Below are 72,089 nucleotides of genomic sequence, written 5' to 3'. Positions count from 1 at the left end.
AAAACATAGAAAGACACAGACATATACACATATGCACATACACAAACATACCCAAGATTTAAGTCAATTGAAAATTGTAAAGTCAAAAATGAAGAATACGTTTTAGCATAATCTTTCATCAAATACAGATGATAGCTGCAAGAACTGCAGATGTTTAATTGGCCAATTAATAAAAACAATCATTCTATAATAGTCTTCTTTTCATTCATCTTTAAAAATTATACAATGTTTTAAACATTCTACTATTAATGTCCCTGCATTTAATCATCTAGTCTCAATTTTTCCAAAGAAAATATCCTGTTGGTCAAAAGTGAAATTAACTTTGGAAATAAATAGCACTATATACATCTCACATCAAATTTAATCTTTATGAAAAGATAGCTATTTATGAGCTATTACTATGACTTTGGCCACTAAGATGTGTTACATTTATGTCCTGCTTTAAATCTTCAATCAGTCTCTCCCATCTGTCAAAATTTTATAGCTACTGAAAGATAAAGGCTCTGTTGCTATGGTAATTATTCCATTACCTAGGTGACAGTGTTTAGATGATGTCATTTTAAAAGTGAGCTAACTCAAGAAGCATTTTTAGTTTTAGTTATGGATAGGCAGAGGAAAAATTTAAAAAATCAAGAGTGCCAGAAGAATGTTGCTCTGCCTAAATAAACAGAATTAAAAGGCAAATGTTCTAGGGAATTTCTCCAATTAGCTCTGCTTTGTTTGGGTCAAGACCCTCATCAGCATTTCACAAAACTGAATGAAGAGGCAGAAGGATTGAATGTATAGAGAAAACTAAAAAGATAGCAAGGTGTTCTACTGGAAGAATGGTGGAAATGGCATCCCATTTCAAATATATTCTTACTTAACTATCTCTTCAGTTGACGCTCATGCTTCATAGCATCAAAAAAACAAAACAAACAAAACAAAACAAAAACATTTGGTACCAAGATCATCTCAAACAGAGACCTGTATACAAAGAGCTATGGAGAAGGAGAGAGAGGAGGAAAGGGACACAGCAGAAAAGATCAGAAACTGTTTTTCAGGCCATTGTACAACATATAATGAAAGAGGAATCAGAGAGAAAAAAAAATGAGGTAGCAAGAAGGGTGGACAATCGTCTCCAAAATTTGTCAAACTTCAACAGGACTTGTCAGTTGCCCTTAAAGCAGGTGACTGCCCTGTGGGTAGTGCTGTTTCTGTCTCATACAAGTGAGTTTAGATGTCAGATACATATAGCATGTCACCCTCCACACTTACCAAACAGGTAAGGTTGTACAAATTGTTCCCAGGAGACAGAATGTGTTTCTGATCTGATACTTGGAAAAATGTCCTTTGAGCTCAGAGGATTCTAAAACCAACTAAGGCTCTAACGACTCCAGGTGAATTTGCCACCCACCAAAGAAAAATCATAGCAACACCCCCTCTGTGTTTCTTCAGAGATACTCTGTCTCCTGTTTTGGTGTCCTTTCCTATGTGTAAGCCTACCCTATTCTTTTATGCGATAAGAGTTGCACTAGGAAGCTTGAAGGGAATGGAGAAATCCTACTGCACAGTTCCTAGATATGGCTAAAGGTCCAGAAAGATTCCCTGCTTTGTGGAACAACAGATACTCAGAGTGGGAAGAAAGCGTAAACCGTTTACTGGTATAATATCAACTCGAGGCCCGACTCCCAGCTGACACCCTCTATTTTCCACCCTGACCCTTCCCTGTGAAGGAAGCCAGCACTAATGCTGGAGGAACGCACGGCATTTTGGCTGATTGACATAAATCATTCAGGACAATACCGTCCCATGAACCTGTGAGAAATTAATGTGTCAGTCTCCAGGATCTCTGAATTTTTAAACAGGAGACTGGAGAGAGCAAAGTTTTTCCAAAGCTCAACTGGTAGAACACCAGGCACATTGGTACTTGGGCTGGCATGGGGCAGGGGCTAGGGGAGGAGGAAACTCTCCTGGAGACCCTACAAATCGCACCATTTGGGTCACAACCCTGTTTATGTGTAAGGCTAGTTTGGGCTTAATTTTGGGAAGGGAATGTGCTTATGCACTGCACACACGTTGACTGTTTGGCAAGAGTTTGCATCAGGCAGAACAAGGAAGCAGCAGCTGCTGGGTCATCACTTCCTTTTGTGAAAATCAGTAATGGACCCATTAATTGTGGTGTTCCGGGGAACTCACAGAGCTAAGGTGGAAGCCACTCCCAGATTAATAATTAGTCTTTATTTTAGTAACAGCTTCATGAGTCTTGTTCTTGGTATGTATAACACAGCTTGACACTGTGCTTAGGAAATAGCTTTTACAAGAAAATGTGGTATGTGAACAATATCACTTTACAATGCCTGTTGGTTTCCAATTTCTAACAAGTTTCTTTCCTTTCCCAAGGGATGGGGAAGACATAACAAAGGCTGGAATTGAAATGTCTAAAACCCAAAATAACAGGTCAGATGAAACCACCAACATCATAAATCAAGCTCATTAACAGCATCTGATAAAGCTTATCTGCCTCACACCACCAGGGAAGCACTTGCTAGCAGGCCCTTTGCAGTTAGAATTTTCAGTAGGAACCGTCATTAGAAGTCGGTAAAATAACCATCTTCAGGAACAGCTTGCAGCAGTGACTTCTGTATCATAATTACAGAAATGATTACAGTAGCAAATATTAAAAACAGTGCACTTATGCATAATTTCTACAACAGACAATCTAATTTGCCAGCAGTAAAAACAGTAATAAAAGCATTGCCCAGTGATGGGACAAAGCAATTTTCAGTCAAGATGCCAAAAAACAACCTGTTTTCTTACAGCTGGAATCATTGTTAACATGGTTTGCTTAGCATCCTGCTTAAGGGAGGTTAATCAAGACCCAGGCGATAACCATGTTAGCTAATGCTTGCTACAAATGGACTTTTCACACAAAAGAATATGACTTCCAGCTTCCCTGAAAAGCTGCAGCTTTGGCAAAGACCATCCACAGAGGATCATCAAGTCTCAGGAGGAAGGCATCCCTTGCTTCAGTCAGAGAACCGAGTTATCCATTTAGTCAATGTGATTTAATTCCTCATACCTTTGAACCCGTCCCCCTCCCCCACATCTTATGTGCCTCCCCAGCACTCACTGTCTCCACTTGTTATTCTCTTTGTTTATATCCATATCAACATTCCCCTCTTAGAACTTAAGCTCTTGGATAGAAGAGTATAATTTATTTATGACCCTAACTTTCCCTCCCCAGTGTACAGTAGTGTGCCAAGCACAATTTAGTCAAATTGAAATGATGCCTTTATACAATATAAATCAAATATTACCTCAGAAACGTCAGAAGAAAAAAAACATAATCCGCCATACCTGAGCCCTGCTTAGATTGAGTTTGTTCATTTAAAGTGGTAGTTCTCAACCCTGACTGCGCATTCCCATCTACAGGGCTTGGGAAAACAACAACAACAAACAGTTGCTAGGTGCCACCTGAGACCGTTTAAATCAGAATCTTTGAAGGTGGAGCCTGGACACAGAAATTTTTAAAGTTCCCAGATACAGGCAGTGTTGAGAACTGGTTTAAAGCGTACTAGTGAGTACACTCTGAGGGTGTAAGCATGGGAAATGTCTGGTTTACTAGGAGTGAAAATAGAGCTTTATTTGCTCTATGTTTTCAGGCATCTTCCTTCTCTGGGCCTCATTTGCCTGTGCTGTGAAGTGAGTGTAATTGGTTATGAATACAGTGAGTCCTGAGGACCTTGACACCAACACCACCAGTCCATTTTCCAAATGCGGGTTGACTGAGTCACAGTTCCCAACAGCAGGGACCAGGAATTTGTATTTAAAACAAAACGAAACAAACAAAAAAACCCTCACCAAGTCACAGGTTGCTTCTTGGCTAAGAATGACCAGATGGGATGACATTTGTGGTCTGCTCTCTGACTACCAGATAAGCGATGGAACAAACCAACCGTCTTCAAGTGTCATTCTCCAACAAAAAGACCAGGGCTCCTTGTAGTAATGGCTAATTCTAGGTCTTGTATATATACAAGATAGAGTTTGGAGCATCTTGTAGGGCCAGAACATATGGAATCATTCAAAAAAAACAAATGATGGGGTCATGCCAAAGGGATATAGGAGTCAACCTGAAAGAGTGTCCAATGGCCAAAGCTCCAACAATTTGTGCAACAAAATAATGTAGTATTGCGTTACAACCCAAAGTATAAAATAAATATACATGGGCCCATATTGATATAAAAAGTTGAATAAATGTACAAATGGGGGAGAAGGTACAAATCTGCTTTACAGAAGAATTCCAAATAACCAACGTATGTTATTTCCCACTGCAGGAAGTGGAACGTAACTCCCCTCACCTTTGGTGTGGACTTGCTCCCAAAGAATCGAGTGTGGAAAGGAAAAAGTAGTTCCTTTCCAGTGGAGAATCATGGCAGACACCGCCTTCACCAAGAGATCCTGGTTAACATTCCCAGAGATGTTATATCGCTGTCACGCACCCCCTGACAGGATGCTATGAGAAGGGCATTTCTGTGATCTTCCTCTCAAGAACCCAGCACCCCAATCTGATCATCAGACAAACACAAATTGAGAGACATTCTAGCAAATACCTGACCAGCACCCCTCAAAATGTTCAAAGTTGTGAAAAACAAAGAAAGACTGAGAAACTGTCACAGAGCACAGGAGATGTGATGACTAAATGCAGTGTGGTATCTTGAATTGTATCCTGGAACAGTAAAAGAATATCTGTGGAAAAACTGGTGAGAGTCAAATACAGACCATAGTTTAGCTACTGGCAACACACCAATACTAAAATTTCTTAGTTTTGACAAACATACCCTGGTTAGGTAAAATGCGATCGTTACGGACACTGAGTGATGAATATGTGGAAACTCTTTGTACTATTTTCATAACTTTTCGTTGAATCTAAAAATATTCAAAGGTAAAGATTATTTTAAGAAACTCAAAACAAAGAAAAAGCAGGGTAAACCTGAAAAGAAAATATGATAATTATACAGATTTCTTATCTTTTGGTTAAAGATATTTAAAGTGTTTTGAGATGTAAAATCTTTCCTACCATTTCCCTGTTAGTTTGGCCATTAATTAAATATATATTATATGTGATATATATGTATATATTAATACACCTGTATTTGATATATTACTTATTCAGCCTTTTCAAAATAACTTACATGTCTCATCAAATCAGTTTGGACTTAAAATCATCAGTGAAGTAGATATTGCACTTGCTGCAGCACTTGAACCACTTCTGCACTGCTTTCCAGAACTGTTTAGCAGGATGTACTCTTCCTCATTTAAAAAAACACCCATGGCAGGTGCATCTAATTAAGGGCCCCAGAGGGGTGTCAATTGAGTGAACCCACCATATGGCTGCAATGTGTTGTGAGTGCTTCATAATTGATTTACACGAAGCATTCTTCTTGATTACTAATTTTATCAGAGAGCAGAACTATACCCATGCTTACTAGTGAACATTAAAATTAAAATTTCTCCTAAGACATAAAAAGGAAATCTTGTAGCCAAAGATATGGTGTTGAAATATATTCAAATTTATTGAATTATTATTATTTATTAAATTTCAGGTGCCAATTTTTGCTGGTTTTTCTTCCTAAAATATTTTACTTCCTGTTATTGGTATTCCATCTCAAGCCCTCTCATTGGTCTCTCTCTCTCTCTGCTCTGTCCCTCTTCTTTTCCCTTCTCCCTTCAGTCCATCCATTTCACTTCACTTGAGTTATCCCTCTAACTTGCAAATATGACTTGGTCACTTCCTTCAGGACAACCCTCTCCCACCTATTGCTTATATGTCAAGTTCAAGCTTCTTGGCAGGAGACGCCAAGTTCTCCATGGTGTGACCCCTGCTAACCTTCCACAGGTTGTAGAAAGGAAGCATCAGCCATTCATATCAAATAATTTATGCTCTATTATTACTGAAGTAGTCTTTCCCTGTACACACCATACGGCTCTATGCCTTCCTGCCATCTCTCTTGCTGTTCCTTTTGCTCCTCTCCTTTAACTGGTAAATTCTAATTATTTGTCAATAGTCATTTAAAGCATCCTTTCTTCTCTGACATTTTCCTTAATAATCTTTCTCCTTCCCTTGCAAACCAGTGTTGCCTCTTTTCTTTGCTTCTGTATCTGGATGTACCACTCTCTTAAACATGTGGCACTGCCTTTTACCCATCAATGTACACATTGCTCTTTCCACTAGACTGTATGCTGCTGTCTTACTCATCTTTATATCCTCAGAGAAGAGGACCCTGGTATATAGAAGAGACTCAAAATTTTACAGAGCTGCTAAATAGACATTCCTCCTTATTAAAATTAAAATAAACATTTTGTCCCTCAAGGGAAGCTCTAACATATCTGCAGGGCTAGATTTAAGCATTCCCCCTATTCATACATATCCTCTTTGTAATCAACAGGGGTTCAAATTTGCATCCCCTACCAACTTTCTCTACTTAGTGCCAATCTAATATTTTTATTTCTACCTAAATTTCCTACTTCTTCCACAGCAATTGCTTAAGTGAGAAATTCATTCATCTGTTTTCTAGGCTTCATGTTAGAAGCTGAACATACCAAACCAAGTAAGATCAATTCCTGACCTCAAGAAACTTATAGTCTAGTAATGGATAACATAGAGAGACACTGTCCTGTGGTAGAGCTAAGCACCAGATGCTTCCGGGGAACAGGGGCAGAGCCTCTAAATCATGGAAGGTTTCCCCAAGAAGATGCTACTTGAACTGGGGTGGGGAGAATAAATGAAGTTACCTAGACGAAGAAGGAGGTGAAGGGCATCGCAAATAGAGAAGCATCTTGAGAGGGTGCAGTGCGTGAAGGTAGAAGTGGCAGGAGGCAGCTTAATAGGTTTGGAGCATTTTTAAAATAGCTGGTATGTCTGGGATGAAGGATGAACTTATGTTTGGGATGAAGGATGAACCTGAGAATGTACAGGGGGTATGAGGTCAGATATAAATCTTGAAGGCTCTTGTGACTAATTTAGGTATTTGAATTTTAGGCCAAAAGCCATCAGAGGAAGGGAATTGAAGAGTTTTAATCACGTAATCACCTTTATTTATTAGAAATATCACTGCTGAGAAGGGGCTGGAGATAAGGGGAGTAAGACAGAGGGAAAAAAAGACTAGGTATATGCCTGTTACAAATATCCAGGCAAGAAGAGATTAGGATGTGAATCAAAGAAGTGGCAATGGGAGCAGAAGGTAGGGGGAATTTGGATCACTTGGTATCCCGGGCATGAGAACATGGGAGGTGTCTGGGAGGACTCCCAGGTTTCTGAAGTTGGGCCAATGGTGAGTCTATTTCAAAGAAATCAAGAAGAAGAACGAATTTGGGGAAGAAGGTAATGAGTTACGTTTTAAACGTGTTTGGATTAAGACCCCTCTGGGTATTTAGCTTCAAAAGGCAATTACATACTTTCTAATGTTGGCTCAAGCCATCCAATTAAAAATAGCTCATTGAGAGCTTATTGAGAGCCATGCATTTAGATAAGATCACACAAAGTGAAAAGAAAAAAAAGGAGCTAAGGATGGAGAGCTGGTGAACATCAAGATTAAGGAATTAGAACAGAAAGAGGACTGCTAAATAATGAGGGGGTACAAATAAAAGACAGTAGAAAACCAGGAAAGAGTAGTATAAATGGAAGAGTAATTTTGAAAAAAAAAAAGTATAATCAACAGAGTCAGAGTTCATAGGAGGGATAAGCAGGTTATGGCAAAAACTATTTTCCATTGACCTGACGTTTTAAGCTATTTGCTTGACTTTTATGAAAAGATAATAGGCTGTATTATTCAAATTTTGAAATTGGCTTTAATTTGATATGCATAACAGTCTTTATGACCAAAGAAGGAATTCATTTCATTACTTTTCCCAATATACCATCATCTGGAAAACTGAGTCATAAAAACTATTTACTATTCCCAGGGTTGGTATGTGAGAAACCTCATGATAATTCCATAATCTCAGACTCTGAGAGGGGATTCATACAATTTCAAACATTCTAACATCAGGGTATTCTCTTTTTTTTTTTTTTTTTTTAATACCACACTTCAGTCAGGAATGAAGTCAGGAAATCTGCATTCTAAACTTAAAGAAGTAACTAACTAGCTGTGTAAATTAAGGAAACCACTCTTTGGACCTTTTGGTTAATGGGTTAATGGTTAATGGATAGATTTATGGCATTGGGCTCTTCTGATGTGGATGGATTGAGATAAACCATGATCTGGATGAATCATGCTTCTTTACTGATCTTCTGTCTGAATTTTCACCAGGTACACATGTCCTTTCATAGAGTTTACTTCTTGCTGTGGAAATGGGCCCGTTTGCCAACAGCTTTCACACTGCCTGTACCTTAACTATGTATGTTTCATCTTTGCCTCACTCTTCATCCCTTTTCTGCATGTCAGGCATGGTACCTTCTTCCTCTGCACTTCCAAAATATCCTTCACAAACCTCTTCTATAACATGTATCACCTTTTACAGTAATTATAAGATGATGTGGTCCCTTAAGCATAGTCTTTAATGATATTCAAATGTGTATCCCAGACATATACATGTATCTGACAAACTGGTGTTTAGTAAATGTATAGAAATTATAGCCAGGCAAAGGAATCAGAAATGTCATGGTGTCTTCTGGAAGAGAGATGCCTGGCTCAATTTGCCCCAAACTCTGAATGAAACTAAAAGTTTATGGATCTGTCATGTGTATAGAATGGCAAGAGCTCAATAGGCTCGGGACTCTGTAAATGGTTTCCAGAGAAGCTTCATCAGGAAGTCCTATTTAATTAAATGGTGAGGTGGGATCACTGACAATGAGATCCTGGAGGGCAGCCAGTCTATCCATTCTGAAGTAATGCGTATTGAAGCATAACTCTTCTGGGTAGAATATATGGGGAGATGGATGGCAACAGAATACCTAAACAACTGCTGACTGATAATCTCAAAGGCAACAGGAGGGACTCTTTATAAAGTGTCTGCTATAGCACAATTAAAACAGGGCGCAACCACTGTGCATACCGAGTAAAGATCACAGGCAGACTTGCCTTGGGAGGGTCTGAAGGGCATTAAGTCAAAGCCCAAACCTCAAAACAAGATCTGCCAGGCCACGCAAAGCGTCTTGGCATGCATGTGGCATTTTGGGACCACTTATTTCCTAGTCAATTCTATGGGACCTGAGCTTGAATTTCCATATCGTGGTGTTTTAGTTTCAGTTTTTATCAACTTCAGTATAAACTTTTTCAGGGATATTCTTGTGTTATTCTTCCAGACCTTAAGTTGGGATATGTATTGTTTCTCTGTGCAAGATGCCATTAGAAAAATATATGGGAAAATTTGAAAAAACAAAAACAAAAACATGGGGAATCTTGATAGATTGTTAGGAATATTTTGATACTAGGATTTTTTATAGTGATAGATACTAGGATTCTGAAAATCTGGTGGATGGATATCTATTTGTATCCTACTATTGTGTATTGTTATATATGTATCACTGCTTAATAAATGCCTGTGGATGATGAGATATTGATCTGTTTTATAACCCCTCATATAAATGGATTACAAACTTTACAGTGATATTTTCAGATAAACAGTGGCATACTGAATAGACATTCAATGTACAATAAAAAATGCAAAATTGATGAAAATATAGAGGAGATTTCATTAACTTCTAATTCTTGATCTTTTCATCAATTAGAATGGTATTTGCTAATAAGTAAATAACCACACTCCATCTCCTCTAATATATTTTCTCATATATCTCAGCTATATTTTGGCTTTTGTTAGAAATATATTTATAAATACCTAGTTCTTTAAATATTTGGAACTAGATATGGTAGGCTTATCTCTCACTTAACAGAGGCATTCTCATTAATGGAGAAATTAATCTCCCTTTTAGAGAGAATTTGTAATAATGAAGTTTCTTTTTAAAATAGCTTAAAACATGAATCATCATATACCAATAAAATCATTCCAGGAATAAACATAGTCAAAAACACGTAACAGTTCTTGAGCATCTACCATAAGCAGAAGACTGTGTAGGTGCAAGAAGAAAATATGAAAAATCAAGAGCATACATGACCTTAAAGTTTAGTAGGGACATAACAGCTATGCAGGGAATAATGGGATATATGTAAAGTACAAGAAAGTACTTCCCGTTACTGATATACTTGCCCTTTGATTCTAAGAGTCCGTGAAGTTCAGCACTAAAAATCAAACAGGGAACTTTTTTTTTTTTTTTTTGCCATTTTCAAAGAATGGTGACAATTCTACCTCTTCCTAAGAGCTACAGATAAGCTGCAGATAAAGACCATTTCAGAACAGGGAAATAATTACCATTTCTAATCTTTTGACATCCTTGCCTCCAGCTAAAATGACTTGTATAACTTACTCTCTGGCTGCAAGGTAGGAGGTTCTCTTGCTTGTCTATACTCAAGCTGGGCTACATGACAACCCAAGATCTTGAGGCAATCTGAGAAACATATTCAATAAGGTAAATGTGATATGAAACACCTGGAAGCTTCAAAATATCTTCAAATCAAGATAGTCCTCAAAGTGTGGACTCTTGAACTCCCCTTTCAGAATCATTTGGAGGACTTGCTAAAAATACTATTGTCCATCTAAGTTCCATCTCTTTCCTAGTTAATCAACACCTTAAAGATGGAGACCAGGAAAAAGAGTTTCCTACTTCATATATGTAAGTTTGAGAATCACTTATCTAAGCTAGAGAATGCCCCTTGGAAAGATTTAAAAACAAAAAACAAACAAAAAAAAACTCCCAGAAAATAATTGTACAATTTAAGTAGTGTTAATAACTAAGGATGTCATCAATTATATGACAATAACAAATAACTAACATTTCTTGAAGCACTACTTAAGTATTTACTGTATATTCAACACTGTTCCGATACAACTGACCCCATAACTATGCTGCACACAAACTAATTGAGAATATCTCTGGAAGAGCCATGCTGGTGAAATAGAAGCACTCTCAGACTGAAGGAGCTTAAGAGAGTTTCTACCCATCAGTATGATTAATTACTGTATCAGAGTCTTGTAGCCTTTGCAGATGAAAAGGCAATTGAGCAGTAATCCAAACCACTCAGCAGTCACCTTCTGAGATACCAGATCTTACCCACCATGCCCCATCTCTGTCTCCTCAATGTCTTAATTTTTATATTCATTTTGGGGATCTCAACTCTGGAAATGTACATGACTATTGCCTGCTGGGAATTTGTGATTGATTTATAAAGAGAACATGGAGTATTTTATTGTGTAACTTTTACTATCTATAACTACTTTTGAAAAATAAAAATTTCAAACAGTTCCAAATATCCAGGAATAAATTTCTCTCATCATACTCTGAGAAACAGGAAATGGGAAAAAGTGAATAAGCTTATCACATTTCAGCAAAGCTACACTAGGTAAAGGATTTTTGACAATGGAAATTTGGTGATAGCTTGTACAATTAACTTGTCCCTGAATCTAAGCTGTACAAATGAGGTTACTGATGCACTTAGGGGACTGTCTATGAAGAACAAAGAGAACGCATGAACCCTGAAGATTCAAATAGATTCTGAATACTTTAACAGATATTTTGTTCTTCAATGAGGAATAAAGAGAAAAACAGCAATGATATGGAACATGTAAATAGTTTTATAATAAAAAATAAAGAAAATTATACAGGACAAACATGCTAGAGAAAAGGATCTACTACATGATTAAAAGACAATTTTAGATTGTATTTTATTTGTGTCCTCAATGAAGTAAGGGAAACAATGCAGCCTAATAAAGAAGACATGAAAACTTAGATTAACATGGAGTCATCAGAAGACAAGAAAATAATGCAGGAAATCCAAAAGCATCAGAGGAGAATTAAAGCTCTGCATTGGGTATATTAAGAAGATATTTCTTTATTAGAGAAAATTAAATTACTAAAGAAAAAGTTAGTGACTCTTAAGAAAATAGGAGAAAACTTTAGAATGTACTTGTTATGTGATAGAAACACACTCCTCTCAGTATTTGAGAGATCAGTTACATCAAGCATTAATCAGGAAAATGATGGGTACAAGGTATATTGAGCAAAGTTATCTTGATATGCCCTCTACTAGGCATCAGCAAACGCAGGCCAAATCTGGCTTGCCCTCTGTTTTTGTAAATAAAGTTTTATTAGAATGCAACTTCATCCCTTCATTAACATACTGCCTTTGGCTGCCTGTGTGCTACAAGGGCAGATGACAGAGACAATATGACCCACAAAGCTTAAAATATTTGCCATCTTTTTCTTTCTGGAAAAAGTTTGTTCACCCCCTACCCTAGATTACTGGACACAGAAATGTTCCTAAGACAGTAGATCCCTGAATTTTCATTGCGTCTGTGTGCCATTCTCTGTTCCACATGCCTTACCAAAGAAGCTAAGGTGTTCACTATGTCTTTGACAACATGTCCAGTCAGCATGACACCACTAATGTGCTGGTTCTGCCTGATGTCTCTCTCAATGGCAACATGTTCACCCTAAGCATATTTAATGTAGATGTTTAAGAATCAGCAGCACCTGCAAAGTGTTTGATGAAAACACCTTTAGGGATGTGAAAAGTTTTTGGTAGGCTATTGTGATAAGACAGTTTACTTCCAGTTTTTTACTAAATTCCTTGTATCATAGTAGCTTTCACTCTTTGGGTCAACATGGGGATTCTCCCCATCATTGAATATGTTTTGGAACAATCCAGTCAGGAATTAAGGTAAAAACTAGCAGGCAATATACATACTCATTGAACCCACCATGCAATGGATTTAGGCCAAAATTTTGCTTACTTCTTGACTTCCATGAATCTCTTTTTTGATGTCTAGGCCACAGTTGTCTTTTAGTTTTCCCAGGAATTAGCCTCAGGTCAGAATGAGCAGCATCCTATCCCAGAAAAGTCTGAGTATTTCCCTCTTCCTTGGTACGGTCAAGTTAGTAAATAATTGCAGGTTCCTTAGCAGAAGGATAGAAAGATATTTACTAGAAATACCTATAGCAAGAAGACCTGGCCTATCCTTTGTGTGTGAAATTCCAGGTCTGTGAATCAGCTCAGGTCTTAGATTTGGATGAGAGGCCATCATTCTCTATTGTGCTGACTCAAAACTGTTCTCTTTCGACCTTATTTTGAAAGTTTTGCTTATACGTATCGTGGAGGATTACCTTTGTTAATCTTCTAATGTTAAACCAGTTTGCATTCCTGGGATTAGCTCAACTTCGTCATAAATTATTAAACTTCTTATATATTGCTAGTGTGTTTACAGTTACTTTCATCTTGTTCACAAGAGAAATTCTTACAATTTTTATTCACATAATGATCTTTTCAGGTTTGGGTACAGGTAATACTAACTTCACTATATGAGTTGAGAAGTATTTCCTCGTTAAGTTATTTTCTAGAGGAAATTACATAAATTTGCCCCCCCCCCCCCCGCAAATGTTTGGCAAAAGTCTCTGGGAAATCCACCTCTCTGGCTTGACAGTTTTTGTGAAAATATTTTTGACTGATTCATTTCCTTTAATGGTCTATGAAGTTTTCTGTTTCTTGCATTTGTATTGGTGATGTTAAATTTTCTAAAAATTTCCTCATTACATTTAAGTTTGACATGTAATGGCATGATATTCTTTATAATTTCCTTTTATTACTTTTATTATCTGTAGCATCAGTTATGTCTACCTACTAAATTCTGATTTTTGACCATTTCTATCAAACTTTTACTTAATCAATCTTACCAGAGGTTTGTCAATATTATTAGTCAATTCAAAGAAACAACTTTTAACTTTTCTGACCTTCTGTATTGTTTTTATGTTCTATTTAATACATGTATCTCCTTATTGGATTGTTTCCTTTCTTTTCCTTTCTCTGTTTTCATTTTGCACTGCTTAGGTCTGGCAAGTATTGAGAGAGATGTAACTATAGCTCTTCTTTAATTCTCTTTACTATTAACATTTACAAATCTGTTTAATATAGTACCTAAAACAGCAATTCTGACATGAAAAAAAATATGTGATCATCTCTTAGTGATTACTGGAGGTCAAAAAGGAAATGGTATTGCAAGCTGCCGAGTTGCAGATCTTTGTTATACAGACAATTATTTCATTATGCTGATGCCTGATATACCTTGGAAGTGATGACTGCCATCAGAGCCTATAACTCTAGGCTCTGGAGTTGGTTGAAAAATCCTTAGAATATAGTTCTGTGTTCACTTCTTCTGCTAAATTAAAAATAAAAATTGCTACTCATTATATGTCAACGTAGGCACTTAGAAGGGGTGGCTCTGAAGAGGTAGCTTTAGCAGTAGATAGAACTATGGCCTCAAGAATTTCTCAACAAGTTCCTCCTATTAAAAGTTTTCAGTCAGACAGCAAAAACCAGCTCAGGGCAGATGAGATGTTGGTCTCTCAAACCATTAATGGTAGAGCAAAAGAGGCCTGTTAAATTAAAGACCAGTATGTTTGTATGTATGTATGTATGTATGTGTGTGTGTGTATATATATATAAAATCTTGAGATGTGATTTTTGCTTATTGTTACTGGCAAAAGAACTGATCCCAGGCTTTCTGAATTTTTGAAGGAATTATGTTTCCAAAGAAATAAGCTACAGAAGCTTGTGCTTTTTCTAACTGTCAAGCAAAACTCTGGCCCCAAACCTGTACCATCATGATGGGATGGCAAAAACTATCCAGACTCTAGGAAGAATATATTTTCCAATGTAATAACTACGAAGGATAAAGACAGGAGAGTCTCCTGAACAACAAAGCCAGGGACTGTAAGGACACTTTCATTTGTTTGCACTGTAATAACTTACCATATGGGTTAATCAAGGAACTTAATTCAGTTACAAAACAAAAATTTTTTACCACTCTTAGTGGTTGCTGTAGATAAGTGACTGCTATGAAGTTCCCATGCCTTCTTCCAAAGGGCGGTGATTAATTCATTTGTGCTATTCATTCTACCATTTTATTTTGGTACAGTGGAAAGAAAAATAAATTTTCTCTTATGCTTTAGTAACTACAGCATGAGGAGCCACATCAAGACCTGATGGAGAAATCTGCACATCAGCTTTGGAATATTAACTCCCTTTTCAATGGAGACAATACCAAAATTGGATCCAGCTACATGATGTGGTGTTTCCCCACATTGTGGTTTTATGTGCTGGATAAAGGGATTGGAACTTTTGAGGGGAGCAAGGGTCAGTAGTAGAACTGGGCTGAATTTTTGAACCCTTTCTTAAACCAGTTGAATTCTATTCTGCACATTATGTGTGCTAGAAAATTTAGAAAACTTGTTTATGAGGAGATAATTTGCACAATTTTATGATTTTTCACATTTTTCTAAGCCTGTTTTTAGTTGACTGTGTTTTCCTCTTTTTTTTTTTTCTTCAGTCAGTCTAACCTTTCAGCATCACATTTCTTGCCCTTAGATTGTGTGTGTGCATTGTACAGCTTGTCACAGCTGAAGTTCATGCACCTGGTAAGTTGAAATCAGTGAAATTAAATGAGCATGCAAAGGTACTATGCAGCAAAAGAGATGATTCCTTACACTGATGAGCCTAGATGTGTCCTTTACAGAGTTGTGCTTTATAGAAATTTTTATGCAATTATTTAGAGGAGCTATTTGTTTACGTGATGAATTAAAATGAGGTGTTCAGATTCTTTTAAAAAAATGAAAACTCATTTGTAGCCAATCATCTTTCCGTAGGTTGGATGGTATTGAGGCATCAATTCTGTTTCCTTCAGGATCTTGTATTTCCTTTGCTATTACACTTTCCAGGGTTTGATTGCTTTCAGAAAGTAGCATGATAATGGGCTTCTCTTAATCCTTTCCCTAAATTAATTTTTCCATGTCCACACTTTCAAAGAAAACAAAATACAATTTCTTTCCAGGTTTATATATTCTTCTCAATGCTTGAGGAAAGGTGTATGTATTCTTACCAAACACTAGCCTAACCAGAAAGAGAAGAGTTTGCCAATGACTCAATGTATCGATCAATGGTATACATCTTTTCAACTTTGAGGAATAGTAAAGTGTTATTATTATTATTGTTATTATTTAAAAATTTCCAAATGAATCAGTATGATGAGGCCTCTCTGAGAACACACTTTTGTTTCTTTCATTCTCTATCCCTGCCTGCCAAATAATCCACCCACTATTTAGAAAATCTACTTCTATGCTCCTCTGCCCCATTTGCAAATTATAATAACAATGAAAATAACAGCAATAATATAAAATTTGCCACTGATTAGCTAAGTGTAACTTATCACATCCTTTTTCCTGAATCGCAGGCTCCTTCCTGTTAAATTGCTACCTTATTGTTCTTTAAATTGCTTGAGGCTGGAAAACTTTTGAGTAAGTATGTGTTCTTTTGTAAAAATACATGCATTCTCTCTCTCTCTCTTTCTCTCTCTCTCTCTCTCTCTCTCTCCCCTATTTCTCTTTGTTTAGTGAGGTTTCCCTGAGGACTCTTAGGTTTGCATCTTGCAATTTCTTCAATTGTAGTGCACTCCTCTTTAGGGAGGTCTGTTTGGGAGCCTATTGAGGGAATGAGGAACCATTAGGGATGCTAATTTGATTCTAAAATTGATAAAGTATCCCTCTTCTCCTCTTATAAATGCACATTTTAAAAAAGAAAAAGAAAATTAAGGAACATGCCAAGTATTTGGACATAGTACCATAAACTTCATTGTGGCAAGATCATCTACATTTATGGTTTAAAATAAAATAAATATCCATGAAAATAAAATTGTTTCCATCCTGAAATTTGGGCTCAGCATATTTTTTTTTTTAATTCCAATTTAAAAATTCATAGAAAATAACCTATAGTAGATGCTTTAGAAAGAAACACACACACATACATACCTTACCTTACCAGTGCTTTGTTTCCCCAATTATTTCCTAAGTTATTCAAGTGTGTCTACATTAGTTTAGATAATTAACTTGAGAATACCTCATTTGGCATAAATGCTCTAAGGATAATATTATAGGGAACAGTTTTTCTTTCTCTATTTCTCTAGAATTTGGCTTTAGCCATGGATTTAAAAATACTAGGTTTTTGGATAAAATCTGAAGTAAAAATCAATCTATCATGTTGTATCAGTGGCTAGCACAGTGCCACACAGAAAAAGTTGCTCAAATAACATTTCTGGAGGGCAAGTGCATCCAGTATAATGCAAATGGAGATAAACAACACATAGACTTTCAATTAACTGAGTATTTACTACATGCAAGGCAGGAAGAAGGGTATAAAGAACATTTTGGCCAACCAAGCACCAAGAACTATGCAGTTTCAAGGAGAATAAATTTATATACTGTCTTAGTATGCCAGAGCTGCTATGACACAATGAGTTGGCTTAAACAACAAGAATTTATTGGCTCAGAGTTTGGAGGCTAGATGTCTAAAATCAGGGCATCAGCAAGGCCATGCTTTGCTCCCAGAGTCTGTACATTCTGGTGCTAGTTTGCCTCTGTCCTTGGGGTTCCTTGGCTCGCATCTCAGCCTCCCATCACATGGTGATCTCTCTCGCTCCTTGTGTCTTCTCTTCTGGTTTCCACTAATTTCTGACTTGTTCCTGTGGTTTTCTCTGACTTTTGGCTTCTGGTTTTTCTTACTGCATCCGAATTTCCTCTCCTTATAAAGCCTCCAGTCATACAGATTAAGACCCAACCTGATTCAGCTTTGCCACACCTTAATTAATAGTAGCATCTTCAAAAGGCCCTATTTATGAATGGGTTCACACCCACAGGAATACAGATTAAGACTTGAACGTGTCTTTATGGGGGATGTGATTCAACTCCCAACATACACATAGAAAGGAATAGATGGCAGTTGCCTGTTTGAATGGCACAGATACCAATGCACCAATAATGTAACAGTAATAATAAATAAATGTTGATGGTTAATATTTATTGAGCTTTTACTATTTGCATCTGTGTTAAACACTCCTGGGCACTATATCACTAAATCCTCATAGCAACTTGTCAGGCATTAACTATTATTTTCCCCATTTGACAGATTGAGAAGAATTCAAGAGGTTATATAACCCATTTACCTTTACCCACTTGATAAGGGGTAGGGTTAGAATTCAAACACTTGTTTTTCTGAGTTCATATCTTCATAAAATTCTGAAATGGAGAGGTCAGGTCACTTCTGTCTGGGCCATAACTAAGAAGGTGGAAATAAATGATGGATAGGATCAAATATCCTCACAACAAAATATTAATTTTTTTTATATGTTAGAGCACAATTAAGACATAGCCTCAGTGTGTTTTCAGCTCCCAGAAAGAGGGAGATTTCCCCAGGGATTAGTGTTCACCTTGGGTTAGAATTGGCATTCAGCCAATCTTATTTCCAGTGTTTTGAACTCTTGATGCATTGAGCTGTATACAGCGTAATCACTGATAAATCTGGTGTGGCTTATGGTTGAGATTTAAAGTTTTAAAAATCCATCCTAGATAATTTAACAATAAAAAGACACTTCTCCTTTTTATTGCAGAAGTTACCATGGTATATTTCAAGTCACAATCCCAAAACAGCATCAGCATACATGATCAAATTACTCATTGGGTCCATAGCAAATATGGAAGCAGGTGCATACATAAATATCTTCTTTGATAATTAAAATCTATTTTGAATAAACAACAAACAATATATCTCAAGTTGTCATTACTGTGGTATTCAAATGAAAGGGGAATCATGAATGGTTATGTAAATTTTAAGGAACACATTCAAAATGCAGTTTGAATGCAGTGTGCAAAACATGAAAAGATTTCTATTTCTTGTTTTCTTAGCTGAGTTAACCCACTTGTATTTCAGAAATCTAATATTTAAGGAGGAAGAAACTGGTAATTTAGTTGTCATTGGCACAGATATAACTATGGGAAATTTCTATAAATATTTTTAGTCAATTAGGGTTGGTCAGGAAGTTTGAAAATTTGTGATGCAGACAAAACAATTCACTGGGAAAAAAGACAAAGAAAATGGATCATCAAAGTATGAGACAGTATGGAAATTAAAGGATAAAAGAAAGGAAAAGGAGATTCATTCATACATTATTCATTCATTCAATAAATTTTTATCAAGCACTTTTTATCTACTTTGTATGTCACTGGGAACGGACATGACTTTGGCCTCATGGCACTTTCTAGTGAATGGTACAGAAATTTTAAGAGTAATAACCCAATTTGTTTTTTAATTGCAATCATGATGAATGCTCAAAGGAGACATTAGCATGGACTGTGAGTGTAATAGAAAAGACTCAATTAGTAGGGGGCAAAAGAAGAGGGAACATGGTGGACATACTGAGGTTGGGTTCGTTGATGATGCAACATTTGGGCTGACATCTGACCTAAACAGGTCAGTTAACTAGGTGAAGGAGGAATAACTCAGATCATTTCGTGGTATGAAGTATGATAGCATACAGGGTTGTCACGGGCATGACACAAGGTAGAATAATGATAGCAATAACAGCTAAGACTGGTAAAGCATTAACTATCTGCCAGGCATGTTGCTTTGAGCTGCACCTGTATTTTCTCATCTGTTTCTTACAGCAACCCTCTGAAGTAGGTTTCATTCTTATCCCCTCTGAGAGTTGAGAGAAGAGACAGGGTTACTTTCTCATTGTCCTGCTGCTGGTCTGACTAGAGCCAACTCAAAACCAGGCCTGCTTCCAGAAACTGTACTTGTGTTTACCACCCACACTGATTAGACACTCACCTGCAATTTTCCAGCCCCTACATAAGTTTATACACCAAGATTTTTCATAGTACGGTAAAGTAATTGCTGCATAGTTGGGCGCGATTTATGGCAGAATGATGTTCCAGGAAGATGCTGTACTTGGAAGCAGTATCACAATAACAGTTGAATTCATTCTAAAATAAGTCAACCAGAATTTGACTCCTTCCTCTCCTTCCTTTCCAAGTATCAATAAATAGCTATTAAATTGGGATAATAATGATGCCTCTATTCCAGCCTTGATATGAAGTTAACATGAGCTAATGTATGTTCAGTATGCCTCTGGCACAGAATAATTGCTCAATAAATGTAAGCTATTATTATTACCAGAAAAATATTGAAAAAGAATGCCAAAAAGGACTTTTCAATGCCTTGCCTAGAAGTTCAGATGTTATTGTATCAGCAACAGAAAGCAATTGAAGTTTTCTGAAAAGGAGAATGACTTATGTATACGTAAAAAGTTATTATTAATAATCTATAGCTTATAAAGTGCTTCCAAATAGATTATTGAATGCAATTCTTACTAATCTTGAGAGGGATGGTATTTTGATTGCCATTTTATAGATAAAGAAACTAAAATTTTGAAAGCTTAAATGACTTGTCCAAGACCTCACAGGCCTAAGTCAGTTTAATTTTCACCATAATACAACTGACAGATGATTTTAAAAGACAATTTAAGAGGCTACATGGAAAAATTAAGGGTCAGTGCTACTTTGATCATTCTGAATTTGAAGTGGAGAAGACATTTTTTTTTTTCATGCTTTGAATGCTGACTGAAGGAACAAAGGCATCTGGTGAAGTTTGGGGAGTAGGAAACTTAGGGGCTAGCTTCATCTCTGCTGTGCCTCAGCTTTGTGACAAATATAGATGGATCATTTAACCATTTTGGTTATAGGTTCCTCCATGGAAGAAAAGCAAAATATATTACTCTTTCATTGGAGTTTCTAATGGGATCAAATGAGAGACCCCCCCCCCCCCAAATAAAACCCAACAAACCAAACCTAAACTAAACTCAAAAGGAAAACACATATATAAAATATTATTTTAATTTTTAAAACAAAAGTTTCCATTCCCAATCTTGAATCTAAAAGCTTAGAGGAAAAATAAAGTTAGGGTCACTGGAGTTGAGAAACAGTCCATCAACTAATATTGTTGTTTATTAAAATAAAATATATAGCAAAATAGGAAGATTTTCAAAGACATTTTACACATGTTAATGCATTAATAGTGGAAACTCTACCTTGTTTTCCACTTAATGACACTGCTCACTGAAAATTTCTTAGGGCCTCTCTCTGTTCCAGTTTATGCTATGACCATATATAGATCTGTCTTGGTTTGTGGTAGATGTCAAATGTACTGAGGGATGTTTTTCCAAATATAGTCTCCTATCTAAATGTTGACATCATTTTGCATTTTTAGCTTTGCTTTCTGTACCCACCATGTTTCTAGACATGTAGTCTTCTCTGGAGAAACAGGCATGAAATCTAATGGTTGTCATGTACTCTTCCCCTTCCTTTATTGTTTTTAAGACTTCTTAAGATAGGTGGGGTTGGAGTTGGAGCCTTCTACTCATTCTCGTATTTTTCTACACCAACCTAGTTTCCCTTTTTATGGATTGAATCATGTTCCCTACAAAGACATTTTCAAATTCTAATCTGCAGTCCAATGGATGTGAACCCCATTTGTAAATAGGGTCTTTGAAGATGTTGTTAGTTAAGGTGAGTACAAATTTGAATGGGACTTAATCCAGTATGACTGGAGTCCTTATAAATAGCAGAGGAAATTTGCCTACCGTAGAAGACAGAAGGAGAACAATGGTTATGTGATGGAGGCAGAGATTGAGTTACGGTTTGCCAGCAAACCACCACCAAAACATTACAGATTTTAGAGAAAGCGTGATTCTTTTGATACCTTGATTTTGGACTTCTAGCCTCCAAAACTGTGAACTTGAGATTTAAGTAAACCAGTCTGTGGTATTTGTAACAGCAGCCCTGGCAAACTAAGACACCTCCTCTTCTGATTATCTCCAACTAAATTATCCCTGATTATATCTGATTATATGTTTTGATAATTTCCTCAATTATAAAGTCATGTGTATTATAAATTTCAATAAGATAATTCAGAATCTTGGGGACATTAATATAATCACCAACAAAGTATTATAAGCCTGTATAAAGTTACTCTTACCTTTCTAAAATATTTAAATTTCTAAATATTTGAATTTCTAAAATAATTCAACTGTTTGAAAGACTAACTTATATTAAGAATTTTCTCCCCTCCCACTCCCTTCCCCTTTGAATAATCTGATATTTTTCCCCTTAAGATCATGAGAAACACATGTGGAAAAGCTTCACCTGTAAAGAGAATAAATAAAGACTGGTGAAATAGCATACTGAAATATGTTGCTTTTGTTGGAGTATTAGTCAGCACTGTGTTATATGCACTCAGGAGACAATTTGGCCTATACTACAATGAAATCTATAGAATAGAAAGGCACTCAATATATGATAGAAGTTTGCTGTTCTATAATGGGGGTTTTGATTCATAACAAATTAATGTTCTTTACCACATCGACAAAAAACATGCTTAGAAACTTAGACGGCTAGAATGAGAATAAGCATTTGAAACCACATAGTCCAACATCCTCATTTTAATGGCAGAAGCTGAGGATCAGGTGAGAAGTGAGATGGTTAACTAAGGTCAGACTGCTAGTTAGAGGCTCCAACTAGGACCTGATATTCTGACCCTGGTGCGGTGCTCCTGTGCTAACCCTCATTTTTTTTTTCTTCCCAGTGTGCTCTGTGTTTTGTTCAACTCAAAACAGAAAGAGCATATCTGGGATTGGGTTTTGCTTATAGGTGAGAACAAATTAAGAATCTAGCCTAGTTCCCTATACATGAGTCAGTTGTAAGCAAGGACTGGATGCTGATATATGCCAACAAATGAAACAACAGTATTAAGGAAGTGATGTTTTGTGGACTGTCGGAAATAAAGCGGTTCCTGTAAGGGAATAAACGCTCACTTGGTTTTGGAGGAGAAAAGAATTTATTTACAATCTTGCAAGATAGGGCGTCCAGTCAAACACATGGAAGACTGGCGCGCCAGAGGAAGAGAATGGCGATCTTTAAATCTCCTACTCCTAATTCGCAAGTCCCTCCCCTGTTTCCCCATTGACTGGGTACTACAGAGGTTACAGCCTATCCGAGAACACTAACTAATTCATCTTTTGAGATTTTAATTTGTACAGCCAATCCTAGAGAGCCAACTAGCTCATTATTGAGATTTTGAACTGATCAGCCTATCCCCCTCAAATTTTTATTTATTTTTTGCTGTGAGTTCCCGCCTCTGATATTACCTCATATCTCTTTACATTCCAGTAACTATGGTTACTTTTCCATATAAGGAGCAGGCAGATTCTTTCTTCTCTTTGTCTGGGGTTTGTTTAAACTGGTTTTGCCTCCATTTCCCTTATTTCATGCTGTCTCTATGTGAAAACTAAACTTATCCCTTTCTTACATGGACCAAAAACATGACCTCCGCACAGGTGGATATAGAAGGAGTGTTGAGTGCACTCTAAGATGGAGAAGCAAATGAATTATATATAAAGATATTTCAACTTGATTATGGCAGCAAGAGGCTAGTCAAGGACTTTCACAGGTAACCTTATTAAAACATTTCTCCACCCTTCCTCAAGAAAATAATCCAAATTGCTGGCCTGGAAGGAGAAGATGTCCAAGTAAATGAAGAGTTTTAAAGCATCATACATTTTCTGAGAGTAATGCCATGTCTGTTAAGATCTATAAAACTTAAAAAGTAGGTGAATATGCTAAATAGTGTTCATGTGACATTATTGTAAAACAGAGGCAAGCACAGATGATGAAAACAGGGCTAGATTGCAGTTTTAAAATCTCCATAATGCATGCTTCTAACTAAAGGAAAGAGAGAACAGTGCCCAACAGAGGAAGTCTTCCCAGTAGAATGTGGGAGAGAAATATGCTGCTGTAACTGCCAAGTTTTATTTCGGGGGTAGAAGGGCACTGGGCAGTCATCATGAATAAAGAGTGGCATGCTGCATTAGAAGGTGCTCTCAGGGGAGAACACTAGCTGTGAGGTGGAGGACTGCTCTCAAAAGCATAAAAAATATTCAGTGTGCTAAGTTGTATTGACCTGGAAAACCTTAAAATTGACTCCAAAGGGAACCTGGAATGGTTCCCGCAATGCTTATATTTTTCTTCCAGAACAGACAGCCTTCTCATTCTAGCCCTCCTAAAGCAAATGATAATCGACCACCAAAAGGCTTTATGAAGGAGTGTGGTAAGATCACAAGTTACTCTGTTACCTCCTTGTTCCCCCACAAATATGCTCACTAAAGTGAAATTTCTTACATAACAAGTTCTTCAACACCCTCGACCTGCAGTCACCTGCGACCGCTGAAGCCTCCTGTCTTATGTGTGTATCATCACAAGTAAAGTCACTCAGTAAACAATGGAAGGAGAAGAAGTAGCTGAAAAGTAAGGACCACCTGTGATGACAAATGAGCAAAGAAATCACCAAGATAACTGAAGGGAGACCCATTTGGAAGTCTTAGAGGAAGCCCAAAATGATAGGGCTTTACTGTTCCCCAGGAAGTACACAAGAAGTTTCTCTCTACAGCAAACTGTTCAAAGGAGTTTTCAATGTTTGGGAAATGACAGTAATTTCACTCTGGAGTTACTGATTCTAGCAACCTAGTTCCTGATCCTAGTGTCTCCATGAGCACCCAAGACTGGAGAAGCTGCATTACAACAGGACTTAGAGAAGCCAGAAATCCTGGAATTACTTCTATAGATAAAGGAAGATAAGGCTTATGAGATTGAGATGAAAATACTAGCTGATTTGGTGGAAGACTAAGGTCTCTTCCATAAAAAAAATGAGGCTTTGCTTTAGGGGCCATTGAAGGTACCCCATGGCCACTGATAGTGGTCTATCAATATTTAGGTTAGGTTATCCATTCTGTGAAAATGGATACAAAAGTGTGACTTAGATAATGGCTTTCCATGACTGGCATATGGTTATTAGGTTTACCAATGACTGACTTATTTGGCCAACATATTGTGTACATGTAGAAGGGAAGAAGAACATTGATTGCCCTATTTATAAGGTGTCTAGCACATTTATACTCTAAATTGCTGCCTTGTAATTATTCATTAATAATGATTGCATAAACAATTTTAACTAAATAAATCTATCACTTTCATCATACAAATGTGTTCAAATAATCAGGACATTTTAATAAATTTTTACAGATTCTATTGAAGTATTTTGGTAGAAGCACCAGCTTGATACTGGACAGTTAACTAAAGGATTCAGATGGACTTGGGCATGTGTGGATAATATGGGAGTCAAGCATTCAGTGATCCATTTGTGAAAGATTAAGTATCTCCTGGGAGAGAGGAAAGCCAATGACAAAGCTTGGTTCAAAGTCAGTGGGCTAGGTTAAATAAGACAGAGCACAGTGCCCTTTGCACTCTTGTGATGTGAATTTTGGGACAGTGGACTAAAAGAGACTAGTGAGTAGAAACCAAAGAAAACTACTTCACCATGAGATCAGTGAAATAGTTCTTGAGACTTTGGAGAGAAGTGTCAATGAATTACAATCTCTTTCCCTCTCCAGAGTTGAAAGCCAATTGAAAGATAGGCACAGGAGAGAAGCAGAGGATTCCAGAAACCAAGCAAACAAAACAAACCAATAAACCAAACAAAATTATTTTATGCACTAGACCCGAAGTAGGAGACCCAGGTTCTATGTGTAGTCAAAAGTCTTTGCTAATGCTTTTCCCATGAATTGAGTAGAGCTATCCAAGCAGCTCCTGGCTTCACTGGACCCCTGCACACCAGCCTTGCAGTTTCGGTCTCCTGCCACATTCTAGAGAGCAGAACAGAATGCCGATCCCAGAGGGAAGTCACTAGAAGCTGACCAAAACAGTTTAGTTCCTTCTCCGAACTTAACAACCAGATACTTGACTTCTATTTCCAAGGAAGGTGGAATGAATTGGGGGTGGTGGGGAGTGGGTCTGAGCGCTCCATTCCTTCCATGATGAGGGAGGAATACATGTTCCTCTCAATTACACTGAGAAGACACAGAGTCATCAGCTGAGGGGTCAGAAACAAGTGCAGATGATGGGGCCAGTGCCCTTAGTGGAGTTAGTCCCCACTGCTTTTGGTATGAGTAACTATGGCATAAGCCTCAGCCAAACATGGCAGGGTTTGTTTCTATCCTCAGACATGGCATGGAAGATAAAGTGAAACCCAAATTCCCACAACATCTTGGAGTGCATGCTGGCTATAAATAAAATGTAAAATTATGTTTCATACAGTTTTTTTTTTGGGGGGGGGGAGGTATAAAAATTTATTACACATACAGAATATTACCACTAACGAATGCAAACAGTCTAGGACCCAATGGTACCTGATGGAGGACGGCTAGCTCTTTGGAAAGTGAACAGGTCTGGGTGGCTCAGAGCCTCATGCCACGCTGATTGGTTGGTCAGATAGGAGGGCACATGCCAAGCACCGCGGGGTGTCAGGGCATCAAATGACTGCTCTGTCTGCCCGCACTGCCTTCCCTGTCTGATCTGGGGCTTCAAAGGATATCTCACCCAGAAGCAAGCAACTGAAGGAAAGGGGCTTCCTAAGGTGGGCCAGGCTTGTCTCTGAAGTCACTGCAACACCATTTTAAGCAACATATTTAATTAGATGTTTCCCACAAAGTATACACGAAGTTTCTAACCATCACAATTCAGTGAAGTACAAAACATTAAGTTATTGGCTGTGGGAAGAGAAGGCAGCCCCAACAGTGGCACCTTCCAGTCCTGGTTGCTATGGGGGTAGGGGATGGGGAAAGTTCTTTTTGTAAACTGAGCCCCTCATTCAATGTACAAAAGAATTACTCTGATCGATATTAAATTGTATTGAAAACAAAATGGACTAAAAAGCAAATACTACTCTATGTTGGGGTAGAGGTGGGAGGAAAGAATGAGTCCTTCAAGGCCGGAGAGGAGGCAGTTGGGGGAAGGGTCTGTGCTTGTGACCCCAGGTGGTCACTCACGCTGCTCCATTTTTGCTTTTGGTGGTCTCAGGAAGGTCTGATTTTTCTTCTCTTTCTTCCCCTTTGTGTTTGCTTGGAAGTTTTGCCAGCTGTCCACACGACCATCTCGACTTTCCTCGAAGTTCTTCTGCCACTCCCTTTCTCGTTTGGCTTTTTCTTGAGCTTCAATCTCTTCTTCTCTTTGTCGCTTCCTTTCATGTATCTCTTTGGCTTCTCTCTCTTTCGTTTTAATTTCCAGTTCAGCAAAAAGTTTCATGGTCTGTTTATATACTGCCTGTGTGAATAGCTCAGGATCATCCTCTTCCACATTTGTAGGTTTTCTTTCCTTCTTTAATTGCTTTTTCCGCTCTTTCACAGTGTGCTCCACGTATTCTTTTCCTGCCTGAATTACATCCAGGGCCCTCTTCGTTTGTTCCTGATCCAGTAGCAACTTGTAAGCTTTGTCTACAGCTTCAAAAGCCTTTTGTGCTCTGTCAGCATCATCTTGATTTTTGTCAGGATGCACCAATATGGATAAACTGCCGAAACCTCTTTTTTATTTCCTCGTCTGTCACTTCAGGATCTATTTGAAGAACCTCAAATGGATTCAAATTGAAGTAGGAGGAACCAGGACGGGTCAATCTTTCAATTTGATTTTTGGACGTTAGAACCGAATCTCTCTTCTCTATTTGTTTCACCTCACTGTAAAAGGTCATAAACGCTTCTTCTGTGCCGCCTCCACCGCCCGATGCCCCGCTCTCCCCTGAAGCCGCCGTTTCCCCCCTTCATATAGTTTTAATCTTGTATGTATGCAATTATGTGCAATTGGGCAAACATTATAATCAATGTTATGGTATGTAGATTACAAAGTTAAATAGCATATCAATTATCCTGCATGCCTCATGTTTCAGTTTGCTAAAGAATGCAATATGCCAGAAATGGGTTGACTTTTTCAATGGGGATTTATTAGGTTACAAATTTACAGTTCCAAGGCCAAGAAAATGTCCAAATTAAGGCATCAAGAGGAAGATGCCTTCTTTGAGGAAAGGGTGTTGGCATGTGGGGTTCCTCTGTCACATGGGAAGGCACATGGCGACATCTGCTGGTCCTTCTCTCCTGGGCTCTGCTTTCAATAATGGCTCTTCCAGTTTCTGTGGTTCCTTCTTGCTTCTCCTGGGACATTTTCTTTCTAAGCTCTCTCTGTGAGCTCTCTTAAAGCACTCCAGTAAAGGATTAAGACCCACCCTGAATGAGCTGGGTTGCATCTCCATGGAAACAACCTAATTGAAAGGTCCCACCCAACAATAGGTCTGCACCCAAAAGAGTGGATTAACAGAACATGGCATTTTCTGGGTACGTAACAGTTCCAAACCAGCACACCTCCCGTTTCAACAATTTTGGATCAATGGAAGGTTATTCAATTGAATAAACATTTATTTTTAAAGATCCATTGTGTTCCAGGCACTGTCTTGACAACATACATAAAGGGATGAATTAGATCCTTTCTCTGCCCTGAAAAGTCCACATCAAATAGAATTTCAGACATGTAGCTAAACAGATGTAATGTAATGAAAGTGCTTTGAAAGAGGCAGGGAAGATGTAGCTACAAAAAGAGGGAATGTTCAGATCTGCCTGAACCTCAGTAAAGGCTGGGATCCCAGTAAAGCCTGAAAATACCATTGACCAATTTCCTAAAAAGTAAGATGTCACCAAGTGGGCCTGGAATGAGAGGGAATTCCAGATAGCCATAGCAGGAATTCTGGCAAAAATAAGAACCTTTGCTTATGGAATTACAGATAATGTCATTGTTGAGCAGGAGAATTTAACTGGAGGACAGGCAGAAGTAAAAGGTCAAGATGCAGGTTGAGGCCAGTTCTTTAAATATATTTTATGCCATGTTTGCAGATTTTTTGTTTTCTTGCTCTGGTTCATTTTTGTTCTCTTCCTTAGCAACAGATATTGGCATTGGTGCTATAGAATAGGTGGGAAAACGATATCACCTTAGAATCATGTGAAGTTTTCCCACACTTACAAGGGTAGATGAATTGGAAAGATAGTCACAATCTTCCAGAGAGAAAAGGGTGGTCCACTCTGAGAGGGATTTATCAGTTGGTGCTCAGCAGGTGGTTCTGCCTCTGTGATAAGGCACATGTTGAACTCAGCCCTTCCAGCATTTGTGGGGCTGAATTGCATGCCAGGAGTTAATGTACATAATAAATAAATAAACAAATTTATAGATCTTTTAGTACTTTCTCGAGGGCCTATGATTGACCCTGTGGTTGGGAAGTAATTCTTCAAAGTAATTGTTATAGAAGGTGTGCTGGTTTGAATGTATTATGTCCCCCAGAAAAAGCCATATTCTTTGATGAAATCTTGTGGGGCAGACAGAATAGTGGGGATTAAGTTGGAACGTTTGAATTAGGTTGTTTGCATGGAGATGTGCCCCACCCAACTGTAGATGATAACTGATGGGATATTTCTATGGAGGCATGGCCCCACCCATTCGGGGTGGGCCTTGGTCAGTGGAGCCATATAAATGAGCTGTCTCAAGGAGAGAAAAGGGAGTGCAGCTGTGAGTGACGTTTTGAAGAGGAGCAAGCTTGCTAGAGAGGAACGTCCTGGGAGAAAGCCATTTTGAAACCAGAACTTTGGAGCAGATGCCAGCCACGTGCCTTCCCAGCTAACAGAGGTTTTCCGGACGCCATTTGCCATCCTCCAGTGAAGGTACCTGATTACTGATGTGTTACCTTGGACACTTTATGGCCTTAAGACTGTAACTGTATAGCCAAATAAACCCCCTTTTTATAAAAGCCAATCCATCTCTGGTGTTTTGCATTCTGCAGCATTAGCAAACTAGAACAGATTTTGGTACCAGAGAAGTGGGATGCTTTTGCTGCTGACTTTGCAAATACCAAACATGTTGGAATGGCTTTTTAAGTGGATAAGGGGAAGTTTCTGGAAGAATTGTGAGGAGCTTGATAGAAAAGGCCAAAACTGCTTTAAAGAGACTGTCTATGGAAATATGGACTCTAAAGATACTTCTGATGAGGCCTTGAACAGAAATGATGGGTACGTTGTTGTAAACTGGAAGAAAGGCGATCCTTGTTTTAAAGTGGCAGAGAATTTGGCAAAATTGAGTCCTGGTGTCAGATGGAAGGAAGAATCTGGAAGCAACAACCTGGAGTACTTAGCTGAGGAGATCTCCAGACTATGTGTGGAGCTTATAGTAAAATGCGAGCAGAGAGAGATAAACTTAGAACTGAACTCTTGGGTTCAAAGAAACCAGAAGCTGATGGCTTGGAAAATTCCAGGCTTCCAAGGGGTGGAATCCCAGAAGCTACAGCCCAACGTGAGGATGTTACCAAACATGGAACCCAGCTGCAATTTCAGTACAAGCCAAGATTGGAGATGGAATTATCCAGAAAGGATTTGTGGAAACTCTTATTGTCTGATGGCTTTGACCCCTGCATGCTTCATGCAAAGCCAACAGAATTTTTGTGAGATCTTTATAGACAGAGCCATTGCCGGTCTGGACTGGAGGAGACAGACAAGGAAAAAATTAAAGGAAAAATTTCTTCAAAGACAGAGCCATGGAGGTTGAAATCTGGAGTCAAGAGGTTTAGGGCTGGGAGAGCCGAGCAGCCCACATGCATGGAAAGGGTGAGTTTGCCCTGGAGGTCGAGGGCGGGTTTTCCGCCTCGATGCTCTGGAAGAGTTTTGCCACCCCAAGCCCCAAAGAGGGCGGAGCACATTCCTAGCGAATTGGGGAGAGCCTGGCTGCTACCACACTGTTCTGAAGTGGTTGAGCATGTGCCTCGGAGATGGAAGGGAATCCGAGAGCTGCCCCGATGTTTGAGGAGGCTGGGGCCGAGAAGGTGGTCTCCCCAATGTGTGGGTATGTTGGAGCACTCACCCAAGCATTTGGAGAGGAAACAGCTGCCAAAAAGGCCCTTGGGAAGGGTTAGGCTCCCGCTCTCTCAAGCCCCAGGGATGCAACATTGTTCTGTTAATGACTCTCAGACTTTGAAATCTAATGGAATTTGTCCTGTGGGTTTTAGGAACTGTTTTGCTCCTGTTAGCCCTGTTTTCCTTACTGTTTCTCCTCATGGCAATGGAAATGTTTATCCTGTGAATGTCTCTCCTTTGTATATTGGAAGCATATAACTTGTTCTAAGTTCACAGATCCACAGCTAGAGGGGAATTATGCCTTAGGACTGACCATGCCTAAATTGATTTTGATGGGATTTTGTACTTAACTATTGTTACTGAAATGATTTAAGTTTTTGTGATATTGTGATGGAATGAATGTATTTTGTATTTGGAAAGATGATGTCATTTTGGGGTCCAGGGGGTGGAATGTGCCGGTTTGAATGTATTGTGTCCCCCAAATGCCATTATCTTTGTGGTCTTGTGGGACAGACATTTTTGGTGCTGGTTGGATTTGCTTGGAATGTGCCCCACCCAGCTGTGGGAGATGATTCTGATGAGATGCTCCCATGGAGGTGTGGCCCCGCCCATTCAGGGTGGGCCTTGATTGGTGGAGCTATGTAAATGAGCTGACTCAAACTGAGGAAACGGAGTGCAGCTGGGAGTGATGTTTTGAAGAGGAGCAAGCTTGCTAGAGAGGAACATCCTGGGAGAAAGCCGTTTTGAGGCCGGAGCTTTGGAGCAGACGCCAGCTGCCTTCCCAGCTAACAGAGGTTTTCCGGACGCCATTGGCCATCCTCCGGTGAAGGTACCCAATTGCTGAGGTGTTACCTTGGATGTTTTGTGGCTTTAAGACTGTAACTGTGTAGTGAAATAAAACCCCGTTTTATAAAAGCCAATCCATCTCTGGTGTTTTGCATTCTGCAGCATTAGCAAACTAGAACAGAAGGGTTGACTCCAGCACTGATGATAGCTGCAAGAGATAAAGAATCTGCCTCTACTGCAGAATTTTGAACCGAGACTTAAGGCCAGGTTTATCTTTTTAGAAAGTGCCTTACCGCCATATAGTCCTGATAGGCAGGAGAAACTCAGATCTCTCACTGCTGTGGTGCCAGGAAGACTCAACCACTTACCCATTCCTGAGCCACTTGGGTGCAGTAGCACTTGTCCATCAGAGCTGATTATCTCTGCCACCTCACCACCGTGAGGCCAAGGAAATCAACTGTTTTGATTGAGAGGACTCCTACTAACTGGACTGGAGCCCATGCATTTAGTGAAGGACTAGGGAGTGAGCATGCCTCCTCTTAAGATTTATTATAATAGATGATAACACTACTTTAGTGAAGGTGACTGTTATAGAAAATAGGGATTCAGTGCTTTTCCTCTACTTGGAACTCAAATTGTCAAGTTTGCACGGAGCCTCTAGCATCCACCTAGCACATTCAGTGTGATGACATTGGACTGATCCAGCAGGACCTCTCTCCATCATTCAACAGAAGCACTGGAGTACCACTGAGTACATAAAGGAGAGAGAGGGAGAACATAGGAAGAAGGCAGACTGGACTTTTGCACATCTTGCTATTATCTGTCCAGGGAGCATTCAAGGATTTTGCACTTTTAGGACAGACTTGGGCAGGTTTTTCTACTCCTAAAGTCTCTGTGGGGTCACCCTGGTTTCATGAAATGCTAGAGCCTTATCCTATAAGCAAGTGGGAATCAGTTTGTGGTTATATTCAAGCCAGCAAGGCGTAACTAAATGTATTTAGCAGTCCACTTTGTTAGTGCTGTGGCAGATGATCAGCAAGGGTGCTGATCCTTGGAGACCAGCAGAGAAGCGGCTGCTAATATTCAGGCCTGGAGTGAGCAGAGCAGTGGTGGTGGAGAGAGGAGACTATACCAAGACATCCTCAGTGAGTGTATCCACTTGCTGTAAATGTGAATCTCATTGTTCAGGGCATTATTTCTCAGGAAGTATGTATTGCAACCCAGGTCACACAGGGTGGCTCAGTGATCATTTATGTGAAGGAAATGAATGAGGTCATGTCCGGCCATTACTGTTTTGTTTTGGGACCTTGTTTGGGGGGTGTCAGCTGTCAACTTCCTCCTGACTTTACTCCTCTGTTAAAAGTCTGAGTTTTTATCTTAAAAGAAATATCAGTAGTACTATTTCTATAGAGTAAGTTGCTGCCAAGATAAAGAGACTGGCTACAAGCAATAATTGAAGGCTCATACAAAAATAACTGCTCAAATGGTGTTCTTATAAAATACCCAGGACTATCTGGTACTTAGGGAAAGTTTGAGTTGAAGGTAAAAACCAAAGAGATGGTTTTGAATTTCATTTGTTGATCATGTGCAGAAGAACTGGTTGTATACATTCCCCTGATCCTTGCATGGCCAATATATTTTGTAGTGAAAGATGATTCTGAGGCAAAGGATTATTTGTAAGATAAAGAAATGTAATCACTTATTTTAAAATACAATAACTTATTTTCATGATGAAGTACTTTGCAACATTCAATGGAGCGAAGATAGAAGAATTAACAAATGGATTAAGAATTATAATTTGAAGTTAGACAGTAACCACATCATAGTTATTTTCATTGTTTCTGAAATTGTCAGATATATTTTAGGAAGGAACACATTCTAATCCACTGCTGTCATAGATACTAAAAGGAAAGGGGCGGGGGAAGGAAACACTGAAAAACAGACCCAACAGACTATAAAACTATCTCCTTACCAAAGGGAAGAATTAAAACCCAACAACCCCACAAAAACAAAGTTTTGATGCAGATATTAGGACATTTCCTTGGTGGAGACTTCAATTAGAAGTATTTTGTGGGTGTAAGGTGGGAAGGAATAAGCAGATGAAATTTAACTTACTTCTCCAGTACATGCTGTGAGAGCTACATTCTCACCTCCACCAACTACTGAATTAAAGGTACTGAGGATTCATGCATTTTTCTTCCATCTGTAGGTGGCCCAAGTCCCTCAATCCTGCTGTCCTTTCATATTAGAAAGAACGCTGAAATCATTGTCACTCATTTAATATCTCATTTGTTCTGCTGTCCTCACTAAATTTTCTGAATGTTATCTGGAATCCCTCCCCCACTGAGAAGACAAACGTGTGCTACACTTTCTCTATTTAGATATAGTATAATTCCTTTGTTCAGAAAAGGGAAGTATGGAAACATTCATTTTTACAAAGAAGTCTGATATTAGGAAACTATCTCTTCTTTAGAGAAACAAATTGCAGATGGTTAAATGATTACATTTAACAGGTTTACTCTGAAAACTTAAAACAGTTGCTGTTGTTTTAAAAAGATTTGATTTATCAGCAGTCTGTTTTCACTGATCACTTAATCATATAACTGTAAGGAGACTTTCTCCAGAATGGCTAGCCATTTGGTAATAAACTCCAATGGCATATTCCTTATAAGGGCAGGAATTCCTTCTTTAAGGAAAAGCTGCCTTCTGTTTAGTGTTTTTTGCAGTTCCCCAAAATCTCACATGATGGGGGAAAAGGCATTGTGGAAAGTGGAGAAGGGAGAAAAATGTAAATCATCTTCCTTGGAATTATCGGAAATTATTTTGAAAAGTATTTTTAAAATGAAGAGATAAATATGTCTTCCTATAAGTCTCAGGAATGTGCTGGGTGGGTTTGAAAAGAGGGACAAAAAGAAGTGTAAGACAATCTGTTTTCCCCAATAAAATTCTCTTCTATTTAGAGAAAAGGTCCCCAGTTGAAGAAATCAGAGAGCAATATCTAATAAGCTAGAGGGGTGGGGTGGGGGTAGTTGGCGGGGGGAGAGAGACAGAACAAGACAATTCTCAAAGGTTTCCAACTTTACACTCTTCTCCCTTCTATCTTTGTATTTATAATTCATAGCCCTCGTAGGATCTCACAACACTATGTGTATTAGTTAATAGTCTTTCAGTCAGAAGAAAGAGCTTGATCTACTTTAAGCAAAAAAGGGAAATGTATTCTAAAAACAAAATATATGACAGTACAAAGGACAGAACTCAGTTGGAGTTGGGTCTTAGGCAGACTAGAATCAACAACTAGAAATCAATCTTTCTCTCTTCTTCTCCCTCTTCCTCTACTTTTCTCTCTTCTTTATTCTTATAGAAAATAATGACCACCCCTCACATTCCAAATTTCCATATTCAGTCTCGGAGACACTCAGAAATTAATGACCTGCTGTCTGTGCTGGGAGAGAGAATCAGATTTTCTCATTTGGGTAATCATCTATGACTGGAGATTCAGGATGATGCAGTTTAAATTTGACAACATGCATGATAAAGAACTAAATTGTGACTCAGTTTAGGTATTGGAGAAAAGGGATGACTTGAATTGAAAAGGCACCCCAAAGAATGTTTACAACACCAATGAATAAGCTACTAGAAGAACAGTTTTTAAAGAGCCATATTTTATCAGGAGCCTATATACTTCATATTTCTCACTGACATTTCTGGGAGGAAAAGAATGTCATCCTGCAACTGAACAGATAACTGTTTACTTTTTGCCAGTGCAACTCTGCATGTGTGTGTTTAAGACCAAATGATTTCTTGACTTCCTTTTACAATGAAAAATGGGAAGGTAGTCTGCATCCAAATCAGCATCTTGTCCTTGAATCCACCACTGTGTCCACAAAATTCTTCTGCCATATGCTCACTGCAATGTTTAGGCAGAACTATATTATGAAGGGAGCCATATGTTGACTCTGCAATAGCATATTCTCTATTTTTCGGAATTGAGCCCACCATATTGTGGACACAGGCGGTGGGAACCCCAGTATCCTTCACCTGGATGACAAGATGTCATTGACTGTGTGTGCAATTGGTGCAGCTGGAGGTACTATTGCTTGATTTGAATAAGTCAGTATCGATTCTTGACAGATGATTGCTACCACATTTAGAATCCCAAAAAGCCACTTTAGGAGCTAAACCCAAGGCAGAAGCCATGCAGGGAGTTAGGCCTTGCTTTATTCTGGGTTATTCACTGCACTTTGATGTCTGCTTAAAGGTTCTTGTTTGTTTCTGTCTATTTTCCCATGGCTTGCAACTTGAAGATGTTTTGGAATTGATCCTTAAAATAACCATTTCCCAGTGTCCTTGGAAGAAAAATTAAAGGACAACTAAAAACAATAAATTTGAAAAGACGAAGTTGTCATTTTGATATTATGATGAAATATCCCCGAAAACTTCTTATATAGAAAGGGATTTAGTTTTTAAAATGCTGATAATTGTTATTCTTGTGTGACTGTTTCTAACATATATGTTCTGTGTGTTCTCAAATTCCTTTTAAAGAAATAAATTAATCCTTTTGGTCTGTTGCCTAAAATGAGATCACTTTTCTCCCATAAAGGGTGTCTCTCATGAACGAGTATGGCGCATTGAATAATCTATATTTTTAAAGCAAAAGAAGGTAACTCACAGAGATTTTTCAAGAAAGTCTTTTTAAAGGTTTTTAGAGAACTTGTTAAAAAACACCCACAGCCATATTTCAAGTCACATTCCCTCTCTTGTCTCTTCTCCCTTCAAAATTCTGCCTGCCAATTTAAAGAAAAAGCATAGTTAAGCCAGATAAAAAAGCATCCAAATGAAGAGACGCTTAATCATGGATGGTATTGTCAATTTCTCTGGAATGACTGCAGTTAGCCATTTCTTCGCCTGAGCCCTGAAACATGAAGGCTGGCATTGGCCAGGTCTCTGACCCCAGGCTGTGACATGTTGATCCGAGTCATGCATGGGCCTCAACAACTTTCTTCAGACCTTAGAATCGAGAGAGGGAGGCTGGGAAAGATGGCTTGGGGACTTACAGATAAGAAAATAAGCAGGGACCTGAATAGAAAGGTGTGTACCTAGATGTCCTGATTTAGCAATATGAAACAGTAAACTAGGTTTTCTATCTCTTCATCTTCTTTGAATAAAACCACAAAGAGAAGTAACTTTTTAAAAACTGTGATCACCACAGGCACTTATCAGCTTCAATTTTAGCTCATGGCACAACAGCCCACTCAGTTGTCATGACAAACATAATTGAGAATAAAATATAAATTTCAAACTTGTAAAATTGGTGTTTTATATTTCTCCCTTTCTCCTTCATGATAATGAAAACTAAGCTTTTATTCTGAGTTATGACCATTTTGCACTTATACTTTGGTCTTGATTGCCGTTAATAACTACCTTAGTATGCAAATTTCCAGTGTCCACATCTGTAAAATAGAAATGATAACAGTATCTACTTCATAGAGTTATATGGATTGAATAAGACAATGGATAAATCCTACTTAGTAGAAGGACTGGAACACAGTAAGAGATCTGGGAATGCTAGCCCTCATTATGCTTATGATTTTTGTTAGAAATACAAATTATATGTTTGTAATAGGTAGTCATAAATGCACTATAAATTGATATGTACAATTATATTTTATTATGAGTCGGAAGACTTGGGTTCTTGTACTGGCTCTTGTCACTGAGATGTGAGTCTTTAAGTAAGTTATATAACAGCTTGGCCTAATTTTATAAAATGAAAGATTTGGATTAAATGATTGTTAAGGTCGCTTCTGATTCTGATATTCTTCTATGTTTGACTTCTCCATAGCAAAATATTTTATAGAAAGCCTGGCTGGGCTAGAGATCTTCTCTCTGAAACATAGATCTCTTTTTAGAAATGCATTGATGAGAAGTGAGCTTTTTCCCCAGGAGTCAGTTTGATGTTCTGCACTGAATATCACTTTCCTGGGTATTTCTGAGCCCAGAGCTAAGAGAAAAACTCCATTTGCTTAATGCTGAATATTTTTAGGAAAAAGGCTGGTCCAGTGAAAGTACTGGATAAGCAGTGGTCTGATGAGAGCATGTGTCATGACCCAGAGTTTATAGAGCAGCATAATGGTGGCTGAAGAGTAGGTAGGGCTGAGTAGGAGTAAGTTTGGTGATGAACCTATAGTAAAATTTCTCCTGTGCTCTCCAGGCATCAAGTCCAAGTTCATAGGTGGTTTCGGCAATAGAAGGGCCCAGGATTCCAAAAGGATGTCATAAAAGGACAGTGGATAGGAATGGACTGGAGGAAAGTATTTGCTGGAAACCAGACAGTGTCGTTTATTCACGAGGTTTGTCCACAGGGAGCAGAGAAGCAGAACACGAATGTGGTTCAGGGTCAGAGTCACCAAACACGAAATCCCAGACCTGGAAACTGGGAAAATTCCAAGGGAGAGTTCCTGAAACCCACTGATCATCATAGTGGCAACTGAATCTGTGATTGGGAAAAGAGAACACATTCTGAAGGCATCCCTTCTTTTCAAGAAGCCACTCTAATATGAGGCCTCAGGGAAGCTCCGCACACGAGATAATTGTCCTGAGCCAGCTAAATGTGGGGTTTTGGGAAAATTCACAGATGGGATGATTGGATGCAATCTTGTGCTGGGTTGTTCAAAGGAAGAACACCATAAACCACTAAAAACACTTATCTGAATCTAGCCGGTGCTACAAGCCTGTCCATTGGCTCTGAGACCAGCAGAAAATAGTCTGGATAATCCCTATAGCAGGCTCTCTATGTTCTGAATTGGGAATTCATATAGCACTAGATTTCAAAGGATCATAGTGGCCCTTTCATCACTATCTGCAGATTGAAATCTCAGCAGGTTGCTAAGGGTCCAGGTTAAAATCAGATAAGTTCTCTTCAAGTGAATGAAACATTTACTTTAGGGAGTCTAGGAATCCTAATGAGGATGGTGAGCATGAGAAAAGCAGAAGAAGGTCTGAGACAATTCCAGATGGCGATGACAAAAACAGAATGGCAGTGGAGAAGCAAAAGGGACCAAAAGGGAAATATGCTAAAGGCTCCATTCCAAAATAAAGTTTTCACTGTATCAATATTGGGGACAGCCTACCTCTTCCAACTCCTCCACTGATAACCCCTAAAGAAAAAACTGCTCCTCAGAACACCTGGCCTCTTCTCACATGGCACCCATGTTACATCTTCCCAGTCAGGGAAGAGGCAATTGGGAGGAAGAGACACACCCTCTGGAAAGAAAACCAGGACCAGTTGCATGTATCAATCAACTCCATCATAAATATGAACAGAAACCAATGAACTCCTGTCATTTGGTAAAAACCAGCAACACAAAGGAGATGATGGACCAAGATTAACAAGTGAAGTAGCTAATCCAAGGGGGTAAAAATGTTTTAAAAATTCTGATTAGTATCCACATAAAAGTATTAAGTAAATAGCTTCCAACTGAGCAATAATAGGCTGTCAAAAAGAAACAGTCAGATACTTTAAAAAACTTCTTAATAATAAAAAATATACTTACTTAAAGATAAAACTAACAGAAGCACACTTAATACGTGTTCTAATAATCAAGATTAAGGAAATATCCCAGAAAGAACACCAAAAATAGAGCTGGAAAAATATTTAAAGTAGAAATTATGGAAGAGATCAACCCTGGAAAACACTATTAATTTTTTAGGAGACTCAGGAATAGAAAGCTGTGGAACTAGATGGAAAGAGATTATCAAAGAAATAATGGAAGAATAATTTTAGAGCTGAGGAAATATCCAGAAAGTGTTCAGATTGAAAGGAGCTGCTTAGTTCTGAATGAAATGAAATAAAAATAGCTAATGTTTCCTGAGTCCTTTATATGGGTTGGAATAGTCTTTACAGCACTTCTATGATGTATTGCATTATTTAATCATTGAGCCCTAACAGTTCAACATTCTTATTATCTTATGATTGAATAAAGTGAAGAATGGTTTTATTTTTAATTTACACAAGGTCCCATAATGAATAAGTGGGGCACACAGGGTTAGAAGAGTGAGAGTCCTACCACTGAGTTACAAGTTTTATATTTAGAGAGAAAAAAACCCACACCTAGGTAAATCCTTGTGAACATCAAGGATAAGAGATGACACTATAAGGCTTCCAATGAACATACAGGTTTCCTATAAAAGGATAAGAACCTGAATTAAATTAGTTTCCTTATCAGATATTTACTTCTTATAAGAAATTCTAAGTGAAAATTATGTGAACACAGAAACTATTTTATGTCCAACCAACCTATCAGTATATTTGAGACAAAATGGTGTGTTCAATAATGTAGACTCTAAAAATATTTATCTCCTATGCAACTATTTCTTTAAATAAAATTAAGAAAGTACTGCAGCAAAATGAAAAATGAATCCATGTAAGAAAGATATGGGATTTAACAAATAGTAGAATTCATCCAGGAGTGTAATGAAAATAATTCCCAGGATTATAGTTGTTCAGAAAAACCAGAAAGTATTGATTCAGATTAAAATAAGGAAATTAGAAAATGAAGCACATTAAAATACTCAATTATTTTGAAAGATTTGGACAATTTTTTGGAATTTTGAGTAAGAGACAGTTCAGGCTGTGGGGGAGGGGACTCCCAGCTCAGATCTGCAGTTTTTACTTACATATTTTATGCTGTGATCTCGGGCATTCCTCCCAATTCAGGTTGATGTGTGATGAGTGGCCGGTCATGTTTGTCCCCCTGCAATTATTCCAGATTATTTACTATTTTTTCCTGGTTGTTTATTAGTTATTCCAGGGGGACTGACTAGCTTCCACTCCTCTCTATGCTGCCATCCTCTTCCATCTCCCTCATTGCCTTTTATGGATGAGAATTGATAGCATCTAGAGGGGAAAAATCAAGAAATACTAATAGAAAATAAAAGCAAAAATGGTTAAAAGTGGAGAAGGAGGAATGGGGATCAAGAAAAGGAAAATTTGACTTTAAATTGTATTCCCTTCTGTGAAAATATATGAGTTTATCCCTTTCTGTGAATGCATATGTTACCTTTCTGATTAAATATTTTAAAAGGCTTGTTAGCATAGGGTCAAAGAATCAGTGATCTTATGGAGGACAGCTGGATCACTCAACTCTTTGTTGGCATAGAGATATGGTCTGCCATTGCTTTTGGTTGTTTCTTAAGTCTTGAGATTTACTGTTGTCATCAGATTTCGCCTATTTTATTTTATTTTATTTATTTTAAAATTACTTTATTTATCAAAGGTTTAATATCCAGAATATATAAAGAAATTTTACAACTCAACAAGAAGACAAAGAACTGAAGATTTCACCTGTTTTAAACAACAATTTCATTTAAATCTCATGCCCTCAAGAAAATTAATGTTGAAGATGGTAAATTTAAAAAGGGAAAAATATTAATGACTCAATGATATATGGTTTTATATACCATATTGCTCTGTCTAACATTATTACTGCTGCTCTCTCAATCTGGATTGCATTTGCGCCACTGGCTTATAATCAAAACCACCCTAAAATGTTGAGAAGATTTGACTCATGACCATTATTAAGGTTTTGGTCAGTCTATGGAGAACTTAACCATGCTCCACAGATGATTTCTTAAAAATTCAATCTATGCAAAGAGGTTTTTTTTTTTGTTATTGTTCATTTGTATTCTTTCTATTTTGCTATCACAGTTACCCAATATCTAAGATAAATTACTGGAATCAGATAAATACCATTTGGATAAATGTTAAATTTTTTATTTGAAAAAATATTTTTCTAAGAGTAAATGTTAATTAGACGTAGTCTTAGAAATAACATAAAATAAATGCCAGACTATATGCAGTGGTAACTGGATGAATGTTTGCTGAGTAGAGGCTTATTTATTTACTTTTAAAGAAAACAAATCGCTCACTAGTCATCTTAAATCACTATTTTCCATCATGGCTGAACAATGAAATTAATTTTTCTAACAAATATAAAAAAAATTAAGCAGTTGTTGATTTTAGTTATTTATTCTTCAATAAAATGAATTATTTTTTCAGAGACAATAGCAATAAAGCTTAATTACAAAATTTTTTAGGCATCATAGTTAAATTTCTATAGTGAGTAAGACAGAAGAATCAAGTTTTCATTGATTGCTGTAGAGTGATGCAGAGGAAACATCTAAATTAGGCGTAAAAGTCACAGAACCCAGAGTTGAAAGCTGGTACATGAACAATGCTGTGTATTGCTGTTCTTACCAAACGTATTCCATGGGTCATGTGTTTTTTGTGTTTTTTGGCTACTGATTGGATGACTATTTGATTCTGATTGGAATGAGGGTAGAGAGCCATTGAAAAACATCTGCAAGTTTTTCTGGGGCAGACATCAGAACAGGACCTGAGAATATTGGTATACTTAGAGAGTTTCCAATAGATTCCATCCCTTTGTGGAAATTTTCTGCCAAGCTCCCTGGGAATTAATGGCCTTTTTCTAAAGATATTGAAGCATGGAAATGAATATCCCAAGGTCCAATTTATTCTGCAGCATCTGCAGGTAACTTTTCATTTTCTCCTCCATTTGCAAGTCACCTCCTACCTCATACACTTCATGTAATGTTACTGGTACAAAAAGTACTTATTCTGTCAAATTTTCACCACTTTTTTTTCCCCCTCAACAAGTGGGGTAAACAGAAGTAAAAGGGGTAGAGAAGAGGAAATAGAGAGAATCAGGTTACCAGTTGTTCATGATAGTTCAGTGCCGAGTACAGTCAGTACCATTAATTTCACTCAGAAGTATATATTTAAAAGATATTACCAGCAGCAGTGGATTTTCACTTATATAGTAAAGAGATGCAGTGAGGTTTAGAGATGAGGAAAAGGAAGAGAGGGGAATTCTCACCACTTCTCAAATCAATCAAGTTATTGAGGGAAATAAAGATACTAGTACAAAGAGAATTTTAATTTTTAAAATCTAATTTTAATTTTAAGAGAATTTAAATGCATTTAGCATTCAGTGAGCTAATGCGTCAGAAAATTTACTGTCATTTGGTTCAACAGCTCAGGTGCTGTTGATAAAATCTTTACTTTATTAGAGCTTATGTCCGTTCAACATGTTGAGTGTAATCATGAACCTGCATTTGTCTTATTGTTAGTCAAATGAAAATAAATGAGAAATGCGTTTATCCTTCAGTTTTGATCAGGTATATCTTTATTTCAAATAAATACTAGGTTGTGGCCTATAGGAAAGATCTAGGAATCTCCAAAAGATCCTCTCCTCTAACTCCACAATTCAGAAGTACTTACTGAAGAGCCTCTGGGTTATAGGAAATAAATACAAATGCCCCTGGGAGGTGCAGCACATATGGCTGTTGACTGAGGTGGCCCCATAATGGAAGTGATGGAACTAGAAAAAGGGTGGATTTAGGTACTGAGAAAAGAAGAAACTCCATTGTCAGCTAGAGGAGGGCGCAGGCCTTGGAGGGCACTGGAGCTTGGAGTGAGAGAGTAGGACAAACAGGAATGGGGAACGAGGACTGAACAGGGAAGCAGGTAAATGGATACCTGATAAATTCTCATGAATTTTATATTTAGTATTGTAAATATACTGTAGTAGTAAGTGTACTCAATATACTTAGGAGCACTGACCTTGAATTCACACAGCGTAGGTCTATGTCTCAAAAAGTGCCTTCTTTATTGAAAGAATTGCAAACCAGTTTTTGAGCTCCCTATGGCCCATGTTGATACATCCTCAGATTTTTCCAAAAATGAAAATTACAATATTGATTTATTATTTATATTCTCCATCTTTTGACCTATTGGCAAAACCTTCAATTTGTTCCTACCCTCAAGTGCTGCTGTTGAGCACCAAGCCCCAAATCAAAGCCTGGAGTGGACCTCAGTCAATGCCAGTACATTTTAAAAGGCAGCTGCTATGTTGCAAGACTATTAATTTTTAAACAGAAAAATAATACAGTAAAATACAGAAGCCCCCAGGGCCACTGTTAACAGTATTCACATTATGGTGCTTTGTTTAAGAAGAAATCATTATGTTCCCTTAAACATGAGTTTGTTTTCATTAGAAATAAATACTACTAACTATATTTTCCATCAATCAACAAATGTTTATTGAATACCAATTGTGTGCCAGACAAAGAACTAAGTAAGCATGGAGTGGGTTCCAGGAGATATAAAAAACAGAACACAAAATAATGCAATCTTTTTGGAGAGAGAAAACATGGGGATGAAAAAAGTTAACTGTATCAGAGTGATGACATAATTACTAAATGATGTATATGGACGATGAGCACTATTGTGTCTATAAGAGGGAAATATCAATAATGTGCCAGGGTAGTCAGGATAGGATTGAAGTGACCAACAACCCGAACATGGTCATGGAAGATGGTCAGATTTGGATCAGTGAAGATGTCAAAAGAGGGCTCCATAAGCAATGGTGATGACATGAACAAAAGTGTACAGGCAGGGATATGTAAGGAATGAGCTTCAGAGAGTGGGGGGACCATTCTGACTAAAGTGGAAGGATTATGGACACGAAAACTGGAGATGAAGTGGGAAGTATCCAACCTCAGACTACGTCTAGCAGGAGATCCTATCTGGTCTATCCTAGACCCGGTTTCCTTTGTGAACTCTGAATCCACGTTTCCATTTGCCTACTACCATCTCCAAGCATCCTAGTCATAGCAGCAAATGAAACAGGCAAATAGTCAACTCTTCCAAAATTCATATTTTGTCAGGAAACAAATATTATATAGGTAAACAAGTCATCATATGTTATCATGTGGTAATTAGTGGTATGGTGGTGCTAATTTAGAAAGGGTCAGCAGCAAAGGCCTCGCAATAAACTTCCAAAATAGGAATATAATGAGGAAGAGAATCCTGGAAATATCTAGCAGAAAATTTTTTCAAGTTGAGGAAACAACAAACACAGAGGCCCAGAAGTGGGATGCACTTTGTGATTTTGAGTAACAGCCAGGAGGCTAGTGGGAGAGAAAACTAACAGGTGGGTGTTGCTGTCTCCGTTAAATCTTAAATGGGAGCTTGATTTGGACATTTCTTGTTCCTTCTCTAGGCTTCTACCCTAACTCAGGTCTCAGCACTTCACACCTGGATCATCATAGGAACCTCTTAGCAGGTAACCCAACCTTCCAAGATCAGCTCTTCCCAAACCATTTATCATGACACTTTTACACTGACCTTTCAAGCCTTGTTCTCTCCCTTAAGTTGCCCAGTACATCTAAATGCCAATCCTAACACATACCTCTTGAAGCTTTCTCCACTTATTCCAGCCTATGTTGAGTGCTTCCTTTTCTGAATTTCTGAAGAAAAATCAGCCTCTACAAACACTTTAATACTATGAATATTTTTCATATACAACTATTTTCCCTTTTCATATTGTAACTGCTTTGATGCAGAATCACATTTATTTTACTCTACTCCTTTAGAAAATAAAATGATGATTCAGAGAGCTTCCTATTATTTATAATACCTAGCCTACTATTGGGTACTTTGTAGGATTATTAAAAATATGTAAATGAATTACATATTAACCCTTATCAAATAGAAAATTGATTCATTCCAGTTCCCTGGGTTCTTATTAGTCCAATCTTTATTCTGGAAACATCCAATTTGTTGGGATTTAAGAATGTTAAATTTCCTTTGAAAAATGAGATTTGATGACCATCATATTTACATTATTTATGTAATTATGCTATACATATTTATTTAGTTGCATATGACAAATACATGCAAACATTTTTATGTAAACTTGTATTCATTTTACTACTTTTCCAAATAAACAAGTATCTAACATTTATTAAGCACTTGATAGCTTTTGAGGCACAGTCACATATGTTCTCATATGTGAATCTCAAAGCAACCCTGTGAATTTGTAAGCATGGTGTTGGTTTGTCATCATCACATGAGTTAAGTGACTTGTCAGAGATCATGTACCTAATAAGTGACAGGACATAGGATTCCTTAGCTACTGACTTTTCCACTGTAAACCAGGAATAAACTGTTCTGATTATTCTGTCATTCTGCCTTTCCTTTCAACAAAAAAAGAAAAAGACAGAGGAAGAGAGAGAAAAGACATAGAGACTTTATTTTTAAATTAAATTCAGTTTTATTGAAAGATATTCACATACCATATAATCATCCATGGTGTACAATCAGCTATTCACAGTACCAGCATATAGTTGTGCATTCATCACCACAATCTATTTCTGAACGTTTTCTTTACATCAGAAAGAATCAGAATCAGAATAAAAAATAAAAGTAAAAAAGAACACCCAAATCACCCCCATCCCACCCTATTTTTCATTTAGTTTTTGTCCCCATTTTTCTACTCATCTATCCATACAGTAGGTAAAGGGAGTGTAATCCACAAGGTTTTCACAATCACACTGTCACCCCTTGTAATCTACATTGTTATACAATTGTCGTTGGGAGTCCAGACTACTGGGTTGGAGTATGATATTTTTAGGTATTTACTTCTAGCTATTCCAATACATTAAAACCTAAGAGGTGTTATTTATATAGTGCATAAGAGTGTCCACCAGAGTGATCTCTCAACTCCATTTGAAATTTTTCAGCCACTGAAACTATTTTGTCTCATTTTGCATCCCCCTTTTGGTCAAGAAGATATTCTCAATCCCACGATGCCGGGTCCAGATTCATCCCTGGGAGTCATATCCTGTGTTGCCAGGGAGATTTATACCCCTGGGAGTCAGGTCCCAGGTAGGGGGGAGGGCAGTGAGTTCACCTGCTGAGGTGGCTGAGAAGGCCACATCTGAGCAACAAAGAGGTACTCAGGGGGAGACTCTTAGACACAATTATATGTAAGTTTAGCCTCTCCTTTGCAGTAATGAGTTTCATAAGGGCAAGTCCCATGATAGAGGGCTCAGCATATCAAACCAGCAGTCCCAGTGTTTGTGACAATATCAACATCAGTCCAGGGGAGGAAGTCCAACACTTTCACACTTTCCCCCAGCTCCTCAGGGGGGCCCTGTAAATATATTTTTATTCTCTGCCCAAATTACTTTGGGATGTGTCACTATTCACTCTAACCTTTACTAACCTACCATATCTCACTTCCTATTCAAAGTTCCATGTAATTGTGGTATTTGAACAAACTGACTGTAGAGTTATACTGTTTAGAAAATATAGATCCTACACCAAATAAACATCTTATCCCTTGGTCTCACATGGAAGTTGAAGTTTTAAAACACAGTTAGTTTTGATCTTTACCCTTTGGCCCGGTTTGCCCTAGTCTCAACCAGATCTGCTTCATTCATATCTCTAATCGAAGTCTGGGCTCTTTTTTAGCTTTTTTTTTTTTAACAGTTGCTGTATGTGCTAATACTGACATAGAGACTTTTTAGCAGATTTATTTTAGATAATATTTACAACTACTTGTCTGTAGTAGATTAGGTGTGGATTAATTGTGCAATTCTTGTAAACTGAACTGCATATGGAAAGCCCAGTTGCTGGCACATATAAACCCTCAATAAATGACATTGAATGAAAGTGTTGCTTACATTTTTTGAATTTAAATGTTTTTTTAAAACAATCTCTCATTTTAATGACTGAGATTTTAACCATCTTTTCCCACCTTTGATAGACCAAAAATAAACATACATAAGTTAAAAAAATGACCCTTATAATTACTGAGGTTTTGTGAGGGAGCCCAGAAAATATGTTTTTGGTTACTGCCTGACTGCATCATGTCAAACATTGTGGTTATATTCTAGAAATTAGCAATGCCATTGTGGAATTATCCATGCACTCCTTGGTAGCAACATGCAGCTAGTGTCAAATTAAAATAACTAAGGATGATGGATGATAATAAAGGGGTGACTTGGGGGAAGCTGTTTATGTGTTCTTCTTAGAACTGCCTGAATTGCAGTAAAAAGAACACTCTCCTATTGTCATACACTGTACATCAAATACACAGTCACTAATATTTGATAATTACATGAATATATCAACACATTTCTTAGAGTTGTAAGAAGCATTCTTGGGGATACCGTACCAGTTACATCATTTAAAGAGAGGCTTTCCAATGAAAAACAGATTGCTGATAAGTTGAGGTCAAGATCTACCTAATTATTTCTCCACTTTGCCCAACATATGGAGTTCCATTATTGGGACCCATCATAAATGTTGATATAACATCAATATTATTTGTTATAGCTAGCTGAGAAGTTGATTCAAAGAATCTCTTACCTGCTGTTGACTTGTTTTCTACAATATTGTCATCCCTGCACAGCCGCACTTGTTATTTCATAAGGTTTACCTTTTAACTCTGTAGCACAAAAATAGGTAATTGTGGGTTTTTTTTGTTTTTGTTTTTGTTTTTTACTTTACTTTTTCATATATCTACAACTTCTAAAAGTGATAATGACTTTCAGATTAGGCATCACTGGCAGTTAATAACCCATTTTTAAAAAATCTGAAGTTGTACCTCAAGGCCTCAGCCAATTCGGTGGGTTATTACATTCCTGAAAATACCATTTCCCTTGGTTAATATGGCTTCTCTGGAAAATGGTGCTATTGGTACATCCTCCCTTAAATACTTGAGAGTCACTCTGAGATAGCATGTTGATCAATGACGTGGGATAGATTCACATTGGATAGATAGCACGATGTTCTGAAAATTTCAAAGCAATTTAAACTGATGTTTCAGCTCTTAATGAAGAATGAGATCATCTACATCTATCTATCCATCTAACTGTCTGTTTCGGTTTGATACAGCTGCCAGAATGCAATATAACAGAAATGGGTTGGCTTTTACAATGAAGAATTATTAGCTTACAAATCTACAGTTCTAAGACCATGAAAATGTCCCAATTAAGGCATTAACAGGACGATACCTTCTCTGAAGACAGGCCACCAGCATCTGGGACACCTCTGTCACATGGGAAGGCACATGGCGACATCTGCTGGTCCTTCTTTCCCAGTTTCGTTGCTTCCAGCTTCTGGCTTTGGTGGCTTCCTCTCAGCTTCTCTGGTGCTCTTCCCTGTGAGCGTCTCTTAAGTTCATCTCTTATAAAGAGCTCCAGTAAGGGGATTAAGACCCACCCTGAAGCAGGCCTCAACTGAAATAACCTAATCAAAAGGTCCTACCTACAATAGGTCTGTACCTACATGAATGGATTAAAAGAACATCACCTTTTCTGAGGTACATAACAGCTTCAAACTACCATACTATCCATCTATCTTTGGTGATTTGGAACTGTATGTACCCCAGAAAGTCATGTTCTTAAAGCTAATCCATTCCTGTGGGTATAAACCCATTGTAAGTAAGTTTCTGTGAGGTTACTTCCGTTAAGGTGTGGACCAAGGTGGGTCTGAATTTTCTTACTGGACTCCTTTATAAATGGGATGAAGAGAGAGGGAGGGAGAGAGAGAGAGAGAGAGAGAGCACGCCACAGAAGCAGGAAGCTAAAAGCAGTCAAACCTGAAAGAGAAGGGAGAGACTAGTAGATGCCTTGCCATGTGACAGAGGAGTCCAGGATTGCCGGCAACCAGTCTTCAGGAAAAAAGAATCATCTTGATGAATCCTTGGTTTGGTCATGTTCATAGCCTCAACACTGTAAGCTTGTAAGCTAATAAATTCCCATTGTTAAAAGCTAACCCATTTCATGGTATATTGCTTTCAGCAGCCTACAAACTAAGACGCTATCTATCCATCTACTTATTGTTTTTCTTTTTCCCCAGCTGAAACCAAGCTGGATTTCTTTTTTGTACAGAGTATTTGGGGATAGGTAATATGTTTTTTAAGTCCTGTAAAGTATTTACACTTTGAAATGTTAGTTTATAATTATGAGAAAAAATATCCATAAACTGCATTTTGATGAAAATTAAATTTTCTTCTCACAGCCGAGATGCAACTCAAATCTATTGGTCAGAGGACAGCTCACTTTTACATTTATGACAATCACATTTTTGTTTGTAATACAATCTAAAATATGATCAATTTATGTATAATTGTGTAATTGGTCTCAGTAAATTTCCTTTAAAGAATTATTATGGCTTGCCTTTATCAAACCTACCTTCTGTAAATCTTAAGTGCATAAATGGATTTCAGGATCCTTTGAAGATGCATGATACATATAAGTTTACATTAAATGTTTACAGAAAGGTATAAGCACATCTTTTTAATTTTATGTGCTCTATTACCTACCTACCTTTCTATATCCAGAGCACATTTGTGCAGATAATGTATGTCAAAATGTCACCTGAAGCTCTTCAATCCTCAATTATACCTCCCACCATTGTACAGAATTTAATATTAGTATATCAATATTTATACAAAGTGATTTTATGAATCCCAGGTTTAAAAATAATAAATTATAGAATTAATATCCATGTTACGTTAAAAAAAAAAAAAACATAAAATTTTTCTAACTATGCTTTCTCCAGTGCCTTAAAAATGGCACTTGAATTAGAAATAACTTATTTACAAGTAACACTGAAGAGATATATCTATAACTTACCATTACGGGTGCCTTGCTCTGTCTCCCAGGATTCACACATAAAACAGTGGTTAACACAAAACTCATAGAAGTGCTTGGTGGTTTAATCTTTTATAAATGTGTTTAAAGTGATCTAAAACTGTACCTTGCACATAGTAAGTGCTGGATGTTTGTTAGTTTCCTTTCCTCCCCCTCTCTGTTACTGTAAACTGAATGGTATATAATACTAAGCTGTGGTGTAGTTAAAAGGCTTTTAGATCATCAACCATGCTCACAAACACAAGCCAGGATCAGCTGAGCCTGGGCCATAAAAATATGTCCCATTACCCAAAATGTATGGGCTCCTTTTGTATTTTGCCAATGACAGCTGCTCTGGCCTCTGGGGAGTGGCTTACTATCAGCCTCAGCAGCTTCCCAACACCAATGAGGAAGTTCAAACATAAGCTTCTGTTGCTCTAGGTAATTAACTGGTCTTACAGGAGGAAAAGAAGTGAGATCAAAGGGATGAAGTCAAGTTCAAGAAAATGATTCTCAAACCTAAATGTTCTCGCCCTGGTCTAGAGCCTGCTGATAAAAATGCCATCTAAGTAAATAGTTGAAGCCCTGCAGATATAGTTAAACAGGTGAGTTCCTAAAATAATTGTAGAGGCTTTATCCATGGCGATGTTTAATTCAAGAAATGTGAATGATGTTGGAATTGTTTCAGCACAAATGAAACTTTGTACCCTAAGCATACCTGGTCTAATCCCTCAAGATTTGGGAAGGAAGAAGGAAAATGTATTAAGCTGAAGTTTGCATTGTGGAGAGGGAGAAGCAAGGTTGATAATTTGAAAATATACATTTCATATTTTTATTGAGCATCTGCGGTGCAAAAACACTGTGCTGGGCAATGGACATACAATGCTGAACAAGATGGGCATGGTCTCCCCCCCCCCCCCCCCACAGCTCACAGTCTGAAGGGATGGCATAGTTTAAAGCTGTTTCCTGATGCTAATACCAAACTCATTTGACTATTAAATATGCTCCCTGCTGTTTTTCCAAATGTTAGACTCATGTCTTCTCATATTCTTCCATATGGCTCCTAGCCTAGCTCATCTTTAATCCACTATCCCCTTCTCGCATTTATTCCTTTTTTCTTTAAGAGGAGCATTCCAAAATCCTTTGTATTTAGATTCAAACCAGATACAATACAACAAACCAAATGTGGTGAATCATCGCATTCCCAGAGAATGGAATTCCTGAAAGTATTCCTGAAATTCTGCAAACCATCCATTGACCAATTTGGAATCTTCTTTTGAGAAAAAGGGATCACTGAGTAGGTGTTCTGAGGGAGTTTCTATTTTAATTTTATTAATACCAAAGTCAAGGGTCCTATTTACATACTTTCTCCCAGTTCTGAATGACATGAATGGTGTGCCAGTTTGAATGTATTATGTCCCCGAGAAAAAGCCATATTCTTTGATGCAGTCTTGTGGGGCAGACATTTTGGTGCTGATTAGATTTGCATGGAAATGCGCCCCACCCAACTGTAGGTGATAACTCTGATGAGATACTTCCATGGAGGCATGGCCCCACCCATTCAGGGTGGGCCTTGACCATTGGAGCCATATTAAATGAGCTGACCGGCAGAGGGAAGTCAGTGCATCTGAGAGTGAACTTTTGAAGAGAAGCTACAGCCAAGAGGGATACTTTGAAGTAAGCACAGGAGCTGCAAATGAGAGACATTTTGAAGACAGCCGTTGAAAGCAGATTCTTGCTCCGGAGAAGCTAAGAGAGGACAAATACCCCAAGTGCAACTAAGAGTGACATTTTTGAGGAACTGCAGCCTAGAGAGGAACGTCGTGGGAGAAAGCCATTTTGAAACCAGAACTTTGGAGCAGACACCAGCCACGTGTCTTCCCAGCTAACAGAGGTTTTCCGGACACTATTGGCCATCCTCCAGTGAAGGTACCCAGTTGCTGATGTGTTACACCTTGGACACTTTATGGCCTTAAGACTGTAACTGTGTAACCATATAAACCCCCTTTTATAAAAAGCCAATCCATCTCTGGTGTTTTGCATTCCAGCAGCATTAGCAAACTAGAACCAATGGCATACAAACCATTCAGGCAATCTTAAGTTAAATTAAATATAGTGTCAGGGCCCAGCTGTGAAGGCAAATTGGTGAATTTAAAACAAATATAAGAACTGCCTTAATAGAAGGCAAACAATAAAAATGTACTACCCTTCCTTCTCCCATATCCAATCATCACTGGCTTCTCCTGGAGATATCTGGCCAGAGATTTCCACTCGCTTTGCACAGTTGCATTTTTTTTTGTGACCAAAGTCCAAAGAGCATACTTTGTTCTTCCTGACAGGACAGCCTGTGGCCTCTGAATTGCATTCCTCCTGGGGAAAGAAACCAGTCTGAGAGGCTGGCCATGACAAATGTGGTATTAGCACAGACAGATTGAGGAGAGAGGGGATAGGGGGTAGGTGAATAAAAATTATAAATTTATTACATGATTGCAAATATGTATTGAGCACTCACTATATGCCTTAAGTGCCTAAATACATTTAATCTCTATGACAACACCATGAGGCACTGTATTATCACCTTTTACAAAAGAGGCATAGAGAAGTTAAGAAACTTGCATATGGTAACACAGCTAGGAAGTAGCTGAGTGAATTTAAGTTCATGCAGAGTAGCTCCAGAAACCCTATCCTAACCATTTCAGTACAGAAAAACACTTTTACTATACTACTCAGAAATAAGATTAGCTCATAGAATACTAATAAGTTTTAAAATCCTTTTTATCTCCCATTACTGGCGATGGAGAGATCAGCCTTTATTAAAATTTTTGAGCTCTGAAATGTGTACTGGGGACCCTCACCAAACCACATTTCACACACACAGATTAACACTTAAAAAACACATAACTTGCAAAGGACTTGAATGCAGAATATAAAAGCTTTCAAAAATCACTAATAAGAAATGAAATGAACTAATTAAAACATGGGCAAATTATTTGAACAGATTCTTCCCCAAAGATGATGCAATGGCCAACAAGCACATGAAAATCATTAGGGAAATGCAAATTAAAACCAAAATGAGATTCTACTACACGACTTTTTGATTGCTAAAATAATAGACTGATCATACCAACTGATGGTGAGTATGTGGAGGAACTGAAACCCTTGTATGTGTGTGTAAAGAAGTGCAACCTCTGGAAAATAGTTTGGCAATTTCTTAAAAAGTTAAGGTTATACTTACCCTATGAACTGACCATTACACTGTTAGATATTTACCCCACCCAAAAAGAAAGCGTATCTGTTCACAAGAGTTCATTGATTATTTATCTGTAATCACTAAAATAGTGAAACCACCAAAATGCCCAACAATATTTAAATGGAAAAGTAAACTGCGATATAGCTATATAGTGGAATATGACTCCGCAATAAAGAGGCATGGACTATTGATGCAACAACATGGATGAGTCTCAAAAGAACTATGTTGAGTGGAAGAAGCCAGCCACAAAAGATTATATAGTTCATGATTCCAACTGTATAAAAATCTAGAAAATGCAAACAGTGGCAAAGGGCAGAACAATGGTTGCTTAGGTGGGAACAATGGGGAGAGGTGGGACAGGAGTTTAAAAGGGAATGAGAAACTTCTGTGGGTGATGGATATGTTCCCTGTCTTGACTGTAGTTATGGTTTGACAAGTGCATGCATACGGCAAAACTTACCACATTGTACACTTTAAATATGTACAGTTTATTGTATGTCAAGTATACCACAATGAAGCTGTTAAGAAAGGAAAAATGTCAATAACACATTTGTTGAGAAACTCAGAAGTTCTGTTAAAATACTCTGATGACAGTTTAGGGCATTAACTGTTCTGGGGATATTTTCATATATTATTGTGGGACTCCAGAATATTCTGTTCCTGAGGTGTAATTCTAAAACCTTTGAATTACTATAGATTGTTATTTATGGAAAACAAAACAAAACAAAACAAAACACATATGAAGGCTTATTGACCTGTTGAGCTGTCTCATTAATTTAATGAATTTTTAACAAATACTTTCTACCAGGCTATACTTAAGACTCAGTAAATAGGGTCATCACTTAAGTATACCACTGGTTTTAGATTCTCAACTTTTAGCTCTTCAATATTTGTCTGGGAGGTTTATAAATATCAAGAATGAACCTACAGTTCCTAAAACAATTTTTTTCCCACATTATAGTACTATGAAGTAAAGAATTCTATGATGGGTTTAACATGTTTTTTTAACATGTTCCTGAGCTTTGTGATAGTCTAAGACAAAACAAAACAAAATAAAAACCTGAAACCCAAAAAGCCCTAGCAAAATAAAATCAAGCAAATTATGAACATGTATTACAGATACGTTAGTATCAAAGTATGTCTTCCCAACTGTACCCTTGAATCTTTTCAAGACTGTAGATGATTTTTCAGGCCATTTTATTACACATTTCTTACAATAGAATGCATTTACCTTGAGATGTTATTATAAATAAAACATATATGTACATTTATTTATACATACATGAACAGACACAATTAATGGTCATTAAATATGATTCTGTCTTCAACTTTCACCAATCCCAAAACTTATCATTCAGCATTCTTACTTTCATAAGTATATTAGTAATCATACAGGTTTTTTTTTTTACATGTCATAGGTATGATTCAATTTCACATTGTATTATATTCCACACCATGGTTTCAGCCCAAGGCATAATTTAATTGATACTATAATAAGCTCAGAGTTTTATATGAGCTAACAAATCCTAATCCTTCAAGACAGAAGTGTAAACAGGACCTACATTCCTGAGTCACCTAATTGTTTTTCCTCAACTGAAAATAATAATCTTTGTTTGATCTATAGCTATATGTGTACCGATATTTATGTACACATACACACTCAAATTCACTCACACAGCCATACAGACACTCAAATACAAGAGACCCATAAGTATGGTATTCATTTGGAAACAGAATGATTCAAATATGGTTGTATTAGTCAATCACTAACTGTTAAAAATAATTGCTGACTTTTTCTGGCAAGAGAAGTATAATAATTATTTCTATTTTGTGAATTTAGATCCATAGAAATAAAAAAAAAGAGTTACGTTGCACTTGAGAAAATATTTAACAATATTCAAAGTGTTGATGGGGAATAATCTACTGATAGAGATTTTATGTTCACACCAGTCATTGCCCTTAGTTTGCTCAGGCTGTCGTAGCAAAGTGCCACCAACTGTGGCTTGAAACAACACATGTATTGTCTTAAAGTACTGGCAGCTAGAGGTCTAAAATCAAGGTGTAGGCAGGAAAGTTGTGCTTCCTCTGAAGTTTGTAGGGAAGAAACTGTTCCACGCCATTGCTGGGGAAGTCACAGACACCCTAGCGGTTCTCTCCCAGCCCTTGCCCACCCCCTCGTTTTCTCCTATGTGCTTATGTTTCAATATTTTCCCATTTGGCACCCCTGGGAGACAAGAGGTCTAAGGGGGCGGCCTGACCTCAAACCCGAAACCGGAACCTGGGACAAGTAGTTCCAGCTGCGCGGGGCTGGGAGCTCTCGGCGCGGGCCACGCCCCCCGGATGTGTAAGGAGCCCGCCCTCGGGCCGCTGGGATTTGTTTCTCGTCTCAGCACAACCTGGGGTGTGTAGAGCTGTCTAACTCGGAGACCAGCTGTGATGGGATCCCTTCCCGTGCTCTTTTGGACCCTTTGTGGTGTGTAAGTAATCCAACAGTCGTTTTACTGAAAGTTTTTGTTGTGCCTCAGTCTGTATTGCCGAGACACACCATGCAGCAACTCGCTCCACGGCCATCTTTCCTGGCTTTTGGCGGTGGTTTGGTGGCGGTCCATGGCGTTCTCTGCCTCTTCTCCATCTGTCTCCAGCTGTGTCCACATTTACCCTTTTTAAAAGGACACCAGTCATAATAGCTTAAGGGCCCATCCTGCTTCAGTACAACTTCCTTTTAACTTGCCTAATTCTAACCCTAAAGACCCTGTTTCCAAATGAGGGCACATTCTGGGGTGGTGGGAATTCGGACTTCAGCATTTATTTCTGGGACAACTGAAACATGCCTCTTTTAGTTTCCTAGGTTGTTCAAGCTAATACCATGAAATGGGTGGGTTACAATAATGGGAATTGATTTGCTTATGGTTTGGGGCTAAAAGAAAGTCCAAATCAAGGCATCATCAAGGCAATGCTTTCTCCACAAAGACTGACATTCTGGGACTGACTACTGCTGAGTTCTTGGTCCTCTGTCACGTGGCAAAGCATATCTCTCCCTTCTTTTTCCAGGTTCTGTCCAGTTTCAATTTCTAGCTGCTCCCTGTGGTTTTTTTTTTCTCTCTGTCTGAATTTCACTCCACTTATAAAGGATTCCAGTAATAGGATTAAGACTTATTCTGATTTAGGTGGACCCATTCCTTAACTGAAGTAACCTCATCAAAAGGTCCTACTTACAATGGGTTCACACCCACAGGAATGGACTACATTTAAGAACCTGCTTTTCTGGGGTACATCCAGCTTCAAACCACCACAAATGCCCTTATGCTGCTTTTTTGTGGGCTACAAATCATTACATAATACTGCCTTTGTACTCCTATGTTTTATCTTCTGGCAAATGATGATTTATCCCCATGACCTGCTGTTCAGTTTCCAAAATATCTTAAGCATGAAAGGGATCAAATGTAAACAGGGATATTTTCTTATAAAATTCATTTTACATAGAAAAATACATTGATAGATGGTACATTTAAAAACAGGTGACTTCAAGTGAATATCAAATTTGTAGAAACAGTACTATTTAGGATATGTATGATTGCTTTTGTTGTATTGAGAGTAGATTAAGTGGAACAATCTGGCATGGAGACAGGAGTAAATGGTCTCAGAACATGCCATGAACAAATCCTTCTATAATTCCTTTTGTTACTCAAGCCCTATTGTCAGATTGAAAGTACACCTGTAGCAAAATAATATTTAAATATTTTTGGTATTTTCATTATAAGTAAATAATAGCAGTTTTTCTGTACATCCAGAATTCTCAAACTTATGAAATATTCCAGATTGGTAAAGGTCACAGAGAAAGTTTGAAGGCAAAGGTAAGAATTAAAGATGAAAACTTTAATACATGTTCTGTGCATCTACCTACTTTGTTACTTAAGAAAAAAACATCTGATAGTAGTTAAAGAATCCGTGTCTTATTTACTACAATGGGCAGTGTGCCAGTTTGAAACTGTTATGGACCCCAGAAGAGCCATGATCTTTTAACCCAGTCTTGTTGGGTGGAATTTTTGATTGAGTGTTTCCCTGGAGATGTGACCCACTCAACTGTGGATGAGAACTCTGAGTGAATTATTTTCATGGAGATGTGGACCCTGCATACTCAAGGTGGGTCTTGATTAGTTCACTGGACTACTTAAGAGAGCTCAAGAGCCAACCCTGACGCTGACGTTTGGAGAAGCTTGGAGATGCAGACAGAAGGATGTTTGGAAATGCTAAGCTAAGAGACGAAGCTCAGAGTTTAGCCTGGAGAAGCTAAGAGAGAACTCCCAGATGCTTAAAGAGAAACTCCCCAGGAAAACCAAGGAGAGAGCTGAGAGACGCTAGGAGAGACAGAAGCCCAGAGACATTATGGAGAAAGCCATAATGAAATGCTACCTGGGAGCAAAGGACCAACAGATGCCAGTCATGTGCCTTCCCAGTGATAGAGGTGTTTGGATGTCCTTGGCCTTTCTTTAGTGAAGGTATCCTCTTGTTGATGCCTTAGTTTGACACTTTTATGGCCTTAGAACTGTAAATTTGTAACCTAATAAATCCCCTTTTCTGATACTTTGCATAATGGCAGCATTAGCAAACTGGACCAGGCAGGTAATACATGTTTTGGAGTGATACAATAAGCTTTTACTATCCATTATCATTTGAAATTAATCTGTCTAATAAGGGCTGTTTATCAACTGACAAAAATGAAGCTAGTTTGGGGTGTGGGGAACTGGGCAGTGACTGCTAATAAGTATGGAATTTCTTTGTGGGTTGATGAAAATTTTCTAGAATTAAATAGTGCTGATGGTTGCCAACATAGTGAACATAATAAAATCCACCGAATTGTACACTTCAAAGTGGTTGATTTTATGGCATGTTAACTATATCTCTTTAGAGTGACGCTTGTTGGAATAAAAATGTCCTGTGAATATGGTACTTTTCAGTGTGAACCTAGTCCTTCATCTAATGAAATTATTGTCCTGTTTTATTGCATATATTTTTTGAAGAATGTTCATAATTGCTCATTTGAGAATTTCTGTAATAGCTGAGTTAAAATCTTTGTCAGATAATTCTAACATCTTGTTTTGGAATCTGTTGATGGCATGTTCTGGTATAAGTTGAGATTTTCATGATTCATTGTATGCTAGATAATTTTTCTTTGTATCTTGAAATTTTTGAGTATTGTATTATGAGGCTCTGGGTCTTGTTTATGTCCTATGTAGAATGTTGGTATTTTAATTTTAGTCTTCTGTGGCTCGTGGCTCTAATGTCAGTTTAGTTCACGATGCTTTTGCAGTGTTGTTTGGATCTGTCCCACATGTGTACCAACCAGTGTTGGTTCTGGAGCCTGGACAGTGGTCCACCCCTCTGCTCAGTTCTCACTGTTTTGGGAGCACTAATTAGAGTCAGATCCATGCATGTGCAGTTGGGGGTTGTCTTAGTTTGCCAGAGCCACTATAGCAGATACTGTACACTGGTTGGCCTAAACTATAGGAATTTACTGGCTTGTGGTTTGAAGACTAGAAGTCCAAAATCAGGATGTCAGCAAGGCTGTGCTTTCTTCCAGAGTTGGAAGTGTTCTGGTGATGGCAGTCCTCTGTCATATGGCAATCTCTCTTTCTCCCTCTCTTGCTTTTGCTTTTGGGTTTCTACTAACTTCTGGGTTCTAATGACTACATCCAAATATCCTCTCTTTGTAAAGTCTCCAGTCATATGAATTAAGACCTACCCTGATTGAATTTGGCCACACTTAACTGGTAGTAACATCTTCCAAAGGTCCTGGTTACAAATGGATTCACACCCACAGGAATGCAAATTAAGATTTGAACATGACTCAGTCTCCAACAGGGGTATATTAGGGTTCTCTAAGGAAACAGAACTGACATGATGTATGTGAGGGTATAATGTAAATATTATGAAATTTTTTTATAGGAATTGGCTCACGTGACTGTGAGGATGGGAAATCCAGATTCCATAGGGCAGGCCTCAAGCTGGGGACTCTGATGAAGGTTTGCAATGAATTCCCCAGGAGAAACTGGCTGGCTGAAGTAGAGATGGAAATTTTCCCTTCAAATAGCTGAAATCATCACTTCTCCTTTTAAGGCCTTCAACTGATGGGATGAAACTTCTCATTTGATTGTAGATGTAATCAGCCACAGATGCAATCAGCTTACTGATGATTTAAATACATGAACTATCCTTACAGTAACAATCAGGCCAGAGCTTCCTTGACCAAGCAACTGGACACAATAACTTGGCCAGTTTGGCACATAAACTTATCACAAGGGGTGAGCCTGGGCATTCTGAACAACTCTATGGCATCCCTCTCCCAAGCTCCTCACTCTCCATTATTTCCGTAGTGATTTTCCTAGCTCCTCCTTTTGGTTATCTGGACGGAAACTACCTACTTTCATGATTGTGCCACAGGCAGGGCCAATTGGTGGGAAGACCAGAGAGAGGGAAAAAGGCAACGGGGCTTGGGCTTGGCAGCTTTACTAAAAGATGAATGTGTTCTTCCCTTAGAGTTTTGGGACCTTCAAGCTTACATTTTTGGCCACCATCACTGCCACTGACATCCCCACCACGGGATTTCCTGTTGGCTAAGGTGCAAGAGAAAGAGAAAAGGAGGGAAAGAAAGCCAAGAGATGTCCCCCGCTCCCTGTGAGGTTTAGGAATTCCCTTTCATGCTCCTCAAACCAGCCTTCTCCTGTATTGCTCTCTGATGGCACCATAGTGCTCACTTCCAGATTTTGGGTTCTACTGATTTCAGGCTGGGGAAAAGCTGGAGGAAAAATAATGGTAAACTACTTCAAATTCTGGTGTCCTTCTCTGACCCTCCTGTTGCTATTTACTTTTCAAAGTTGTCTGGGCCATGTGTTCTATTGAGGTTTTTTTTTTTTTTTTTTGAGGACACTTTCCACATTTTATTTACATTTTAAGACTAACTTTAATCTCAAAATCACATATCCATACACCTATTTCCTTATTGTTGTTTTCACTTAAACTTAAATGCATGGTTTGTTAAACAAAGAATGTAAACAAATATTTACCATGTCTGTTACATGTAACACACAGGAACGGCTTCTAACAGAAATTCATTGACACCTCCCAACTTGTTTTTATTATAAATACAGGTATCAAAACAATCCTGAACATATTTTTGATACTACTAGTAGTCAGCACCCACAATGCTTCAAAAATTAATACAATTTGCAACAATATTCATTGTACCTGCTACTTTAAACAATTTAAATTGCAGATCTTTCACTAAGCAAGTGGATAAAACACGCCATTCATGGTTTTCCTTCTTGAAACTAGTTTTCAGACACACATATCCTTCCATAGCAATTTGACACTTCTTGCCATGCTTTCATCTTGTAAACCTGAAAACAGCAATATTATACTCCAGGTTTATGCTTAAAGGACAGTGCCTTGATAAGAGAAAAAAGAATTGTGCTGCATTTTTCCTCCTGTTACCTAAAAACATAATGGGTGTACATACATTAACTATATTCTTACAAACGTCCGGGTCATGTTTACCAGCTGGAATTCTTTTACTTAATGTGTGGGAATTCTGCATTGTGATACTTAATCAAGACATTAACATGAGTAGAAGGTTGTTGATTTAAGACAAGTTTGAGATCCACTAAAATTAATTATTGTATGTTTGTCCTTCTGGAGGCTGTGGAAGCTTCATATTTTCTTTGGACATCATTAGACGTCTTAGCTCTTGAAGTACAACTTTAATGCTATATGAATTTTGCCATTTTGCTAACACTGGTATGCTCCGTGCATCCACCATTCCACTGGAATTATTTATTCCATTCATATTAATTTTTGTTACAAATCTAACTGATGGAGGAGCTTCTGGGTATTTAGGTCCACATTCTACTTTCAGGCTATATATTCTGTTTTCATAATTTGTCCTTGGTGGCCCAATAATCATGCCTGTCCACCTTGTAAGTGTCATATCTTCATCATCTTCAAGGCCCCAGCTAACAGTACCATCGCCTACTCCTTTCTGTCCTTCTTCAAGTTCTTCCAACAAGCGAAAATTACGAGGAACTTTAACTCCTGTGGAGACCGCCATCTTCTCCTGCAGCCCAACGCAACGCCTCTATTGAGGTTTTATAGTTGAGTTCATTGGGAGTCAAAGGAGGGCTTCATTAACTCTGTCTTACCTGGAACAAAAACTGTAATACATATAATATGCAAATATCATTTAAAAGTTACATAGTGCATATAATATACAAGTATTTTTTAGAAGAATTATCTTTCCTGGTATTCTTAAAATAATGTATTTTATTCAGATATTGTAGAAACCAGAACAGTGGTTTATGATTACTTTGCTTGATCACACAGACTTCTTTATCCAAGGATATGAAATTAGATAAAAATTTAAATTATGAACAGATGAATATACCAATAAACATATTTCTTGATGATTTTGACCTATGGCCTAAGCTTGACATCATGGCTTATTTGGAAATCTAAAATTAAAAAAAATGACCTCAAGAAAAGTTTTCATTAGTTGTAATGACAGTGTAAACTAGTCAAAATGTATGTTCCAGAAAAAGAGTAAAATAATAATTCAGGGTAACAATAAGAATATTAGAAGGCAGTGCATGTCTAAACTGACAAACTATGCAGACGAGGGTTTCAGAGTTGCAAAGACAGATAAAATATTATCTTGGGGAAGTTGAGGTTTTAGATGGGTCTTGGAGGACTGTCAGAATGTATATTGATGATAAAGGATGTGGGAAATAATTCTAGGTGGGTAGTGTGGCATGAACGATCTATGAGATAGGAAAATATATAAATAGATAAGCCAATTTGGCTGAAGCCAAAGATTCATTAAGGGAGGTAGTTGAATATGGCTGGAAGGAGAAAAATGAAATCAACTATGCATCTAAGGTTCCAGAGGGTGATTTCAAGTCCACGTATTTTTTCTTAATCATATTTACCTCATGATACTGTAGAATTGATACAATGAATATAAACAGTATCTTCTCAACTGCTCAGCACTATTTGTGTACTGCCTCTGGTGGTGCAAGAAGGCCTGTTGCTCAGGGCACCCTCATGGCAGGGGGTTCAGAATGGCAAGGCGAGCACAGGGACTAAGCACAATATGGTCTGTCTCTTGTTGGCAGTAGAGCTGAGACTACAGGAGGTTGATTTGGCTGCATCAGAACAACCAATAATAAGCCTCATGTACTAGGCCTGTCCAGAATAAAACAGGCTAATTCCAGGGTCTGAGAAAGGAAACTCAAGCAACCTCCATGGTAAGAAAGTTGCTCTGACAAGTTATAGAAATAAAGTATGCCTTTTGATGTATTATGCCAGCTCCACTCAGAACCACATTTGTTTTAGTTATAAAGGAGTCGAGTCTGTTGCTAAAGCATATTTAGGTCCTCAGAGTGATAGGCTGAGTCCTGTGACATCCAAGATCTATGGTATCTAGGTTGTGCATAATGCCATGTTCTTGCAATATGTCTGCTTTAGAGAGTTGTTTTCCTCATACATTTCACAAGAGCTCAATCCTCATGTTCTCTATTCCCATTGTCATATTCTTATTCCTCTGTATCCTGATAGTGAGATTTCCCTAGCTTGTTTGCTTCCTTCTTCCTTCCTTCCCTCCCTCCGTCTCTTCCTCCTTCCTCCCTCTCTCCAATCCTCCTCCTTCCCTCATTCCCTCTCTCTTTCTTCCTTTCTCTTTCCTTCTTTTGCAATACTTTAAAATATTCTGTGTAAAACCCTCTTACAGGAAAGACATATAATGTCTCATCTGACCCTCTTACCCATCGGAATTTGAGACCCATGAGGGCATGAAACTCCTCTCTGCAGCACTTATGCACATGACCATGTGATGGTCTATAGTCATGATGAAATAAAAGAAGATCAGTCTTTAAAACACGAAGCAAACTATGTGCATTTCTCTGCAAGGATAATCTAAGAAGAGAATGAAGTAAATGAAATGAAATTTAAATGATTGCAGCACTAAACAAACGAACAAAAATACATTATGTTAAATAATAGCAAAATTTCTGTTACGAGATTTCTGTTGTAGGTGACCTTCCTTCTTGCAAAAGCTAAAAGGCCAGGTGTATTCTTTGCTTGTTTCTGTGCCTCATTGGTTATGTGGCAATGGAGGGATAAATAGCAAATTCAACTCCATCTTAATATCAGCCTCCACTTGGTGTAATTATCATAGTGCATTTTATGGAACTATGTCAGATTTTCACACTAAATTCCAAAGCAAAGCCTATCAAACTTTGAATAATACCTCACTGTTATCTAATTCGTAAACATGTGCTTTCCATTTTAGAGCAGTCATATTTGGAGCATTGGGTAATAGACTTGGCTTTCCCCTGTTCTCATGACTAGAGACTCCAAGGTAATCACATTTCTTACCCACCCCATTTCTCTACTCATTCTGCTACCTCCATTCAGGTATCAGTTGATTTCTAATGAGCTATTAGTTCCATGTGGATCTATGGTCAGTTAGAATCAGCATTGTCTAAAGGAAAAGTCAGTAACTACCTATTATTTTATATGTATGTGAATATGTTTAATTCTTCCTTGGCATACCACCTTCAAGTCTTAGCATGATATCAATACTTCTCGTATTTCTTTGTTTCTAAAATCCTCATAGCAATTAGCATTCTACTTCATTGATTTTTGTTTGTTTGTTTTATTTCTACTTCCCAGTGGGAAATCCAGTCCGATTTTGTAGTCAGGGACAAAGAAGGAGCTAATTAGCAGATGAATGCAATTAGTACTTGCCTCCCATGTTTTCAGGTAACTTCTGTTTCTGGCATGTACTTACAGTTTATGTCAGATTTTTTCATTTTACACAATATAAACTCAACAAAAACAGTAAAATATTTGAAGAAACCTCTATAAACCAAAACAATTCCATTTTAATATTAGAGAGGTAGGGACCTCAAGCCTTTTCTCTAGCTTAGCAGGTCCTCTCTGTGCAGTCAATGACTGTCCCTTCTTGACTTCCAAACTCTATTCAACAGCCATCTCTACAAGTGTTCATGAATTCTTTCTGTCTTTGTTGCATTGTTCTCTGTTACATCATTATTTCTGTTACCGTAATTCTTGTTTTTTATGTGCTATATGCTTTGCCTTCTCCAAGTAGACTGGAAATAGTTTGAGGAGATGGACTGTCATTACATTTTTGTGTATACCACTGTGTATACACAAAAATTTGTAGGCTTTCAATAAACATTTGCTGACTTAAGATTTAGGTGTCTCAAGCACGTAGTACAGTGATGGGTGGATGGATTGTTGGATGGATAAATGGAATGATGGATGGGTGGATGAATCTGAGGCCATAAGAATCAAAGAGAATTTAATTATCTGATCAGGCACTTCATTTTTCAGTTGAGGAAACTGAGATCCAGAGAAGAGAAATGACCTGCATCAAGAGCTACACCAAATAGTATTATAATTCTTATTTTGTATTTACTGACTCTTCTGGATATAATAATTCTCAGTCATAGTGTGTCCTCTCTTTTACAACCAAATGTTTTCCTCCTTTTTCTGCTGTGTATTCCACTCTGAGGTTATGAGGAATAAGCCTATAACAAGTGCCCCATATCTATAAGAATTATGGTGAACATATTTGTTTTATCTCCTCCTCATACCACCCATCTTATGGGGAAAAAGAGAAAGATGTTCATCCCTTCTTTGGGTTCTGTGCTTCTCCCCCTTCCCCATATGGTTATGGTGAGGCCCGATAATGAGTGCATTATCAACCGGGACCTGTCACCCTGGTCAGGTCTTTTAAGGGGGCCTTTTGGAGATTTTTCAGATTGGAACTGAGGGAAGGATTCTGTCCCCGGGGGCAGAGCAGAGAGGATGTGAGCCTAGGGATGGTAGGCAGCAGTGGTTCAAGCCTGGGGGACAGAGTCAGATATGGGAAATGAATTCTTTATTCAGAGACAAAAAGAGGATAGGAAAGTGACAAAATATTTGGTGAATGCGAAACACTCTGCCATTGTTCTCCATGCTATCTTTTTAAATCCTCATAAGGACTCATGTGAATAAGGCTACCTTAGGAGCTAGCCTATCTGGTACCTTCGTGATAATCAGGAAAAGCTGTCTCTTCCTTCAGACAGAAAAACTCCAGTATCTGTATGCATTTCTTTGCGAGTGGTGGGCAGGCTGGATTTCAGCCCACACTCACCCCTCAGCACGTATCTTGAACAGTAGAAAGTGTGCAGTGAGGTGACTGTGAATAGAGTTAAAATCATAAAATGATTTTCATTTTATGGATGAGCGAATTGAGGTTCCATATGCTAAGTAGCATGCCCTAGTTTCCACAGCTAGCAGTAAACAGCTTGGATTCACACCTACCTGACCCCAAAGGCTCAGGCACTTCTCATCTTATCAAACTATTTGCTGATGAATTCTCATGATTGTGCGTTTTCTTCCCCTCCCTCTCTTTCCCTCTCCCTCTCTTTCTCTCTCTTTTTGGGTGAATAGATAATCTATCCTTACTTCCACTGTCATTCCTCCAGTGGTGTAAGCTAGAATCAGCCAAGTCACTTCTATTGTAACAGGGAAGACCATGGTCTTATTGTTTGCATGGGGCCATTCAATTAAGCGTAGAATGCTAGCAGGTATTTTGAAGTAGGCAGATAGAAATCAACAAGAGTGTAATATGTTACTGCTAACAAGCATGAGTTAAGATTGCTTTTTTGCCCTTAGTCTTTTCACTGTTTCTATTTGTAAAGAGGGTGATGATGGAGCCAGGAAAGATAGCAAAGAAAAGTACCTTCCAAAATTATGAGAAAGCATGCCACCAGAGAGCTTCAAATACCAGTTTATGCAGAGTTGGGAATTTACAGTCCTGCCAAAATGAGTTTAAATTCAATAGCAACATAAGGAGCTAAATCTGTTGGGTGAGTTACATATTACCTGGGTAAATTAGATGTGCTTGGGGGTGGTAGTCATTCTTTCAAGTTGGTGAGAGAAAATCTATGCGTTGGAACAATTATTCACCAAATGCTAGAGGCCTAAAAGAGTTAACAGAGTTTCTAAAGCAGCTGCATCTAATTGAAGGTATAGCTTGTGAAACTTGGTCCAAGTGGTTACGTGCTGTATACACATTGTGAAAAGAGAATAAATTGAATGAGACTAGCTCCTGCCCTCCAGCAGTTTGTAATCAAAGCATAAAGCATGGTCTGCTTTTCAGAGGGACTGGAGTGCTGGGCACATTTTTAAGAGAGAATTAGGCCCAGGGGTAAATATAGATATCCAGTATCCAAACTGAGAAAGAAAGTGGTGACTTGATTTCAAAAATAAGACAAAGCCTGAACTTTTTAGTTTCTGGGAATAGGGGTGGAGCAGGGAGATTCAATGAATATTGGCAAGATGTGGTCCACAACCCAGAGCAGGACTGACCCCATAGGAAAGAGGTCCGGAGGGCTTAGATGTGAGGAGCCGGCAACCAGGCTGGTGGCTCCAAATAAACAAATTCCCGTGAAAAATAGGAAAATAGCACGCATGGCAAAATAACCTGGCCTCAAGGAATTTTTTCTCCCTTTGGGAGCCAGACATAATACAATTAATGGCATTGCAACGTAAAAAGGTATTATAGCAGTACTTCTCAAACTTTACTGTCTATATTAATCACTGTGCATTGTTTCTTTAAATGCAGGTTCAGATTCGGAGATGGGGCCAGGAGTCTACATTTCTGATCATCCCAGCTGTTGCTAATGCTGATGTCCAGTTCAGGCTGGGGAGCAATGGAGAAAATAGGAAAGTTCCATGGCAATGTACATTAAGCAATTTTGAAATCTAATGAGGGATACTGGGGAGAAGAGTCATAATTAGAAGGGAACCCTGAGCTGGGATTTGGAATATGCAAACTGGGAAGATTTGGATTTTGCAGTCAGGTTCAGGAAGGTGGTGTGGCACAAAAATAGTTTCATTCATTCAACAACTATTTATTGAGGCATAATCTAATAGCAAAATATTTGTCATACGCTTTCATGGCAATTTGGTCAAAAGTGAAAAGAAGATAGGAGCAACAAAGGAAAATGAAAGTCTATATATATCTACTTCAGAATACCAAATTTTAAAGCACCAATAATGACATGTTTTCAACTTTGAAATTTTAAGCTGCAGGGTTTTTTTTTTTTCAAAATATGAGTTTTTGTAGTGTTAATCCAAAATTTTCATTTACTTTCCTCTGAACGGGCAAGCCAAGGGGATTGTGTGTTCATTCTGCTGGTCTAGTGTTTTGTTTGCCTGTTATGGAAGGCATATTAAGGTCAAAGTCATTGTTTCCATTAACTCAAGCACCAAATGACCTGTTTCAGTGTGAGAGCAAACAGCAGTCAGATAGGCTGAAATTGTGCAACAGGCTTTGACACCTGTAGCTATTTAATTCCAGCCAAGATAATCCCCCCCATCAAGTCAGCTGGCCCATATCAAACAGTGTCCTCCATCACTGAAACTATTTGAGATACTAAGTCATGGCTTTGCTTCAGCTGTTGCGGGAAGAGAAGGGGAAATTTGGATGCCATCAGGCTACTTGATCAATAGTGCATGTGGTTCACAGCCACACGCCCCTCTCAGTGCTCTGGCAACCAAGCAGGGAACCCAGCACCTGGACAGCAGGGTCCTGGGCCAGATGACACCAGCCTGCACAGAGCACCACCTACCAAAGGCTACTTGTAGAATTGGCAGGAGAAGTGCTGTGTGGGAGGCAGGACTGCTAAGGCATTCTCAGCTAGGAAGTTCATTGGCATCATTGGAATTCTCTACTGAATTTAGCTATAATCAATGTGACCTTGCAATTGATAATTGTTTTTTAAGATTCAAGGTGTGAGTATGAGTGTGAGTGCCTATGATGCAAGAGCGGAAAATCCACCCCCCCCCCAGCTCTTCCAGGTTGTGATCACTACAAATAGGTTCCCATTACACTGGAGATTAGCAGATGAGATTAGCTCATCACCATTTATCAAATTAGGCATAAGGAGAACAAACTGCCAGAACATTAGCTTTCCCTAATGATACCACTGTGCCCTCATGCTTCAGAAACACTGCCCTGACACTTTCATATTACACAAGACTATATTTCAATCTCTACTCCAAGGCCCCAAACAAAAGCATTTACATATGTGGTCTGCATTTTCAAGGGATATTTTAAGATAGCTTTTAAATAAGATAATGTTAGCATAATGTGCAATGAATTTCAGATGTTGTAATGAATTGCAGAGGTTCTTTCTAACTTTCAGGTAAGGAGTATCTAAATATTTCTGTTCATGTGGGTACTCATTCTATTTTTAAAAATCTCCAGGGGAAAAAAATTTGCCTTTTCTCTTGGCAATCCTATTTTAATATATATTTTTAAAATGTCAGTATCCATTTATTTAGTTTATTTCAACTATTTTTAATGGAACTCCCTAGGTCTATGTGTATATGTTAAATCTAGAACACCAAAAATTGGGAATTACACTACTGAAAAAGGGGGCATTGTATTTTAAAATATATTAAGTGTATTTCCCTGTGTTATGGATAATTATATTAAGAGAGAATAGTTAACAGCTGTCCACATACAAACAACTAAAGCTTCCCATATCCTTTCCTGAGCATTTTCTCAGTTTGTTCTACCAAAGTATTCATCTCAGAAAATGTCAAGACATCATTAAAAGCCCTCTTTACAGTCTCCTCCTGAATGCCTCTTTGTTGCTCAGATGTGGCCCTCTCTCTCTGGCTAAGCCAACTTGAAAGGTGAAATCACTGCCCTCCCCCCTACGTGGGATCAGACACCCAGGGAAGTGAATCTCCCTGGCAACGTGGAATATGACTCCCGGGGAGGAATGTAGACCCGGCATCGTGGGATGGAGAACATCTTCTTGACCAAAAGGGGGATGTGAAAGGAAATGAAATAAGCTTCAGTGGCAGAGAGATTCCAAAACGAGCCGAGAGATCACTCTGGTGGGCACTCTTACGCACACTTTAGACAACCTTTTTTAGGTTCTAAAGAATTGGGGTAGCTGGTGGTGGATACCTGAAACTATTAAACTACAACCCAGAACCCATGAATCTCGAAGACAGTTGTATAAAAATGTAGCTTATGAGGGGTGACAATGGGATTGGGAATGCCATAAGGACCAAACTCCACTTTGTCTAGTTTATGGATGGATGTGTAGAAAAGTAGGGGAAGGAAACAAACAGACAAAGGCACCCAGTGTTCTTTTTTACTTCAATTGCTCTTTTTCACTCTAATTATTATTATTGTTATTTTTGTGTGTGTGCTAATGAAGGTGTCAGGGATTGATTTAGGTGATGAATGTACAACTATGTAATGGTACTGTAAACAATCAAAAGTACAATTTGTTTTGTATGACTGCGTGGTATGTGAATATATCTCAATAAAATGATGATTTAAAAAAAAAAAAAAAAAAAAAAGCCCTCTTTACGACAGCAGCCCTTCCAGGGATTTATTCTTAACCCACTTTTTTCCAGCATGTCCTGGAACAGAAAGCACATCTGGGGACAGCCTAGGTGAATTGGAAGGATGGGCAGAGAAATTTGCTGTGCTATTGGACAACGTGGTCTGTCAAACACAGATGGAACTAATTCTTCCCTTTCAAGGAAAATCAGCATTGAGTAGTATCTCTGCAAAAGACAAGAAGATTTTTTAAAAATAAGTCATGAATAAGAATTCAGGGCAGTGTTGCAGCTCTGAGCTTTATCATGAATTTTTAAGAATCTGCAGGAAGCCTGATTTGGTCAGTTGTTTTCCCCAAAGACATAAAAATTGGAAAATAGCAGACATGGCAAAATAAGCTATGTCTGCTCTCAGAATCATAAAGGAAGAAATGGCTACCACCAGCAAAAAACCATAGACTGTTCCCTAGGTTTACTCTAAGAATCAGTATTTCTAAGGTCCCCCAGAATTGTACTAGTCTTGGAACTGCTTTTAATTTTAATTAATGGACTACTGCTCATTAATCTGCCCCACGTGGAAGGGGATACAACTGGTGATGGTTTTTCATCAAAATCCCACTGGGTAGCTAAGAACATAGAGATAAAACTGAATAGTAAAGATGATCTAGATCAATCCTTAATTTTATATTTGGGATACTAAGCCACAAAGATATTTAAGAACATGTCCAGTGTCATGTATCTTGAACTAAGATTTTTTGAATCCAAGATCAAGGCTGAATTGAGCATATCTAGAAAATCTGATATTAAATTAGAACCTGATTTCCAAAAAGGTATAAACAGGACAGAAGAGAAAGGAAAAGATCTGATAGCAAGTCAACAGTAACGTTTAAATTTTAAGAAAAATACAGATTTTAAAAAAAAGATAATCTGACCCTTTCTCATTTCATGAACTACTTAAAACTCAAACATCTCTTCATTGAACTCCCATTAACAGGCAGATGCTTAAATCATTTCCAGCTTAATTTTCTACATTTCTTCATGTTTTCTGTGCACACCAACCACACACCAAAGGATTTACTCTTACCTACATATGTTAGCACTACCCTGCATCAGTATTAATGAATAAATAAAACTAAATGACTGCACAAGTCTGTGCTTCTCCAACAGGGCAAGGGTTATATCTCAATCATTTTTACATGTTTAGAACCTAGCAGAGCATCTGGAAAATAGGAGGAACTCAATAAATGTTTATTGAAAGAATAAATTAACTCAGTAACTAATCAGAGACAATGAACATGGGATGGTATCTTGCAGAAATGTCTAAAATGTTGAACACTAAAAATGTAAAATGCAAATTACCTTTTTAAATGTTTGATATTGTTATAATGCAAGCTGTGATATCAAACAGAAATAAAACTATAAATATAGATCTCTGATTCACCTATCTATGTACTCTCCTGTCCTAAAATAAAACAGAAAAATTATATAAGCTTCTACAGGAAGACATCAATACAACAGTGCTGAATGCCTAGTGCTAGACCGGCATTTACAACTCTTTATTTAGTATCTTAGATTATAAATCCAGCGCTGGCTCTTAATTATTCAGACACCAAGGGATCCATTTACCACTATTGTCTTATAGCATGCTAATCCAAGGGCAATTTAAGATATCTTTATTTATTTTGCATATTCCTTTTCTTAAGGAGTTTTAAATATTAAATCTATAGAAAGGAATATATTTTCATATAGTTTCTCTGTCTTCAAGGGTGTTCATGTTGCTTTGGTCATTACCTAACATCCCTGGTTATCCCTTTACACATTTCTGTGGGTATGCAGGCTACATATTTGAGGTGGCAAATCTGATGCCATCTGGTGTGGGTGCCTAGGAGAACTCAGTAGTGAACTATATTTGCAAGATGATTTGACAAAATGAGAGCTCCTAAGGCTTTAAAACTGGCTTTGTATGCCACAGGTTTGATATTTATTTCTAGGCTATGGTCCTGTATTTCAAGGAAATAATCTACAAAGGAAACATTTCAGTTTGGGAATTTTTGCCTTTATGCTCTTATTCTCTCATTATTCCATAGGTGCATGTATTATTTCCCCAACTAGAGGACAATATATGATATTTTGTTTGCTTTTTTTCTCCAGATCTCTCCCATTCTCCCAAAATCTCCATGGAGGTAGATAAAGTTAAAAATTATCCACTGAGTTGCTCAAGATAGCCTTATGGACACTGAAGCATCAGTTCTGGAAAATAATTTCACATCTGGCTTAATGGCTGGTTGAATATTTGTTAAGAGTTGACCCACTAATGGAGTAATAGGCTATAGAAGATTTTTCTGTCTCCACAGTTCTCTTGGGTTCTGTCTCATAACTCTTG

General features: G+C 38.0%; 2 protein-coding genes across 2 annotated transcripts; both read right to left on the bottom strand.

Moving 5' to 3' along the window:
• Positions 1-26,842: 26,842 nt before the first annotated feature.
• On the bottom strand, positions 26,843-55,957 carry LOC119512095 (dnaJ homolog subfamily C member 8-like). The gene is given in 4 exon segments (XM_037806617.1): positions 26,843-27,367; positions 27,369-27,612; positions 55,541-55,741; positions 55,821-55,957. Coding segments are annotated over 4 exon segments (1,107 nt in total).
• Positions 55,958-60,199: 4,242 nt separating this feature from the next.
• Positions 60,200-61,394, bottom strand: LOC119512385 (ubiquitin-conjugating enzyme E2 variant 2). The gene has a single exon (XM_037807007.1). It carries the CDS (start codon positions 61,377-61,379, stop codon positions 60,942-60,944), a length of 438 nt encoding a protein of 145 aa, XP_037662935.1. The 5' UTR covers positions 61,380-61,394; the 3' UTR covers positions 60,200-60,941.
• Between the last annotated feature and the right edge of the window lie 10,695 nt (positions 61,395-72,089).

This window comes from Choloepus didactylus, chromosome 17 (assembly GCF_015220235.1).
Source record: "Choloepus didactylus isolate mChoDid1 chromosome 17, mChoDid1.pri, whole genome shotgun sequence".
In the NCBI taxonomy this organism is placed as follows: Eukaryota; Metazoa; Chordata; class Mammalia; order Pilosa; family Megalonychidae; genus Choloepus; species Choloepus didactylus.
This window is presented reverse-complemented; position numbering and strand designations above follow the sequence as displayed.

What these genes read in the sequence shown, in the direction of transcription:
- LOC119512385 (XM_037807007.1), bottom strand. Translation starts at nt 61,379, where the DNA reads ATGGCGGTCTCCACAGGAGTTAAAGTTCCTCGTAATTTTCGCTTGTTG.